The sequence below is a fragment of the Balaenoptera acutorostrata genome, chromosome 3 (genome assembly GCF_949987535.1).
Source record: "Balaenoptera acutorostrata chromosome 3, mBalAcu1.1, whole genome shotgun sequence".
Taxonomy (NCBI): domain Eukaryota; kingdom Metazoa; phylum Chordata; class Mammalia; order Artiodactyla; family Balaenopteridae; genus Balaenoptera; species Balaenoptera acutorostrata.
In genome coordinates this window covers 38,924,819-38,995,333 of record NC_080066.1, presented here as the reverse complement: position 1 = coordinate 38,995,333, position 70,515 = coordinate 38,924,819, and the positions used below count along the sequence as shown (strand labels likewise).

Sequence of the window (70,515 nt, the reverse complement as noted above, 5' to 3'; positions counted from 1 at the left end):
ATGTTCGAATCCCCTCTGGACACTTGAAGCCTGAGGACTCAAAATCGGTGCCTCACCCCATCAAATCTCATCTGGCTTGCCCAGGCCTGGGGGAGGTATGTGGCTCTTCTTCTCATGCCCCAGGGAGGCCTTCCTCCAAGTCTCCTCTGGCCACTAGGCTCCCCATGTTTGGGCTACATTTTTGCCGCACGTTTCCGCTACCCCCACCCCACTCAAAAAGGCTTTAGGGAGCCTGAGAACGCAATTGAAGCTGCAGCTTGGAAGCCGGGATTGGTTGGGATCTCAAAGATGCTCTTCACCTAACCCCTTTCATTTAACGTCTAGAAATAGCGAGCTTAGTAAGGCCCGGTGGCTCGCCAAAGGTCGTAGACCAAGCCACTGCTGGGGCAAGAATCAGGGCAGCCACCGTGGTGTGTGAGGCATCAAGGGCTTCCTTCTCACTCGTCCACGAACTCCCAACCGTGAACGACCGTAGGACAACGAGGCGGGCCTCTGCTCGGCGAATGAAAAGCTGGCATCACTGGGCGCCGCCGAAAATCAGGCTGCGGCGCGGCCAGAGGCCTGATCTAGGCCGGTCAGGGAGCTCTCCACGGCCGCCGGCCGACCTCCCGGGAAATGGGACCAGAGCGCGGAGGGAGCGAGGCCAGAAGGCCTCCCAGGGCCCAGCCGCGACGCTGAAAAGCATGAAGGGTCGGAATTAGGCGCTCATTTAGCGAGCGTTACTAATCCGAAGTTACAGCGCTAATTCCCTGATCCGGCCGCTCCCACACGCAGCGCTGGGATTAGAGGCGCGGTCGCCGCCTCGCCCCGCCCTCACACCCCCAAATGCGCCCTCCCCGCGCCCTCGGGTCTGCGGGCTCAGGGCTAATCCGCCGCGCTCGCCCGGCCCGACCGTGCCGCGCGCGGGGCGGGTCCAGCCAGCTGGGGTGTGCAGTCCTGTACGCCTAGGTCGGGGAAAAGCAGGGAGGGGTCGGCCCTGAGCCCCTGGGCAGCCCCAGTGGGACTTATGCGCCCTCCAGGACCCAGGCGACGCGGCGCGGTCAAGAAAACCGCCCGGATTTTTCCAACCCGTGTATGCGCACCCACAGCAGAGGCCCCGTGGAGGCCGCGGCGCCATTTTAATAGTCTTCATTTCCCCCTTGGCATCTCTTTCTCGCGTGTGTGTCGGGGTGTCTCGGTCCCCCATCCCGCCTAGACTTTAGACCCCCTCCATCAGCCTGGATAGAGTGACCAATCAGCTCTGGCCTAGGGTGGGATGTGCGTCACCATGGTGACGGCCAGGGCGCCCTGGCAGTGCCGCCCATCACAGAGGGCGAATCTTCACTCCGCCTGGACAGGAAGGTGGTGACTGGTGGGGGGCTGGAGGAAGGCTGTGGCAGCTCATCCCCACTCCAACCCTATTCTCCCTGGGGTCAGTTCAACTTGGGTCAGGCAGGGGGAGAATGGATGATGTGGGTACGGCCTTGGTAGAGACCTGAGCTTGTGCTGGGAGTTGTGTTCAGGAATCTTCCCATTCCCCCAGGTGGTGTTCCCCTCTTCTTTCTCATCTTGGTCCAAAGCTACATCTTGGTCAATCTCTCACCCTCTTCTTTGTCTCTTTTCCTAAGAGAGTGGTGTTCAGGGGCTCTCAGAGGTCCCCCCATATTGCCTTGCTCTTAAGGGCTGTGATTTTGGGCAAGTCACTTCCCCTGAGCCTTAGTTTTATCATCCACAAGACGGGCTGGTGTGCATGCTCCTGATGGAAAGCACTGAGTGCACAGTGGGTGCTCTATCAATGTCAGAGCTCCTTCTCCCTTAGCAGGGAGGGCAAGATAACTGGGGACGGAACTCAGAACATAGGGATTTCCTTTCTGTCTGGGGAAGCCAAGTTTGGGTGTCTCATGGCTTCCTAGAGCCAGCTTTTCATTGCTCCCCCAGACAGCTGGGAATCGGAGAGGAAGGGAGGGTTTTTCAAAATAGAGTCAGGGCGGGGGCTGTGGCTGGAACAAAACCTTGGTCAGTGGCTCTGAGAATGGGCCGCTGCAGCTCCTATAGTGCTGGCTCGTTCCTTCCAGGCCGGTCCGGCTTAAGCACCACTTTAAGTGGTCCCGGCATTCACTGGCCAGCCCCCTCACCGCAATTGAGCCGCAGGGGTTTGAAAAGAGGGCCAGGGCCTCAATGACAGGACCTTGGGCCAGGCTAATTGGTTTTGGTTCAAGGGGATACTGGAGTTGTGAAAAGCTCCAAACTGCCTTTCCCACGCCAGAGCCAGGCCACAGTTTTAAGGAGACGGGTTGGAGGAGCTTGGGGGCCAGGCGAGAAAGCTGGGAGCCAGGTGTCTCCGGCTGATGATCTTGCTCTAACTAATGGCCAAGACATTCCTCTGTTTGGAAGGTGGGAAGTTATTATAAGGCATTTCATGGGTGCAGGCAGGTTCTACTTGCCCTCTCTCACACACATGGCTATGCCAAGAAGGGGGTCTTTGAGCCTTTGGCACACCTTAGTTGGCAAGCAGCCTCGCTTCTTCCCACTGGAATCATCCAGTAAGAGAAACGAGCAATTGCCGAGTTTTAGTTCTTGCCTGCAGAACTGGACCAAATCTAGCCTGTAGACTCTAGGAGAATCCTGCACTCTATCCTGAGGCAGGCGGTGCAGTTGGTCTCATGATAACCCACTTCTGTCTCTTGAAATGTCCCTAAACCACCCTGGGTATGAGCAAACAAGGCAGAGATGGGAAACAGGGAACCTTGAGGTCCTTTTAACTATTATTTTTAAATAAAGGGTCAACTATTTCTTTACATTCAAAATTAAGCATTAATTATATTATGATAAGTCTATCATTATTGTAGATAATAATGTAAATGCTTTGGAGCTTATGTCTTGAGGTGTACCAGATATCTATGTGTTTGGACCAAATGATTGCGCATCCATATGTATAGTATACCCATTCTTATATATATGTGGTCTATATACCGAATCGTACACTTATATGACGATCAGTTATGTTAAGGATGGTGGCAGGGTTAAGGAAGAGCTATAAAAAGATCACTCCCATTTAAAATGTTGCATTGATTGAGACCTGTTTTTCATGGTTCACTGTGTGTTGGAGGGAGCATTCTGAAGTAATCACCAGTGAAAGAAACCCCCTACCCTTCTTATTATCTTCCACATTTTGCACCATGTTTGCCCACTTGAGGCATATGATCAGTAGGAGAAAGGTACCTCGAAGAGATATAGAACTCTGTGTATCACATTTTCCATTTTTATTTCAATTTTTAATTGCCCAGGGCCTAATTTCTTTGGGACTCTGCTGATCTGCACATTTGAGATTCATGTGTAAATATGCATGTGGCATGGGTGCACGCCTGGGCTTCCTTATCACAGAGTGTGCTCTCTCGGTGTTTAAATACACACAATCCACACCACACACGATTATGGGCTTGCATATCTGCCTCTTCTCTAGAATCGGGTTAATTTTCCCTTCGCTAATCCTCAAACCCATTAAGTTCCCCCCCACCCCCCGCCCCCACAAAAAACTACACACCCTACCACAGACCAGTGGTCTTGCCCCACTTCTCCAGCAGGCAGCTCTCCAGGCAGGGTGCTGGAGTGAAGGTTCCTATTAGGCAGACTTCATTAATGTTACCAAATATACCCCAGCACATTTACTCGTCTACTATGAAGTATTATCATAAATGATTAAAATTAAACTGCACTTGTCAAAATAAATGAACAAGGTACAGTTAGTGATGTCTTTGCCTTGATTTGCTTATTCACTAATTTGAAGAAAAGAAGGAAGAGAAAGGGAGAGAAGGGAGGAAAGAAAGGACAGACTGCCATGGGAAGGGGAGAGGAGATGTTGAGAGAAAGCAGAGGGAGAGAAAGAGAGAGGAAACCCCCTCAGTCATCTGCCCTTGGGTTTCCAGTCATTAGGGCACTCTGGGAGGCTGGAATGCAGTCTCTAACATCAGCTCATAATGAATATTGAGGTGTGGATGTGGAAGGAGGGATTTCTTTGTTTACTGAGGAATGGCCATGGGAATGGGGGAGAGGATTGCCTTTGGGGATTAAGGAGTGGGCTTTGTTTTTATGAAGGGCCTTACTTCTTTTCTGAAGTTTTCTGCAGCTAATTGATTCAATTCAGACATTCCTCCTCCCTACCAGGCCAGCCAAGGCCGCATGTCTGTGAGATGTGCCCAGCCCCATTTCCCCATCTGCTCTGGCCCCTTTCTCTACTGTGACCCTTGAAAAGGGTGTGAACCTTCACATCAAGGAGATCACAGGCTATGGAGAAATCAGTCAGCGGCTGAGACCTTTGCATGCATGTGTGTGATACACTGCCACATACTTATACACCTACATGTATGTTATTAGAAGTATAATTTACATATAGAAACAGATCATAGGTGTACAATGCATTTACATCCATGTAACCAACACTCAAGATAGCATTTCCCTCACTCCAGAAACTTCCCTCCTGCCTCTTCCCAGTCAATCCCTCCCCAGCCCCCTTCAGATATCTCTTACCATGGATCTGTTTGACCTATCTAGAGTGTCAAATACATAGAATGTATGCCAGGACTTCTTAGGAGATTTCGTGTTTGTGGTCACGTCGGACTCGCGTTAAACACTTTCTCCTCAGATGGGCCCAGAAGTCAGACCTGTAATTAGATTTTTTTGGTGGGGCAGATGGTTTGAGGTGGTCTTCCTTCAGGACAGCCCTGGTCTCACCCGAGGTCTGTTAATGATCAGGGGACAGGTGAAGCTCACACATTGCCACTTGCCTCCCATCAGTGGCATCCAGGAGCTGATGGAGAGCTATTAATGGAAGGTGCCAGCTTTGTGCTAATTAGAACTTCCTTTCAGCTTCCATCTGCACAGGCACTGGAGCCCCTCACCGGTCAGCCTCACCTCCCCCCACATCAGCTTGCAACCTAGTTTTTGTTCCCCCCATGAATTAGGAGGTGCTATGAGTGGAGCTGTTCTCCTCTGTCTCTGGCCAAATCCGGGTCCTTTGTGTGTTGCGGGAATGTGCGGGGAGTGTCATTTCTTGAGCCTTCTCTGTCTTGTTAGGGTGGAGATGGACTGCAAATTGGAAAGGGGGTTGGGTACCACGGCCACTCCCCCAGGTTAGGCTGGTCTCACACTCTTCGACTTGGGTTTATTTTGAAAAGGACCTTTCTCCTCTGCCCTCTGGAGAGTGTGGCTTCAGATCCTTGTTCCCTCCATTACCCAAATTCCTGGTGTCTCTCAAGTCTGGTTGTACCCACCCCATCTCAACCTTCAGCTGCCATCATTGCTGTGTCAGGCAGCCTGGGGGTGGCGGCTGTCTCCCTGATCTTCTTTTTCTTCTGAAAAAGCCCAAACTTTTTTTTTTTCATTTTGCTTTTTCTTTCTTTCACCTCCGGTCCAATGGACATAATTTTTTAAGTGGAGGTTGTTTTTTATAGAGATTTCGTTAAAAAAGAAAAGAAACATTAACGTCACATTAACGTCATTTAAAGAAAAAGCATCTCTCAGCTTGGACGTTGGGGGAGTTACAGCTTCCTGTGTGATTATCAATTGGGATAAAATCTCTTGCGGGAACCAGAGACAGGGGCATTTCCTAGTAATGCTCCTCTTTTTAGCTCCTGAATCCCCCCAGGTCTCCATTGGGGTTGTGTGTAAAAATATCATGCCCTTCCTGACCCTTCATCTCATTTTCTCCTGCCTGAATTATCTTGATCATAATACAGGTCACCCACTTCTTTGACTGTGTAGACTGGGATTTTAAAAATCAGGAGTGGATTATTAGCCAGCATGAGGCTTTACCAGGTTCCCTCAAGGTTCTGGACCCAGGCTAAAGAGGGTGGAAATGCCTCCGGGGTGCCCAGAGGGCTGCAGAAATTCCCCATCACAGGTCATGGGGAGAGCAGGAGGACGGGCTCTCCTCTGTGGCCTTTTCTGCCCCTAAGGGTGACAATCCTGAGTGGAGGCACTAGAATGGAGAACTCAGGACTATCCTGGACTGGGTTAATAATCCAGCAGTCCAAATTTCAGAAGGGCAGCAGCTGGGGGTGGGGTGGGGAAGGGATGCCCACACCTGTGAGGCAGGATTTAGGGGCATGCTTTCAACATTACAACTCAGTGTATCCTTCACAAGTCATATCACCTCTCTGGGCTTCTGTTTCCCCATCTGTGAAATGGGAATAATAGTACCCACACCTCCAGGGGTCATGTGAGAATTAGGTAAAATATACAAATAAAGTCCTGGCATACAGTAGGTGCTGAGTAAATGACAGCTTTCTTCAGGGTCAGACAGGGGGTGCACATGAATGTCTGGATCTGAAATTCAAACCTCCACTTGCTGGAGACAGAATGAAAACACCAATGGATGTCCAAGAATCCCTTGGAAGAACTGACCAGTGCCTGCCATGCCCACTGGGCCCCTGAATTGAGAGGCAAAACAGGACTCCAAGGAGCACCCAGTTGTGGAAGGGGGGGAAGCGCTGGAATGGGTATAAAGGTCCAAGCTTGGCTGTCTGGGGAGAAGGACACAAAAATGTCTATAGCCTTGAAGGGAACAGATTAGGAATTGACTTTCGAGGCCAAGAGGGCGTCACCAGCAGGTCCTTGTTAGTTCAGCGGTTGGGGGTTTCTAACAGCTGGCGCCTGGGATCCCAGCTCCGGCAGGTTGTGGGTCTCAGGACTCATGAACATTGCTGTCGGGGCTCAGGGTGGGGGGGGTAGTCAGGATCGTTCCGGGGCGCTGGCTGGCAGGCTTGCGCGGTGTGCTGGGCCCTAGGTGCACCCAGATGCCCCATCTCACGGTTCTCCATTTCCGGAGCTCCAGCTCCCAGCGAGCAGGGTTTCGCTCCGGAGGGCGGGCCTCCAGCGGCATACTTGCGGGTGCCTAAATGCCTGGCCCGCTGGCCGGTAAGGAGCGCCGGGCCAGAATCCCCCTTAGCCAGTACCCCACCGGGCTTCCCTCCTGCGTCCTAGGCGGGCGAGACTGAGGCGCAGAGAGCTGGGCTCTGCTGGGTGGTCATGTCCTGGAGGACGCATGTGTCCCCACCCCACCTTCGAGTGGACGCGGGCGCGCTTCTGGGCGGGCATGGGGGGTGCCTGATGTCTCCGCTCTGTTTTACAGCTACTCCCCTGCAAGCGCTTCCCTCTTCGGCGCCGTTCCGCCTGCGCTCGGCGCCCTCTTCGCGAGCACGAACTACCTGCGGGCACCGGCTCTCTCGTAGGAGGGCGCGCCGGAGGCAAGGTGAGTGGCCAGAGCCAGGGAATGGGAGGAGGAGCTGCCTGCCTGCACCCCAACTCTGCCCTGGGTGTCTCCAAGAGTGGGCTCGCCGGCCTGCAGCCCGGAGGTTGGGCGATTCCAAGATCAGGACGGTGGAGCGGCTGTGTTTTAACCTGGGTCACCAGAAAGGCCCTAACCCTCCTCCCTAAGCCCAGATGCAATGTCAAACACACACGCGCAACGCCCTGTGAAATGGCATTACCAATACACTTAACTGGCATGTGGTGCTTTGTGATACAATTCGGCAGAGCTGGCGCAGAGCGCGATGTATAGCACACAGTAGGCCCCAAGTAAATAGCGGCTGTGATGGTTCTGGCCTCCGACGCGGCTTCTTAGACACCCGGGCTCCCCCCCATCGGCTTTCCGCGGGAATCGGAGGCGCGCGGTAGCCAGCGCCTTGCCCCTCCGCCTGGGGATGCGCGGCCGGCCCCGGAAGGGCTGGGGCCTGTGCCCGCGCCCCCAGTCTCTGGGCTAAAGAAAAGGGAGTCACCGGCACAGACTCGAGTGCCGCAGTGGGGCACGAGCCCAAGCAAAGCAAGAATCCTTTTTAAGCATTCACACCTCGTGTACACCCGGGCACTGCCTGGGCCAACGCCCTTCGTAACCAGGAGCGCCCCCAGGCCCCGCGGCGGGGGGAGGGGGGAGAGGGTGCAAACAGGACGCCCGGGGCTGGCCGAGGTCGGCGTGAAAGACGGCAGGAGGCCCGCGGCCGTGACCCCTGGTCTGCGCTGAGACTCGAGTGGGGCGCGTTGCGGGACCGGGAGGCCATTTTGAGAGCTCGAGGAGCGGCGGCAAGATGGCTGCGTGGGCACGAGGTAGGTCGCGGCGCCGCGACCCTGCCGACCCCCTCCTCGCGCTCGCCCTGCCGCGGGCCCACAGAAGCGGAACGCGCGTCGAGCGCGCCCGGCCCCGCAGTGTCTCGGCCGCCGTCCGCCCCGGGCAGGCCCTCCGGATATTAATTACCCCCGGGGGGGTGCCTTGCAAGAGAACGGCCGCCGTCTTCCTTCCCACCTCCCTACCGGACCCTCCGTCGCGGCTGCCCGCGCGCCCCCCAGGCCGCCAAGTGCGCTCCCAGCCGGAGACGAGGAGCCCCGCGGTGCGCGTCGCGGCGGCGGAAAAAGAGACTTCCGGCCCGAGCCCTCCTCACTTACCTGCCTCAGGCAGGGGCGGAGACGGCCTTCCTCTCGGCCCGAGCGGGGGCAGCCGGGCTTGAGCGGGCTGGGCTGGAAAATGTCGTTATTTTGGAGCCCGGAACCGCGGGCGCTTCGCACTCTTTCCTTATTTCCGGGGAATGTCAGGCGCATGGTTAATGCCCGCTTTTTCTTGAAACCGCGAGGCCCGAGTGGCGAGCAGACCGAAGCCACCCTTCCCGGGACTGTGTGTGCTCTGGAGCGCAGTGATAGCGGGGGCCGAGGAACAGAGAGCCCCGTCGATGGGGGCGGCGGTCATAGCGAGGGCCTCCGCGTCGCCGCTGTGGTTGGGGGCAGGCCTAGAGGCTCCGTTCGCATCCTCTGGGGCTGCTTCGGGTCCGTTGCTTCCTCCGCTGGCCCGGTGGAGCAACTTTGAGTTCGCCCCTTCCAGGCCTCCGCCCAAAGGTCAGAGTTGTGGCTCTTCTGTGCCCTCCGCCCCGCCCCCTCCACCAGGTTGAATAATTTAAGCTCAGTCGCTGTTGTTCTAACTGCCCCAGTTGACCCACCGCTACCCTAAAGCAGGTTCCACGCGTGTGCATTTGTACAGACCAACCAAGGAGCTCCAGTAACGTTAGTTGTGTTTGAGTCCTGCTTTGTGCCTGGCCGGCTGCTAAGCATTTCATGTGCATTAGGGCCTCAGCTTGATGAGTAGGGTGATGATTCCCTCTTTGTGATTTTGGCCGTAGCTGGGATGCATCAGAGCCAGGGCCAGGATGTAGCTTCAGGGCTGTCTGCCCCAAACCCTGAGTTCTTACCCACAGGCTCAGCACTTGCATACATACAACAGACACATGGACTCGTCTGTTGTGTCTCATCTCTCAAACAAGCACCAAGCCTGTCCTGAATCGAAGCCGCCATCCCCACATCACATATGAGGGCTCACATATGAGGACTCTCCTGTCGCCTCATCCCCAACCTCCTGGCCTAAAGCTCTGGCCTAAAATAGATGTTCTGATTTAATACTGTGGTTGTTCTGAGCCTCCTGGCAGCCAAGACAAAGAAGATAGTATGATGGTTTATAACCTTGTTCAAAAAAGGAAGCTCATCAGGATTTTTAGAGATATGAACATTTTTTTCCTCCATAAGATTTATAGAAAATTTAAAGCTTGGTGATTATGTAGGTCAACTGCTCATGTCACAGATGAGGAACCAGCCCAGAGAGATTAAGTAATTTTCCCCAAGGTCATGAAGTTAGCTGGCAGAGCAAGGAATGGGACCCAGGGCTCCTGATTCCCAGTCCAGTTTCCAACCTCTCAGGAGCGGGCTTTAGTGGGCTTCTCAACAATGGTTTAGTTGTTTTTAGTGACCCCTCAATTCTCCACTAGAAACTCCTCAGATCTGTGTGCTGTCTTCTTCCTTCCTTTGCCCCAGTTCCTAGTGCTAGGCTGGGCTCACCATTGTGGGTATCTGTAAATATCTGGTAAATGAGTGAGTGGATCTCTCTCTTAAAGACTAAAACTCTGTGCTGCGGAGATAGGGGTGGTGGTGGAGAGATGTTCTGGTTTCAGTCCTCTGGAGGGACTTTGTTTTTTGAATGTTACATTCCTGAGCCCATGAATTCCCTAGACCTCTCTCTTTTGGCAAATGGTGTGAACTGGGTAGTGTATTTCCCCTTTTGGCAGTTGTCCGGCTCCTGACGGTCCTATCACATTGTTGGACCTAACGGGAAGGGGTTATTTTTCTCTTATTTTTATTTATTTGTTTTATTTTATTTTTTGTTTTGGCTGTGCTGCGTGGCATGGGGGATCTTAGTTCCCTGACCAGGGATCGAACCCATGCCCCCTGCAGTGGAAGCGTGGAGTCCTAACCACTGGACCACCAGGGAATTCCCTGGGTCATTTCTCTCTTGAAGGGACATGTTGTCAGTGAGACCTACAAGTTCCTTTATGTGAACTAAGGAGGGTTTCCCGATGGCCTCAGCACAGCTGCCGTGAGGCCTGGTAGATCCATTCTTTTGTCCTCTTTGGGTAGAGAGCCCCCCTTTCTGTGCCTTCCCAGGTTTGGTTCCTGTGGCTTAAGTACAAGTCATAGAATGTGGCTCATCAGATCCCCAGAACTTATACAGATTAGCAGATTTTCATGCCTCCCAAAAGGTAACCTTTGAACCCCTGGCATGATAACTGTCAGTGCTGAATAAATTTGGTGAGCCTGCCATAGACCAGATTCTCTGGAAATTTGTACTGGAAACTTGTCACCCCTGGTGTGTGGGGAGGAGGTCTGCTTCTTGGTGAGCAGCCCCTATTGACAGAAATGCTCCAACAGATCCTAGCCAAATCCTGACCATCATCTTTGGGAAGGCTCTGCCCGGGCAAAACAGGGTGGAGAGCTGAGGCCAGTTTACAGCTAAAGCCCCAGCTCTGGAAGGAAAACAGGGTTCAGCTCCCCAGATTAGTTACTGTCTACAAGGATTAAAGGCCCCAAATAATGGCTGGCCTCTCCCCTCCTCCGTGCCAAGGGAAGACATGTAAATACAGCCGCACGCCAGCTTAGGCAGTAGATGTGTATAAATCGAATTTAGCAAATCAGATCATGGTTTAAATGCACTATTTAAAGCAGTCCTGCAGTGAAGCCTTTTACAAAGGGAATAATCATTTTGTGATGCTAATCATCAGCCTCCAATCTATCTCCTTTGTAAGTTCAGATGTTGGTGCACTGGGTGTTCTGAAATTGGGGCGCTCTTGTGTAGGGCCCGGGTGATGGCTGTCTGCCTTCTTTTTCTGACCTCTCATTTTAAATGGGTGCATGTCCTTGTTCTCACTGGGGGCCTCAGGATGCTTGTCACTTAGTCTGATAGTTCTCATCCATCCCACTCATCTTTTTATAATCGGATAGAGCCCACCATTCAGCTGCTCCTGGCTCCTTTTCTGAGATTTTCACCCTTCCTGGGGGGAGATATAAGCCCTGCTGTTCTCAGGGTATTAGAACCAACTCCCTCTCTGAACTGAACCTTCTTTTGTTTCCCTGAGCTTCTGGTACCCCTGGTGCTGATCATAAAGAAGATCTTAGAGTTGACGGGACACACACCAGCCTCTGAATTTAGTAGGTGAATTAAATGCAGGCACCCACTTGCTGAATAGGCACTGTCCAAAATATTCTCCCCATTCACAGCGAAATAACTGAGGCCTAGATGTTAAAGTGACTTTTCCCACAAGTTAAAATCGGGACTCAAAGGAGAACCTGTCTCCTAATTGCTATAAAAGTGTTTTATACACTGAGCCATAGTGCCTTTCTTTGCAGAGAAAATATAATCAGAGACCATCTGGGTGAGAGAGGAAGAGAATGAAGGGAAAGAGATGGATCAGAGTGGAATAAAGGAAGTGGGCAGGAAGCTGGGGGCCGCAAGGAGCCTGACCTTGCTTAGCTCACAGGCCCTGATATAGTGTCTTTGTCAATGCTGCCACTATTGGCGCGTTCCTCGGTAATTATGACTGTGTGTTGGCATGGCGACTCGGAGTAAGAAGACTAGAAGCACTGGGTAAATGCACGACTTGTTCTTGCCTTCTAAAGCAGAGAGGAGCTTTTGTGGGTAGTTCCTCCAGGGAGACGTGGTAGAAAAATCACCAGACCCAGTGCTGGAGTGTGGGTATTTACAGCCCGCAAGAGCCAGGTGGCCCTGCTCAGGGGTGGCACACACAGAGGTCTTCATGGAGACTGGCCTCCCGTGCAGAGATCTCCCAGAACCTCCCTTCTGTTCCTTTCTGTTGGTCTTTGTTCCGGAGCTTGTGCTGTCAAGTATGTCAGTTTCTACTCCTCTCCAGGTTGTCTATTTCAAGTAGGTTTAAGTTGCAGTCCCCCTGAATTTGATTTATCGTAAAATGATCTATTTCATAGGCCACGAGTATTTATCAGGAGGCTGAAAGGAAAGGCTGGTGGGCCCAGCTGTAGGGATGGAGTTTGGGGCCTCCCTTTCCACACTGGAGCCCTCTCCTTAGATACTTGGGTCACATCCTCATCCAAAAATGGGGGACGTTGCTGGAGTCAAGAGTTGCGCTGTCCAGTATGCTAACCACCGTTGGTCTCATGAGCTGTAGTCAGTGCAACATGCTGAAATGATAATACTGGGTTAAAATATATTATTAAAATTAGTTTTACCTCTTCTTACTTTTTGGTGTGGCTTCTAGAAAATTTTAAAGTGATACATGTCGCTCATATTTTCATTGAGCTAGACTAGAGAATCGAGACCTCTTCCAGCCCCAATGTTTAGTAACTAATCCTGATCTACCCCTGGCAGGTCTCTGGCGACAGAGAGTTCTGTGCATGGAAAAGACAGGCCTCTGGCCAGGCCTCTGGTACAGCCTCTTAAATGGGGGTTAAGGACTGGGGGTTACCCCTCAGTCCTTTGAGGCAGAAGGCCTGAATCCACAGGCAGCATCATGTTTTTCAGCTTTTAGGGTGGGAGGAAGAAAGCCAGTGGGTAACCCCCAGAAGAGTCTTTGCTTGGAGGTTTAGTAGTGCCCTGTGGAGTTTGTATGGGCACAGATGTAGATGACAGGAGGGTGGTCCCAGGGGTGGAACACACACCCCCCCCCCCCCAGTTCCTGACCTCGAAGTGATTTCATAGTCTCCCAGATGTGTGGAAACCACAGGGCATGAGAAGGCAGCCATGCATCCCAGGTTCGTGCCAAACCACTTAAAGCAGGTTTCCTTTGGCCCGAGGGCTCCTCATTGCCCCTCTCCTGGCTGCCCCCCTCCCCTGAGTCTCTGCTGCTCTCTGTGAGCTGAAGCTTCTGGGATGCGCCTTGGCTCAGAGCCAGCGTCTTCTTGGAGAAGCCTCCTGCCCTGGCTCCTTGCCAAGCCTCGGGTCTTCAGAGAGATTTTCTGGGGAGACGCTAGGCTCATCCTGCTGTCAGAGGGCAGAGAGGCCTTCTCACCTCGGAGGACTCCTGGCTGTGGGTCCAGCCTTGCTCGCAATCACCTCCCCGTCTCAGAACTTCAGTTTCCTACCCTAGACTGGATTAAGGGCCTCTGAGCTCCAGTAACCCTTGAGGTTATGAAAAGAAGGCTCCTCACATGAGCCGGGGAGGTGAGGAATAGGCAGCCAGGAAACCATAATGAGTCATGATAATGGTGACAGGAACCATTTATTGAGCACTTATGTGTGCCAAGTTCTGCGATAACGCTTTGCATACTTTACCTCCTTTAAGGCCTGTCTCTTGGGGAGCAGAAAGAGTAATAAAAGTAATCTAGGGTCTGCCCTTCTTTTCTAAGCCAGATGCCATTGGGGTGATTGCATGGGGTATGTTTCAGAAGCTACAGCCCTTGGGTAGGTAGCGTCTGAGTCCTCTGTGAGTCCTCATCTCCTAAGGAGTCAGCCTGGGCTTTGGGAAGCAGCAGGAGCTCATTTGGGTTGCTAGAGGATGGCTCTCTAGTGTCTCCTGCTTCGGACTGGCAATATACTTGGATGATCCAAGTAGGAAGGCTGAGTGCTAGGCCCCTGGGAGCCTCGGTGAGATGCTCAGAGGCGTGAGAAGCAGCCCACCCACTCCTGGCTTTCTCCTAATTCTCAGTGTGGTCCATAGCCTGGCTGTGCTTCAGTCTGCAAAGTCAGGGCTTGACTCAAGCCCACCAGTCTGCCCATGGTGCCAAGGGATTGCACCTGCCTGGGACGAGGTTGAACCTCTGCCTTCTGCAATGTTACATCCCCTGAGGTAGCATTCTGTCTTCCGGAGAAGGCAAAGGTCTCCACGTCCCCTGTCTAATCTCATCTGGTCCTTAAACAGAGAACGTTAGACCTTCTCCCTGATTCGCCCAGTTTGGTGGCACAGGACAGGAGAGGTGGTGCGTGCCTCTGAGGGCGTGTCATTTCCTTGGGGGGGCGCTGGGAGGCTGGGAGTAGAAAGAGGGAGGCCTCCAGTTTACAGCCACCCCTCCCTTTGAGCCTGCAGCTTCCTTTAAGCCATGTTTAGTTGTTTCTATTCCTCTCTTCTCTCTTCTGCTGTCAGATCTTAGGCTTCAAGATCATGGTGGAAATCAACTATACTTCAGGTAAAAAAAGAAAAGATCATGGCGGTGTGAGGAAGTACGTGTGGCTCAGTGAGTGTCAGGGTCTGTGTGACCTAGTTCAGACCCCTGGGGCACACTATCTCACCTCTCTCTCTGAGCCCGTTTTCTCATCTGCAGACTTGGGGATAGTAATACTTACCTTGTGGCATTCAAGAAGTGTCAGTTTGCATCCCCCACCTGCCGCCTTGGAGTGGGTATGTGTGTGTTGGGGGGAGGCGGGGGCTGAGCACGAGTGAGCCAGCACGGCTCTGCCGCGGGGGACCATCTCACTGGTGGGCTACACGTCTGTAAAGAGTGAAGACGCAGGGGAGGTGGCGATCGGGCTCAGCTCTCTGTCAGTCACTCTGCAATAAGTCATGGCGTTTACTGACTGCATCGGCTCCCAGCTCCGAGGTCCAGAGAGAGCCCCAGAAGGAGCCCTGACCTGTTCCCTGACCCCTTGGAGCAGAAACCAGCCTAAGAAGGCACACATTTGAGGTGCACAAAGCTTGACTCAGGCCATGGGAGTTAAGAGAGCAGGCATTCGTGTGGGGTGGAGTCATCAGAGCAGCCTCATTGTACCCCCAAAGGTCTTCTAGGCTGAGGAGGGGGGAGGACTCCCTGAACAGAGGTTCAAAGGTGGGCATGAGTCCTACAGGACTGAGTTAGAGATTTGGGTACGAAGAGCAGGTCAGATGGTGGCGGCCAAGAACAGTGACGATGGAGGGCAGGCTAGGGGAACTGGTCTCGTTACCATGTGCAAGATGGGTGTGGGTTGCTGCCAGGCCAGCCTGAGTCGAGTAGACACATCACCTCCACCGTGGGCCTCTCACCGCTGTTGGCTCTTGGCCTGGACGTCAGTACCTCCAGGGCTGTGCCGTGGAACCATCCCAGTTTGTAAGGGAACCGTGGAGCTCAGAAATTGGAAGTCTTCCCATACCAGGTTGTAGTTTTTCTACTGCATTCATTTATTCATTCAGCTTTCATTGAGCACTATGTGTCAGGCTCTGGGCAATGCCTTGGGGATACAGAGAAGAAAACCACCGTCCCTTGCCCAGCACTTTAAAGCTTGTATAATACAGAATTTCATCTATCTCTTCAGAACAGGAAAGCTAGGCCCTGGGCGGGGGGTGTTGGATTAGCAGACACTGTGGGTATGACATTTCTCACCCATTTGCGGCTTCCTGGCTTTCCTGCCTGTCTCCATACCCCAAGAACCTGGTAGAGCTGGGTCAGAGGCCATTTCATGCTTTGCCCTTGGTGACCTTAAGCTGCCATTTAGCCCGGGCTAGAACTTTTTTTTTTTAATTTTTTTATAGCTACTTTATTTATTTATTTCTTTATTTTTTTTTGGCTGTGTTGGGTCTTCAGTTCGTGCGAGGGCTTTCTCTAGTTACAGCAAGTGGGGGCCACTCTTCATCGCGGTGCGCGGGCCTTTCACTATCGCGGCCCCTCCCGTTGCGGGGCACAGGCTCCAGACGCGCAGGCTCAGTAGTTGTGGCTCACGGGCCCAGCTGCTCCGTGGCATGTGGGATCTTCCCAGACCAGGGCTCGAACCCGTGTCCCCTGCTTTAGCAGGCAGATTCTCAACCACTGCGCCACCAGGGAAGCCCGAACTTTTTTTTTTTTAATTTTAATTATTTATTTATTTATTTTTGGCTGCATTGGGGCTTCCTTGCTGCCCGCGGACTTTCTCTAGTTGCAGCGAGCGGGGGCTACTCTTCATTGCGGTGTGCGGGCTTCTCATTGCGGTGGCTTCTCATTGCGGAGCACAGGCTCTAGGTGCACAGGCTTCAGTAGTTGTGGCTCGCAACTCTAGAGCGCAGGCTTAGTAGTTGTGGCACCCGGACTTAGTTGCTCCGCGGCATGTGGGATCTTCCCGGACCAGGGCTCGAACCCGTGTCCCCTGCATTGGCAGGTGGATTCTTAACCACTGCGCCACCAGGGAAGCCTGGGCTAGAACTTTAGTTTTCCAGATTCCATTGGTTCTTCATAGAACTGTGACCTCTCAATTGCCTTTTCTTCATTTAAGAAACAACTTTGGTCCTAGGAATCAGCATAGCAGTAATCTATCGAGATTTGCATTTGAGTGGTAAGGAACGTCTTAAATGCAATCAAATGATAAATTACCTCTGGATGAATTCATATACAGAAGGTTTCTCCTCAGAAGAAATCCAACACTGTTTGAGGCCTCAAGGCCAGAATTCTCTCCTGGTTCTGCTCAGACTGGTTGGGAGGTGAGGCTGCATGTAAGTTAGCAACGGTGGGTGCTCAGATGCCTTCTCTCAACACATCTGGCGTTTGAAAGAGTCATCCATTTAGCCACTAGGTTGGAGCCCACCCTGTAAATGCATCCACCAGCTCTAAAGCCCAGACTACAGGATCTCATTCTCTCACTTGCCTCCCAGCAGGGGAAAGGCCAAACAGGTTTCATCTTATTGTTGTTATTACTGTTTTGGTGATTTTCTTGTTGAGGTCAATGCGTGTATGTGTTTAGAAAGATAAAACGCTAGGAGTTACATGGCATTTGTGGTCAAAGTACTTGTCAGAGATGTAGGAGGGACCATGCCACTTCCCGCTGCATGGAAGGTGGTTCCAGATCTTTGAATGGAGTCCCAGGTCAGTTGGAGACTCTCAAGGAAGTATCCTCCCCTCAGCTTCTGTATGGACAGGCCAAATGTTGCTGGTGGGCAAGATGGGCATATGTGAGACAGGCTTTCCTCTGTGGACAGGTAAGAGGCAGGTAGTGGGATGCGGAGCAGTGCTGGACTCCGCTTCTGAAACCTTCCATCTTTCCTTTCCTGAGAAACTCCAGAGAGGCTGGTGAGAGTGATTTCTCGGGAAGATGCAGTATGTTCTGCCTTCTGTGAGGGACGGGACAGTGGATGTCCAGCTGCTGACAAGGAGTGGGCCTTCCCCACACTGGGTGGCCTCTCGCCCTTCTAGCTTCCTGTGCATGGCTCTCTTAGAGGCAGTTTGAATGAGTCTCATATGCACAGAGACTGGCCTTGGGTTTAAATTTGGTAGCCAGTTGACAGCACACGCTTTAGTCTCAAAGCCACATGGTTGATGTTTCCTCCAGGACAAAGTACACGCAAAGACCCCCGTGCTAGCCCCTGACGCCTCTCCAGAGAAGAAGCCAGGAGCACAGCTGTCCCATTTCCCGTTCTGTTCTAGTCTCACGTTCCTTCTGTCCTCTCCAGGATGTGCTCCAAAGTCAGAAGACAGGGAAAGGAGAAGCAGGAGCCCTGGTGAAAGAGTCTGAAGGTGGGTCCTGGCCAGATACAAGCCACAGGCTGTGTGTGTGTGTGTGTGTGTATGTGTGTGTGTGTGTGTGTGTGTGTGTGTTCACAGGTCATTCCAACGGCTACTTTGACCTGTCTACACAATGAGCTCTCCAGTTTGGAGAGGAAATTTAAAAAGGGAAAGTACACCTGATAGTTCTTGGAGCCAGTTGCCTATTAGGTTGGCTCATATGAAATTTCTTTTTTATAGATCAAAAACAGTCAAATATTGGTGATTTTGTGTGGTTCAACCTAGTACATCTCCACTGCTCGGGGCCAGTGGAGGGGGAGCCATTCAGTCTCCTTTAGTCTCAGAAGCACATTTTAAAGAGTCTCTGAGATTTTTACCATTTGTATTCCTCTTCATCCTCCATGCCCTTCTCAAAATTATTTTAACTGCAGGAAGAAATCACCCCAACCTGTGGATTCTACTGTAAGAGAAAACTACCCCAGCAACGTTCCACTTTGCCCCAGCTTCAAGACATGTCTCAAAATGCAGGACAATCGAGATGACTTTCAAACACCTTTTCTTTCTGTATTAAAAAAATCCTTCAGGGCAGCTCAGATAACCCTGACTAAGGGCTAAGACCAGTTCCAAACCTTTCTGTCTCAGGAGGCGTTTGCTTCCATCTCGATGCCTGGAATGCTGTTGTACTTCACCTCCTGCATAGCTGATAGCTGTCCTGGGAGAGAGCTGGGGAGGAGGTTGTTGGGGAGCTGGCTTGCAGCCTCTCCATAACCCTTCAGCCACCCTGGTGCTGGGCGACCAGCGGTGTGGGCTTTTGACTGAATGCACTCGCAGTCCTGCATTCATTATGCCATTGTCAGCGTGTGTGTCTGGGGCTGCCTCTGGGTGTGTGTGTTTCTTTTTGTGTCTGCGTGTCAGTGTCAGGCTGTGCGTGTCTGTTTACGTCGGCCTGTCTAGGCGGGCTCAGTGCGACAAGGATCTGGGGGCTGTTGGTAGGAGGGAGGGCATTTCAAAGCCCCAGATCTCCCCCTCAGGAATCTCAGGGGATTTATATACTGTATATATATTTACATGTGTGTTATAGATAGATAGATAGATAGATAGATAGATAGATAGATAGATATAGATGTCTATCTATCTATCTATATAGGGTTTTTGTGTGTGTGCTGCTCATTGTGTAGGGCTACACGCGAGTGTCTGACCAGGTGTGGTGTAAGCAGCCAAGGGCCGGGTGAGCCCCATCTGCCAAGAGCTTACAGACTTGCCTTCCCACCTGCCCACCCGCCGTCCGTGGGGAGCCTGTCCCTTCGAAGCTCACGGTCTCCTCTCTAATTTATTAGCTGGGAAGGAGGAGAAAATGAAATGTTGCCTGAAGACAATGGCCGAGACAGCAGGTCCCACCCTGCACAGCCGCCAGCACCTCTCCCCTCAGCCCTGTCTCCTCCTCTGCAGTCAGGATCTGTACATTACATTGCTCAGTCAGCAGTAAGAGGAGAAAGAACCCCCAAACCAAGCTATAAAAAACACATTGGCCGTGGACATGCAGGGGTAGCTATAGGCTGTTGAAGGTGGGAGAGGGCAATAAGGCGAAGATTTGAGCCAGACTTTGTATCTGCTGGCCCAGTGGATACAAGGCCCCTCATCCACTCTGGGGTCCCCCACCTCTGAGTCCCGGGACTTCTCCCCGCTGCCAGACAGTCAGGGGAGGGGAGAGGGGCCCAAGGCAGCTGCAGGGGCTGTGTTAGTAAACACTTTCCTGGGTTCCCATTTTCTTCATCACCCCACCCTTCTCCACTCCTGATGCCCCATTACACACACTCCCCCCCACCAGCATCCCTTTTTCTGTGGCCTGCACAATGAGCTCATTGTCCTGGGTGTGATTTGAATAAGGGATCGGCAGGCCTGTTCCCAGCATTGTCCGAGGGGCTGGGAAAAACCCCAGCGCAGGCAGGAGGACCAGACCAGACAGAGACAGATGCCTAAATTAGCAACAAAGCTTTGTGCATGTCCCCCGGACAAGGGCTCGCCTTGTTTGCGTGGACTCGAGGGTGTGGAGCTGGCCGGCTGCTCGCATGTCTCCCCATGTTAATTAGTTTTGCATGCATGTCTGAGAAGGTGCCAGGGGAGAGTGTTTGCCTTTCCCCGGGAGGGGGACCTGTTTGTGGCTGTGGAGCTGAGCTGGGCTGGGCCTACCTGGGGAGCCAGGCTCTGAGCCTGGGTGGGAATCTTGGCTCCCCCATCCTGCTCTTCTGTCTGTCTGTCTTTTTAGGGGGACTTGGCTTTGCTCCCCATGCCTTCTCTACTGCTACCCCACCACGTCTGAAAGTTGGTTAGCTCTGACTACAGGGAACTCACTGGCTTCCACCCAGACCCGGGCCAGTGCCTGTCCATCTGGCAGTCTGTCTCCCACGACACAGGGCCCCCCGGGACCAGGCAGCAGAAGCGGCCAGTCTGGGCTCTCCTCCGTCCCCAAGCCAGATGGCCAGTCTGCTTATCGAATTACGGCCTCCCCTGGCCCCAGACCCCCGCCGCCCACAGTTGGGCCAGGATCTTGTTTGGGATATGATGGAGAAGCCCTCTTTTAGGCCCTCCAAGGGGCCTGGCCCTGAGCAGGAAAGGGGTCTGGTAGACAGGACATGAGCATGTCCTTGTCTCTGGCTTGCTGTCTGACCTCAGGGAGACCAGTTCATCGAACACCTGAGTCTCAATGTTCTCACTGGCAAAACAATCGAGTGGCACTTCAGGAATCTCCTGGTTCCTTCCAACTCAGAAAGTCTGTGATGGTTGTGGTCATTTTAAACCTGTGTTGGTTTAGCACTCACTGATTGAGCATAATGACGGGAATGGGACCAGTGAATTCTGGCCAGGGGTGGAGCAGGGGTTAGAGGAAGGATTTTATCGCTGTTGGCACTGGAGTGTGGGCTTCTGTTTTCGGAGCTGGTAGAGGATTAGGAGCTGGCAGAGCCCCTCTTCCCAGGTCCTCACAGAACCCAGCCCCAGCGGCCCAAGCCCTCCTCCTCCTGCCCCTACCCTGCAGTGGTGGGAGGCAGGCCCTGGCTCGGCAGAAGGGAGCTTGGCAGTGGCGGCAAATGGGAAGCTGGAGTGAGAGCAGCTGCTGGCCAAGGCCCTGGGTGTGTCCTGGTCGCCCCCTGCAGGCCCTGGCATGGGGAACAGGGCTGGGAAGGGGCTGGATGCCTGCCGAACTGGGCCCCCGGATAGCTTGCTGGGTCATGCCTTCAGAGTTTCCAGCTCTGTACAGCCCCTCACAGTAATGCGGGAAGGTCAGGGAGCAGGGGTGTGGAGCACGGCCCCTCCTGTTCAGGTACAGGAGTCTTAGGATCCAGCAACCAGGGGGTCTGGCTTCATGGCCCTTCCCTAGCCTTTCCCCCACTCTGCCCCACTGGCCCTGCCCTCTCATCACAGCTTCTTAGTAATTGAAAGTCTAAGCCTGGGACACTCACAGTCCAAAAAGCCCTGTGCCAAAACCTCCAGTTCCTTCCCGTTGGGTCTTTATGGACCTATTCATCTCATTTCTTACAGACCTGGTGAGTCTATGCAGACAGAAGGGAACTTCTCTTCCTGTGTTTGTGTTTTACATATTTGGGATGGCTTTGGTTCAGGAAGTGCTGGGGTTTTAGGGAAGAGCTTTGAACGCCCAAATTCCTTCTCTTGTCCCTTCTTTGCCAGCCTCCCCCATCCCTGGTGCTCCCTCCTGCTCTCTCTTATGTTGTGTGGGATGCGTCTTGCTCTGGAGTCCGGCAGCTGATTAGAGGGCCCCACAGAGAGCCTCTGGGATTACCCTCAGCAGGCACTCAGTCCTGGCGGGGGAGGCCCTGGGCTCCAGCCAGTCCCCACCCCCAGTGCACTCACTCACTTCCTACCCCTCTCCCTGTCTCCCAGGCTGCTCCATCTGGGGATCTGGAGGGGAAGTCAGAAGCTAAATGAGGAAGAGTATAGACGTTAGAACTCATGGTGGGAACAGAGAGGAGGGTCCACGGTAGGGGTCGGGGAGAGAAGCAAGGCAGGCGGGGCCTTGGGAGAGCTGCCCACTGCCCTCTCTGCCCCTCCCCACTCCTCCCTCCTGGATTTTAGCTGCCTCAGCTGTAGCCCTGAGCTCCTTAATCTGGTGATCAGTGTGGTGCTCCAGGGAGGGCTGGCGGAGGCTTTAGGAGGTGACAGGGGATCTTGGGAGTCGCCCTCTGCTAACCAAGCATCACACAAAGCCAGGGAATCACATTCCAAGCATGGCTCCCCATTCCAAGGCTGGACCAGCATGGGTGGTACCCAGTGGAGGGCTGGGGCACGGGCCCTGCGTGCAGCTGGAGTGACCTTGTTCTTTGTTCCTCAGGAGGAAAGCTCCCAAGATTTAGGCTCTCTAGCCCTATCTGCATGGTGAAGGTTTTATTGTTTGGTAGCTGTCCCCATCCTTACCCCAGCCCCCAAATCCTCTGGCTTCCTATCCCAGTTAGGAGAAGCCATGTATACATTGCAGGTATTCCTTCCCCTGGTTAGCCAGGAAAATGCTGTCAGGGCTGGTCAGGGGGTAGGGAATTTGTTCTAGAACTAATCAAATGTGCTGGGCAGTATGCCTCCCCTGCTTACACTGAGCCCTGAGAGAACCCTGGGGAGGTAAGAAAATGAGGTGGGGATGCTAGGCACAAGCCCAGGTGCTTCAGAGCCTTCCAGCCCACCGGGATGGGGATGTCCCAGACCTGGGACCTTGGCTGGAGAGGAGGGACAAGGCAGAGGCCCAGATCGGAGTTCTGCTTCTGACATCACCATACAACAGACCCCTGAATATCTGAGAGCCTCTTAACCCTCATCTGTAAAATGGGAACAATAATCCCTACCTCCCTATGGAGTTGCTAAACACTAAATAGGGTTCATTTTCCTTCTCCTTTTCCCTTAGGTATGGGGCAGGTATGAAGGAGTTGAGCTTCTCGAGGTCGGTTGATATAGCTGTGATTTGGAGGATGAGGACAGCAGTGACATGCAGAATATTTAACCATGGGCACCGGCCAGTCAAATGGCAGCTGGCCCAAATCAGCAGCCCAGGGAGGAGGGCACAGCTGGGCTAAAAGGAGTTCATTTGTCTTTGTGTCTTTCTGTTCCATCACGTGTCTGTTCATCAGCGAGCGCACAGACTTCCCTCGAGGGCAGTTCCTGACGAGGTTGCAGGATGCAGGATCCCTGATCTCCTTTGCATTTTGAACAGGTCAGGTCTGCCTGGCATGGGGCACCCTGCTCCACCTGGCAGAGGACCCAGCAGCAAAGGGCAGTGAGCCGAAGTCCTTCCTAGCTCCAGGCCCTGCCCTGGCTACAGCTCTGCTATCAGGCTCTGTGGGGACAAGCTTCGCCTGGAGGCTTTCACCCTCCTTACACCCACACAGGCTGCTCCTCCTCCCTGGCCCTTCTTCTCAAAAGCACTGGGGGTGAGGATTAGGGACCTGTCCGTGTTCTGATCCATCTCCTCATGCCTCTGTTTCCTCATCAGCCAGGGGAGGTTCGTGGTCCCTACCGTCTGGCTGTGGAGGATTGGGAATGTGGTGGTGGCGTTGGTGTGGAGCCCCATTCTGTCATCAAGGAAGGTTTCTGGTCCCATGGCAGCGCCTGCCCCAGCCCCAGGCTTCCGGAAGCCACCGCTTGACACATGGTGTGCTCTGCCAACAGTAGCTTCTTTTACCTGGTCCTTCTGTGTGCCTCGCTGAGTGAAATCCCTGCCTTTGAGGGCTCAGAATAGCCCGGTAGAGTGACAAATTGCATGGGAAGACACAGCCCTACCTAGCTGGAAGTCAGAGACTTGGACTTCCTTCTGGTCTTGAGTGAACCCCCTCCCTTTCTGGACCTGGAAAAGGAGCATTGGCTAGGATGGCATCTAAGATCCCTTTTAGCTGTGACATTTTGTAATCTGGAAGTTTTTCCTGCTTTTTCTCTTCTGCTACCTACCAGTAACCCTCACCCCCAGCCCTCTGGCTCACAGGAAACCCAACCAGCATGGTCTCCTTCAAGTTGCCCTGGGATGCAGGGAGGCATTTCTGCACCCAGAGGCTACAGAAATGAAAACCCAGCTCACTGCTGGCAAGTGACGTGAGGCTGGGACGTGACCTGTCCTGGGGCGAGACTTTGGCCAGAGAGCACAAGTCTTAGCTGAGTTTGTTCCCGGCTTCTGATCTGGAGCCTTCTCTTCTGTTTCCATGTGCTCTGGCTAGTCTTTGTCCTGTGGCTCGGTTTGCCACCAGGTGACCCTCACGATGGGTTTGCATTCTTCGCCTTGGGACTTGCCCTCTCCTACTTCCCTTGGCCAGGCTCTTCGGACTCAGAAGATCCAGGCCCCGAGAAGCAATCCATAGGGGAAATGCTACTTCTCAGTGCCTAGCCCCTCTCCCCAGGACCCCCAGCCAGGTGGCTCTGCCACCAGTACAGCTGACACAAGTGCAGGCCACAGAATCAGGTGGACATGGGCTCAGGTCCTTGTTTAACCAGAGCTAGCCCTTAACCTCTCTGAGCCTCTGTTCTCCCATTTCTAAAATGAGGATCACCACACCTTTTTCATGAAGTTGCAGCGAGGCCTAGCAATGATATAGGTAAAGTTCCTTGAAAATGTAAGGTCGGTCTATCTTACCTTCTCATCCAAGCTGAGCCTTCAAAGGCCACAGACATAAACCATTGTCTTTCCTGACCTCTCGCCTTTTAGTTTCAGCCTGCTCTGCCGAGGAGGTTTGGAGACAACCTCAAGCAAGCTCCTCCCCCCTAGCCCCAGGGAGCAGAAATACCTACTTTCAGCCCTAATAATACCTGAATGAGATTTATAGGACATCTTCCTCCCCAGAGTGCAAAACTCCCTTTCACATATTATTTCTCTTATCTTTAGATTGTCCTGTGAAGTGTGATGGGACAGCCTCTTTTCACCTTCTCTGAAAATGGAGACAGGAGGAACTGTGGGTCTTGCCAAGGTCACAGGATTGGAATACAGAGCCATGCCGCTCCAGGACACTCAAGATCATCAGAAGGGGAAGAGCCAAGCAGAAAGGGAAGACGCAGTAGACATTGACCTGAGGCTGCAGCAGTCAGGGGCCAGGATGGAGGAGGAGGACTGGGGCAGAGGGCATGGTGCAGGCTCCACTCCCATTCCTGCTCCTGTGGGACTTGGCAGGGGACCTGGGGAAACATGCCCCAACCCATCCTGCGGAGGTCTTTGCCTTTGACCTGTTGGCCGCCATTTTGGGCCTTGTCACATCGTGTGCCTGTTCCGTCCAAGCTGCTCTAACCTGGCCTCCAGCAAACAGAAGCTCTTCGCCATCCACATTTCCACCCCGGAGGACCGAGGGCTGCTCGCTGGGAGGTTGCCAAAGCAAGGGGCTCCAGCCTTCTAGGAGTTAACGACTCCCTCTCCCCAGCTGTCCTCCCCTTGGTGCTCCTCTTTCTACCTCCTCCTACTCGCAGCAGGCAGGGCCTGGACCTGGGAGCCATGCCGCTGTGCTGTTGCCAGGGGAGCCGGGAGCCAGATCTGAGCTATGCAGGGAAAAGGCCTGGCCTGTCAAACTGTCTGAGATGAACCGCCGCCGTCCCCATGCAGCTGGGCTCAGACGTGTCTCAGCTCTTGTTCTGTGCCTGAGAATGGCGAAGCCCAGTGAGGTTCAAGGGCAAACTCACTATTCATTAGTCAGGGGTTCTTGACGTCCGTCTCTCCCAGGGATGGGTCCCCCCCTCCGCCTCCCTTTTTCTCTCCCTCCTGTAATACATTCCTGGGTGCCTTTGGTGAGGACTGCACACCCTCCTCCTCCTCCTCCTGCCCAACTCTTCTCCAAAAGCCCCTGAATAAACTCTACCCAAGGAGACCAGGCAGGGCAGAAACAATGGCCGCAGGAAACCATTCAGGCGGGACTCCAGCCATGCTGGCCCGCCCTCCACTCCCAGTGCCCCTGTGGGCCCCACTCCCCTCTGACTCAGGGCACCCCTGGACTACTAGCCCACATAGGCCTGGATAGGACAGAGCCACTGGGCACTGCCCTCAGGACAACAGGTCAGTCCAGTGCTACTCGGTGGGCTCCTTGGGTGCCTCCATGGCCTGTATCTCACATAGCTGGCTGTCTTGGTGCCTTTCTCTACCATCATGTGTCTATTCTAAGACACTCTCAAACACTGTTGGTTGGAAAGTGTGAAGTGTAAAGGACACATATACTTGGTTATAAACAAATTGCACTGCTAGAAATTTACTATATGGTTAACATGCAAAAGTTCCCAAAGAAGAATGTACAAGAATGTTCATCAGAGCATTTCTTTTTTAAGAATGTAAAGAAATTGAAATGAACCTATGGTCCATTCATACTGTGAAATACCAGGCAGCTACAAAAATTAATGTGGTAGGTCTCTATATATTAGCTGATATGGAAGGCTGGCCAGTGTATATTGTTGGGTGAATAGAATAAATTGCAGAACAGGCAATAGAATATGATCTTATTTGTGTGTATTTAAAAGTTGTAAGTATGCTTATATATGAAGAGATTCTGGAAGTATATATTAAAAGTCTACCTCTGGGGAGTGGGAAGGGATGAATGCACTCTTCCATTTTCTTTCCACTTTTATTGAGAAATGTAAAGAGGCTATTTAATATAGTAGGCTTAACTTCTATTAACCAACTTGGAGTAGGAGCTCCAAGAGAATGGTGGTGAGGTTGTAAGAAAAAACATCCCAGAAACTATGCCATTGGCCATTTTCAGGCCAAACAATCACATGTCATCGTCATGGCTGTTATTGTTGTTAATTAAAAGCCTACCAAGTGCCAGGCTTAGTACTTTGGGGTCTGGCTTAGGTGGGTATCATTATTCCAGTTTCCCCATGCTGAAGAGTAGTTGACTGGCTTGTCCAAGTTCCTCAGCAGGGATTGGGTTGTTAGGGAGGATCCCAGTTCCACTGAGAGTAGACACGTTGCCCCTTCGCCTTCAGGAGCTGCCTGTTTGGGGGGTTGCCTTGGAAGCCCCAGTCATGTGGCCCCCCGACACCCACCTGGTCATGAGGTGGAGGGGGGGCATTGCCCCCTTCTGCCAGTGCCCAATAGAGGTCTCATTGTGTTGGGGGCCATTGGGCTTGGGCCAGCAGGAGGAGTGGGCAGGGCTGTCAAAGGCCTTATTTGCATAAGCAGCATGTGTCCTGAGAGAGATATCACCACACGGAATGTAGAGCGCTTTGCCTTCCCTGTTTACTTCACCCCAGAAAAAGTAAATGGCCCAGCAAGTGTCTCTGAGGAACAATACGAGGCTCTAGGAGTGGGAGGCATGGGTCTGGCTACACAGGAGGCAGGCCAGGACCTTGCCACTGCCACCGGTGGAGCTCTCCATTGGGCCCCTGATGGGCCTGGGTGGAGTGGGGGGAAAAGATGCCATGGATCTGGATCAAGCAGCCACCCAGAGGGCCCTGGGAAATCCATGGGGTAGCAGGGTGGTCCCTGGGGCCTGAGCGGCACCTACAGTTAACCCAAATCAGCTGTGGAGCCTGCAGAGAGAGCAGGAAAGAAGAATTTAAAATGGACCACATGCAGAGGGGTGCAGTGACTCCTCATAACTTTATAGGCTGTCGATATTATTGTTACACCCATTTTACAGATGAGGACACTGAGGCCCAGAAAAGTTAAGTTATAGGTCCCAAGTCACACAGCCAGTCAGTGCCAGGACTGAGATTCAAAACCACGTCTCTTGGACCTCAAGTCTGTTACTCCAAACCCCAAAGAGATGCTGTTTGGCTTGGCCACTTAGAGGAGGTCCCCAAAGCTGCAACCCCTCCTTGCCTACCCCCATACATAGAGATATTAACCCCTTCTCTGCAAGGTCACCTCCTCAAATGGCTCCTTGCCTGGGGTCCTCCCCCAATTTTACCTAATGCCATCTATCTCCTGCAGTATGCCTGGCCCTGGACTGGGCAGTGGAGTGGTGGGGAGGAAGATTGTAAGACTTTGGTTAGTATAGCCTCTCCTCGGAGTTGTCCAGGGTCAGTAGGGTGGTCCAGATGGACTTCCTGGGGGTGGTGGCCTGGAGGCAAAGATATAGCCCAGCTGGTCAAGACAAGCGTGAGTGAGCATTGGAGAGTGGGGGCTGGGGACTGGGGAAGGCCCAGGGCTTCCACCTGGTGGGAAATGGGAAGTGGGAGTGGGTGGGGTCAGAAGGTCTAAATGCTGCAGCTTCCCAGTCCCCTGGCTGCAGGTCACCTACAGTTCTGCAGATTCTGCTTCTCCCCTGACCTGAAGGGACCTTACAGGAAGATGAGGGCACTCCTGGGCTTGCCCCAGTGCTTCCCAGAGGCTGGCCTGATGAGGACCTCAGGGAAAGCTGAAGCTGCAGAAGCAGAACTGGGAGAGCAGAGATCTCACTCAGGCAGCTGGAATCATTGGGACTTTTCCAAGGCCAGTGGGTCCCCCTGGATGGTCCTGCGGGAGGACTAGGGCAGGTTCTGAGAGAGAGGCCTCTTCCCATCCTGTAAACCTCACCTCCCTGTTCCCAGCCCACAACAAATAAAGTTTCTTTGTAAAGCCTTCCATGTCTCTGGTCAGTTTTCTGGGGGGAGGACATGGGTGAGGAAAGTAAGATTTATCCACTAGCAAAGACAATTCATGGTGTGTCAGGTGCGGTGGATCCCTGGTATGGACGGGAAGAGTGGAACAAGAAGCCTCCCAAGGCCTTGGAAATTCTGTCTCTCTGACCTGGGCTAGGGTCCTTTGGGATGAAGGCCATTGGCTGGTCCAAGGCCTACCTCTAGCCTTGAGGATGGCAATCTTAGGTGTACTGCCCTCAGAAGAGGGGCTCTGTAGGTTCTGGATTTTGAGGCAGCTCCCAAGCTCCTCCTAAACCTCCATCAGCGTCTTCTCATTTAATCCTCGCAATGACACACACCGTGCCCCCACCATAAGACTTAATCCCATTTTACAGACTAGGAAACAGAGGTTTCAGAGAGGCTAAGAAATATGCAAAGACACGCAGCTGGGAAGCAATGGAGCTGAGCTCCAGATCTCATTTCTGTAACCAGAATGGGATGCGGGGGTTCGTGAATCTGAAAGCCCTTGACAAGGTTCTCCATGTATGTGCAAAATCACAGCATTCCTTTTCACAAGGCCCTTGGACTTTCTTGTGCCAAGCACTGTTCTAAGTGCTTGTTCCTGTCCTCAATCATGGTTGAATCCTCAGGCATCCCTATGCAAAACTGGGCATTACCTTAATTCCTATTTAACCAACGGGGAGAGTGAGGCAGAGGTAGCTGGTGGGTGCGGGTGTGGGTGCAGTCAGGATGCCGGCACAGCCACACCTGTCCAGATGCCAGGCACTCACCCACTGCCCACGCTACCTCCCTAAATGCCTGGTGCCCCACCAGCCTCGCCCTGGCGCACAACGCCGGTGAAACATCTCTCATCCACGCACCACAGCGACTGGGGCTGCGTACGGCCCCTGGCGGCGCGGCGGGGTCTGCATCGCCGTCCGGCAGGCGGCGCTGCCTGGGGCGCCCGGCTCCCCGCCGCGGGCCGCGCTCCGCCGGGCAGCAGGCTCGGGCCCCAGGGCCCCGGGAGGAGCCAGGACCCCGGGCGGGAGGGAGAAGACTGAGGGGCGCGCGGCACAAAGAGCTTTTTATTTAAATTTGTTTAGAGTTTCGCGAATTTGCATGAAAAATGTGTGAGAAAAGCCAGCTCCGGTGACCTCATCCGCACCTGCCATTAACGTTCAATTAGCTGCTGAATAGCGGCCGCCGACGCGACGTGCAGAGAATCCGACCGGCCCCGCGCAGCTACGGCTGCGGGCCGGGTCCAGGATGGGGTGGGAGTGGAGGGCGGGGACTCCGGGCCTCGGTCTACTCCTGCGCGCGGGAGACCCACGGCTTGGTTCGCGCCCCTCCTCTCTGAGGGGACGCGGGGACCCCACAACCCTTGAGTCCGAGGCCGTTTGGGGCGCACCTGGGCCCAAGGGCACCTGGAGATGCCAGGCTCCCTCCCGGCGCCGAGGAGGGCGGGCTCGCCACCTCCCCAGAACGAGAGGTGGACGGATGAGCCCCCGTCCGAGCTCAGATGGGTTCCCTCGCCACCTTCCGGACAAAGTGTCAAGTACAAGTTCAAGTTCAGGGCCGGGCCCGGGGGGGCGCCAAGCCTTCCCCGGTCGCCTTTGTTCTTCAAGATAATCGCTCCCAAGTCCCCTCCGGGCGGGACCCGGCAGACGCCCCCGCCCCGCCCCACCGTGCCCCGCAGGAGACTCCTCCTCCCGCCCGCGCGGCGCCTGTCCCCTGGTCCCGGCGCCCCCGCTCGGGGCCAACGAAGGGTCTGGGGGCTCGGGGAGGGGGGAGGCGCGATCCGAGTCCGTGGGAGCCTCCCCAGCCCCGCAGTCCCAGCAGCAAACCGAGCTTGGTCGGACGGATGCTCGCGCTGAGGTAAGAAGCCTTGGCGGGGTTCGCCTGCATCCCTTGTGCCCCGCCCCCGCCCCGGACTCTGCGACCCACAGGAACAGGGCAGGGCAGCCCCGCCGGGCCTCCGGGGTGGGGGGCGCTGCCCCTCCAGGGCTCTGAGGGGTACCAGAACTGGGGCGGGGGGCACAGAGGGCAAGGGCGCCCTGTGTCTGCCCGGTGAAGTCGCCGGCCTTTCCCAAGGGCGTCTAGCTTATCCATCTCTCATCGGGTTAGCCTCTTCGTCTCCACTTCCGCGCCGCTAGTTCTGGCTCTGGCTCTTCCTTGCTTTCTCTCAGATTCTGCTGGAGGGGCCCCCCAGTTAGAATCTAGCTCCCCAGGCCCTGAAGCTCCGTCTGGAAAGCTGGAGGGGTGTGTGTGTGTGTGTAGCTCAGCTCTAGAGAGAATCAGCTGTGGACATTCCCTCCCCCAACTCCAGCACCTAAATTAAGGTCCTGGGCCAAATGGTGGCAGCTGGGGTGGGGTGGAGTGGGCTGTGATTTAGTGGGTGCAGGGGCCATAAGGTATCCTCCTTATTGCAGGTAGAACCTCTTGCTGTTCCTGCTGTGCCTGGTTCCTGGATTCTGTGTTGGGACAGGTATTAGCTTGTACCTCACCCCACCAGCACACTGCCAGGCTGAAAGGGTACAGAAGGCTTCTTCGAGTGGCCCAAACCTTGTCCCCCATTCCTGCCTTTCACTGTCAGATAGATGCTCACTCTGAGGTTGTTTACGTACTTGTGCTTTACACACAGTTCTAACGTTCATGATATTTGGTTTCTAAATTCACAGCATCTTAGAAGTAGCAAAATAAAAAGGGGGAGATGGGCTTTTTCCTGAAGCCACACTGCTCCCCTTCTGTGTTCCTTCCCTTCTTCTTCTGTGTACTCCCCAGAGTTCTTACTTCTGGAATTTTAGTCATGATGAAGTTTCTGCCTCTGAGTACACTCCTTCCCATCTTCACTTGGCCAAACTTTAGCAAGTGTTTCCTCTTCCAGGAGATCTGCCCAGATTTCCCCCACATCTCTCCCTCTCTTAACATCTTCAGCTGCACTGCCAAGTGCTTAGTACATGATAAATGAAATAGTTTCTGGATGGATTAATAAAAAAATCAAATACACATAAATTTAGAAAACATTGAGGATTGAGGGTCATTTTTTGTTTTTTGTTTTCTTTTTAATAAACATTGGTTCAAACTGAGATATCTCCCAGGGACTCCTTCCCTCTGTTCTATTACATACAAGGTCTCATTCACAAGCAAAAATTAGCAGGAAAAGGCTAGGTCCATGCACTCTGTTAAAAAGAAAGGAGAAAAATTCTACGCCAATTGCTTTAAAATTTAAAAAAGAAGAAATACCAGAAGGGAGCCCCTCAGCCTCTGTAAGTCTTTCCCTCTCCATCTGACTGGGTCCTCTGAGGACCTGGAGGGGCTGAGGTTTCATGTGCTGCATCAAATCCCCAGCCTTCCTGCAAGGCCTCAGCGGGGCCACCAGGAAGTTGACTAAAAATGGAGACTGTGACCTACCTAGTGCATGTCTTTATGCTCCCGATGATTCATCACTGACATGCTGATGTCAGAGGAGCCTAGGAAGATGTTTACATCTTTTTAAAAAGGGAAAAGGAAACGTTTTTCCTGCAAAACCATCTGCAAAGGCTGCTCTAGACCCTTCCTCTTCCTCATGAGAATTTCTGACCTGAGTCTAATCTGATTCTCCCTGGGTTATTGTGACATCTTGGATAAACCTTTTTTTTTTTTTTTTTTGTCCCAGTAGCCAAGATTCGCAATTCATGGTTGGGCAGAATGAGGAACTTCAAGGCAGAAGTTTGCAAAGGGCAGTGTAAATACTACTCTGATATAGAGTGAGAAAATAATAATTTATAATTTATATATATGAACTCATTTAGTCCTCCCAACTAAAGGAGATGGGTCTTGTTATAAGCCCCCTTTTATATAAGAGGAAACTGAGGTGCTAAGTAAACTGTCTTCAGTGTCACAGCTAGAAAGCAGTCCAGGTGGGCTTAGAACTTAGGCAGGCTGTTTTAGATTCACTGTGCTTGACTACCAACATTTGAGCTTTATTTCTGAGCTAGTCACTGAAAATGCCTCCCAAATCACATTTCACATGGATTCTCTTGCTTTCCCTATCACACAGAGACAGAAAGTAGGTCTTAGAGGGTGGGGATGAACAGCTCACACTTTGGAATCTTGTGTTCAAACCCTGGCTCTCTCTCTTACAAACTATTGATATGTGACTTTTGCCAATTCTCCATTTCCTCATCTGTAAAATGGGCTTGTAAATCGATCTCAAGGGCTTGTTGTAAGGATAAAATAAGATGTTGTGCTTAGTCCAGTGCCTGAGACATTATAAATGTATCCAAGAGTGAAAGCCATGATTATTTTAACAGCAGTCATCTTCAATGACAATGTTACTGTCACTTTGCATTTTCGAAAAACAGCACTCCCGCCCCTCAGAAAACACTGTCAACAATTGGTCTCCACATGCTTTAACCAACCATCTGAGGAGGTGCCCGGACTGTGGTAGGACAGCTGCTCCATTCTGTATGAGATAACTCAGACCCCAGATGGTCACATGGATCCCTGATGTCTTTGAAGGTGATGAAGTAAACACAGACCCTTAAAATCTTGTCCCTCCTGGAGCCTAACCCCTTACAGGGATGTGTGTGTGTGTGTGTGTGAGGGGGTGTTGGAAGAAGGACCTTGTAGATAATTGAGAGAATTAAAGGCTAAGACACAAGACTACTAAGGAGAGAAATCTGAGACGAACAGTTCTGTTTTTTCTTTCTTAACTTTAAAATCTGGTCATTGCATCTCCATGAGGAAAATAAGACTAGACCCTGCTACAGAAGCTGATCTGATCAGTGGGACACTTCTTCCTCTTTTCATTGAGTTAATAGTTATTTATTGAGTGCTTGTTCTGCGCCAAGCATTGTTTTTAGGCACTAGGGATACAGAACAAAACAGAATAACCCCTGCCCTTGGGGAGCTGACATGTGTGTATGTGTGTGTGTGTGTGTGTGTGTGTGTGTGTGTGTGTGTGTATGGAGAGAGAGAGAGAGAGAGAGAGAGAGAGGGAGAAAATGTCAATAGTTTTGTGCAGTACAGCCCTGATTGCCTCTGAGCAGGATCCCTCTGGTGGGGATAGATCAACTGGGCCTCCCTCACTCACTCACCCTTTAAAGCCAAGGGCACATGTTTTCACACAGCCGTTTCTGCCTATGGGTGGAACTGAGGAGAGAGAAAGGGAGAGAGAGATGACTCAACTTCCATATCAAAAAATAAGTAAAGGACTGAGGCAGAGATTCCTCGGGAAAAGTGCTCATCAAGCAGGCAATACACAGGTGTTCTGCCCTCCTCCATCCCATTCCTGGGCTTCTGGGACCCAGGGAATGCTAAGATCCTGACAGTGGTGCAGGGACAAATGGTGACAATCAGTGGAGGAAACCAAGAGGACTGGGAAGGTGTGAGGCTGCATCCAGGGTCTGGGCAGATCATATTAACAGCTTGCCCGTGCCAGCATGCTTCTAAGTGCATTACATATATGAAGATTAGCTCAGTTACCCTTCACCAGGAGCCTGTGAGATAGGTATCTTTATTAATCTCTGTTTCAGAGATGAGGATATTGAGGCACAGAGAGACTAAGTAAAGTGGCCCAAGGCCACATAGCTGGTAAATGGCAGATCTGCGTCAGATTTAAACCCAGGCAGCTTGGATCCACCAACTCCACTACCAAACTGTTTATTTTTTTCTTTTGGTAGGAATGTAAATTGGAATACATTTTTCCCATTTTAATTAATTAGTTAATTTATTTTAAATTAATTTTTATTGGAGTATAGTTGCTTTACAATGTTGTGTTAGTTTCTACTGTACAGCAAAATGAACCAGCTATACATATACATATATCCCCTCTTTTTTGGATTTCCTCCCCCTTTAGGTCCACAGTGCATTAAGTAGAGTTCCCTGTGCTATACAGTATGTTCTCATTAGTTATCTATTTTACCAAATTGTTTATCAAAGGACCATGTTTCAGAAAGAAATGTTCATTCCCTTAGGGTGAAACCAAGTGTCCTCAGAAGTCTGCAGGAATTCCTTGTGCTGCCCTCTCTCACATTTCTTGGAGCCTCAGGTTAGAGATGTTAGGAGTCTTCTTTTATAACCCTCCTCTCTTGGCAGATGAGGAAACTGAAGATGCGGAGGGACTTCCCCCAAGGTCATTGTCAAAGTGGACATCAGAACTGTAGTCTCTTGGTATAGCTCAGCCCACTCACTGCCTTGCTGGCGCTGCATGTCAAGGTCTTGGGGTAAAGAGCTGCTTCCCTTACTGCAGCCTCTTCAAGGTCAGAGAAACCTCAGTCCTTTCATCACAAGCCCAGAGAGAGGATGAGAGATGATCAGGAAGGGGTGGGCTTCCCCCACAGCAGGCTGCATCTGGAGTGCTGCCTTGTCCTTCTCCACAGTGAGCCTTGCTGCTGTGAGGAGGAAGCTGGGGTACGGGGTGGGCCCTTGGAAGAGCCAACATACACCAAGGCCAGCAGGTAGAGGAGTCTGTCTTCTAGCCTGAAGCCTTCTGGTCAGAACTTGACATTCAGTAGCCTTCACTTTACATCAGTCACTGGGATGGTGATGAGGAGGATGCCAGGTTACTGAGATATTCCTAGCTTTTCCAGGAGGTAGAGATTCTATCAACAACCAACCGAAATATAAGTCATTTGTGATATAATTGTCGGAGTGACAAAAATCCATAGGAGGTTCCTGCCCCCAACTTACTCCACAACTTGATAAAGCTCTTCGTGGGTGAAAGGGTTCTGGCGCTGGGGAGGTCTGAGGTTGGACTTAGGGGGCACCCTATCAGGCAACTCTGCCCAGGGCTCCAGCTTAGCACGCCTCACGGCCTAACTCACTAGAGTGCCTGAGGGGAGGCCCCCCCCCATCAGTGGGGTTTTGCTAGGGTGAGAGGCCCCACGCCCACGTGAACACAGACTGCACTTGCCCAAATGGCTTCCTTAGAAAAATAAAACAAACTTTCAGCTGGTGGAAGCGGACCTGAGGAGGCCGGGGCCAACGATTACATCCGGGCTTATCTACTTTTCCGGGAAGCGTATTCATTACATTTTTATGATTTATTCTAAATCTGTAATGCTAAGAAAGTCAATCGTGGGCGTTAGTATTGCTGGCCCTCCTCCTGGTCACACGTGCATCTTTTGGGTGTGCCTTAAAGGTCTTGAGAATAGAAAATATAAAAACTGCTTTGCGATGCGTCACCTTTAGTTTCCACCACAGCCCCGACCCGTTGCAATCTTTCACTCCTGCTGAAATTTGGGGCCCAATGCCGAGGCCGGCAGCCATTTTGCGGCGGGGACAGAGGAGGCCGCGCCGCGCTGGGTCCGTCCCAGGCCCACAACGCGGTTCGCCTCCAGCGCCCTGCGGTCGCCGCTCCGCGCCTTTCGGGCGTAAGGAGTGGCGCGACTCTGCCCGGCGCTCCTGAACTGACCCGTACCTTTTACTCCAGGCCGTCGTGCAAAGAGGCTATTTGCATGGCCTTGGAAACGCTGCGACTCGCGGGAGGGGGCCGCATCTGGCGTCTCGGGCTCTCCGCGGCTAGCCGGCTGTCCCGCAATCCCCTCCTGTCTCCTTGGAGCAGGGAACGCAGGCTATAACCGGGGAGAACGCTTCGCCCTCGAACCCTAACTCAGGTCCTGGCAGAAGACGCGAGGGGAAGCCTGGCTTCTCTAGTGATCCCTTTTAACTAACCGCGGCCGCCCGCGCTGCTGGCTCTGGGTCCGTCCCTGCTGGGGGCTGGCTGGTGGCACCACGCTCCAGTCCCTGGCCAGTGGGCTGGCCTCCGCCCGCCTCCCTGCCTCGCCTCTGAGTTATCACTTCTGGTTTGCGCTCACACCCCGGATGTCGGATTTCCCTGGGAATCGGGATTATATCTGCAATTTATTCTAACTGCAAGGTTCCAAGAAAAATCTATAATGAACGTTAATATGTACAATCTCCTGGTCAATCTGCATCGAGCGAGAGAGCCGTCGCGTTCTTCGTGGTGGAAAATGAAAAAACTGTCTTGTGATGGGTCAGGTCAGTTTCCTGCCCGTTATTTATGGTCAAAAGAATTTTCTCCTCACGGGGAAGTCAACTTATTTGAAATAGATTTCTCCTCTCTGATTCTCCGGACTGGAGAGAAATTATCTGTTTTCGAAACAATTATTTTTTAGAACGAGGCAACCGGACAAGCCCGAGGAAATCAGCCCGAGAGTGCCCACCCCACGAGCGCCTCAGACCCCTGGACATGGCGTATACGAAGCACCCTAGCTGCCTGGGGTAGGGTGGGGTAAGGGGGGTGCAGGAGGATGAGAGACACAGGTTGCCCCGCGGGCCCCTAAGGAAACACTCGGCCGCTCCACGTCCAAACACGCAGAGGACCGGGCTCTCGGTCCCCCAAGGCCCGCGCACCAGCTGCGCTCTCTCCTCGCGCGCCAAGGCCGCCGATCGTGGGCAAAAGCTGGAGGTTCTTAGGGATTCCAGAGCCACTCTGAGGGCGAGATCGGGTCTGTCCCACGACCTTGGCGCCAGGAAGCTGTGGAAAGAGACAGACCCCAATTTTCTCCCCCTGGAGTTGAAACAAAACCTGAAAGCCCAAGGTTACTCGCACGGCCAGAGGTGGCGCCTCGGCGGCGGGGGCGGCTAGAGCCGCGTGTCCGTGCTGTTCCCAGGCCTGGGTTCTGTTGCTTTCCTAGTTGTTGAGTTATTTAGCTGGTTAGCTAATAGCCAGTTTACAGGCAGCATTTTCGCAAGTGTCCAGCCTGGTCTCACGCTGAGTCCCCGCGTCCGCCAGACCGAGAGTTGCCCGGCTGGGATCCGGGAGGAGGGACGAAGGGGGAATTCTTGGTAATTAGAGGGGAGGTTTTCCCGGGACGCCCCTCGGTGAAGTGTCCTTGGCTTCGGATGAGGAACAAAGGGCTAAGGTGCCTGCGCGCTGCGCGCCCTCGGGGCCCGGCGCGGCCCTCATTCACGCCCCTCCCCACGTCTCTGCGGCCGTGGGCTTTGTGCGCTCGGGCCGCGCGCAGCGCTGCACCTGCCCGGCTTTAAGTACCTTGGCTAAGCAGCGCGGGCGGCTGTTCTAATCGCCATCTCCAAAGTACCTGCTCATGAATAAACACCAGCCCCATTTATCAGGTACTTAGCGCTCATTGTGAAGGGGAAATTGGCCCTTTTCTGAAAGTGTCTGTCCTCAACCCATCTGCACAGTCGTGGCTGCAGAACTTCCCCCACCCTTTAGTCACACACACACACACACACACACACACACACTCGCAACACGAGGCTCCTCCAGGCTAAGATAAACTCGCTTTTCTTCCGGTAAGTGCGTGATTGAGCTGCAACAATGGATGGAAAGGAGGAGGCCGCTAGGTCAATAACCCACGTCTCTCCCATTGATAGGAAAAGTCAGCCCGCGGAACGCACGGTCTTCGGAAAGGCTAGTCCTGTGTTCTGGCTACAGGGGCCTATGGACACACTTGCACAAAGCCCCCTGAGTCCCTAAACGTTGGGCAAAATATTGGAAACGGTGGCCCAAGGTATCCGTGGTGCCTGTCAACCTTGGCTGGGTGGGCCCCAGCTGCACCCTCCTTCCCAGCCCTTCCTATCTTCAGCTCCCCTCTCTCTCCAGGAGGGCCCCACACCTGGGTCTGTTAAGGCGTGAGCACGAAAGACAGGATGTAAGGATCTGCACAACCTCAATTTGCAAACCTCCTGGCCAGTACAAGGAAAAGTGGCTTTTTCTGGACCGGCTGGGCCGAATGGTAGCTTCCGGCAGAGGCAACTAAGGTTTCTGCCTGCGCAAAGGTTGGCCGGCTAGGCCCGCACAACAGTGGCAGCCCCACGGAGGGTATAAAAACAGAGTAAACAGACATAAAAATGTAGATGCCCACAAAGTCGCACCAGTGAGTTTATAAAAAGCGTTTCATCCTGGCGGCTCGCTTGTTAGCCACTCATCCATTCCTTCCAGCATGTGTACACGGGAGCGTGTTCCCAGGGCTCTGTTCCCTGGGTGGAATTCGCCAGGAAACACGATCGATTTTCTGGACCTGCGTGCGGCCACAGGCAGCTCTGAAAATGAAAGTGTTTGCTAAGTGTGTAGATTTCGCCAATCGAACGTTTTAAAACGGCTTTGTCTTCATTCGGCTCTCTCGATTTCATTCTGTTTTACAAATAAAAGCCCGTAGCCACTGCCGACAGCGCGGCTTTGCCGCCCAGCCCCTGCATGGCTCCTGGCGACGATCACACAGGGTTGAGGAATCCGGGATGTTTAGAAAATCGCTGCTTATTGGGGTTTCCTAGCCCGTCCCCTTTACACTGAACGCAGGCAGCCTCTGAAAATCCAGGCTCCAGTCTCTTGCCAAAGACTGGGTAGGACCCCTGGGGTCTTGCTGTCCTGCTGCTGGGTGTGACTGGCTCGGTTCAGGGGAGGCCTGCGGTGGGGACTGGGTTCTCCTCGAAAGGCGGCGGAGAACGCCGGGTCTGAGCACGAGAACCAGAAACTGCAGCGGTGCGAGCTGCGGGGAATCTGGCTCGCGCTTCTCCGCAGAAAGAAGCTAGTGGCCCCGAGTCCCTAGCCCCTCCTGGTGCTGGGCCCGCGGAGATCCTTCCCGAGCCCTGGCAGCGCCATCACGCCGAAGAAAACAAGCTCGGCCCCGCTGGAATTCACCCAAATACAGCCGCTCATTTTTGGAATATTCTAGAAAAAAAAAAAGATCCCGCGTCTCTTTATGGTTAAAGGGAGGTAATTGATGGGGTGAGCCATTTGCGTGAGGGCAGACAAGGGAACGATGAGGGTGACTCCGGGAGATATGCTTTAAACAAGGGGTGGCTCGAAATTTCCTTGTCTCCAGTTTCTGGCTACACATTGGACTCTGGTGGCTCCTGTGTTGGGAGAACCCAGGCATTTCTGTATCTCGGCTTGCGGGCCGCCTCCAACCCACTCAGGCCCCTTTTGTGGCCGCGGAGTCTGGCGGGCGCCTTCCTCGCCCTGAGAACCAGGGCACCAGGCCGCGGGCCACGGGGAGCCTCCGGGAGGGCCAGGTGGAAGGGGTTCCCTCTCGCCCCACAGGGCATCAAACAAACCCCTTCTCCTCCTGCGAGAGACTACCGCACCTCACATTCTAGAGGCTGAATGTCGCCTCCTGAAGTTTTATTTTATTTGGAGAAAATTCTGGAATTCGAATTCGTTGTTCCCGTAGGTTTGCGTTGAATAAACTACACGGCGTGCTATATGGTGTGGCTGTGTGCGCTTCCGCAGGAATCTATGGATTTCCGGGCGGCTGACTGTGGCGAAGGGCTTCGGGGACCGGGAGGAGAGGACGCCTGGGCGCCCTTCCCAAATATTGGGACTGATCACCAAGGCGCGGCTGAAGCATGGTTGGGGCAATAAGGGCTTCAGTCCTCTCGGTCGGCGCCCCCATTTTCAGCCTTCTCAGCCACGCCCTTGGTTCAATACCAGCTGTCCCCTGGGCTCCGACCCGGCTTCCCCAAGAGACCAGGGAGGAGCGGAATCGAACCGGATCAGGGCCCGGCGGGTCTCGAGCTGGTTCGCTTACCAGCAGACGCAGCCAGGCCCGAGGCCTGGGCAGCCGTTTGGGAAACGCTGGGGTCCCTAGAGAGGCCCTCCAGGTTAGACTCTGGCCTCGGCGAAGGTGGTGAGCCAGTTCCTCTCCAAACACCGTGGTTTGTACTCAAACAGCCTCTCCAACTCCCAGCCCCCGTCCCGCCCGCCCCCCCCCCCCCGCCGCCGCCGCATTTCATTTTGGCTCTTCCGGACGAGTGGCCCCGTGGGAGTTCCTCTGTCCCTAAGATAGGAGTGCGTGGGGCCACCTGGCCTGGAGCTGGGAAGCCTGGAGAAGGCTTGTGGGGTTCGGCCTAGATAAAACCCCAGAGCAGAGCTCTGGCGAACCATACTTGGGGAGGGAGCCGTGCAAATGCGTAGGGCCGAGAATAGAGTGCTGAGGTCGCCCGAAGCCTGTTATTTGACCTCACAACTAGGCTTAGCAGACCCTTGCTTTCTAATTTCACCTCGGAGGTACGTGTGGCCCATGAAAATTTCACGCTGCAGATATCGTGGACCCCTTGGAGGGGATGGGGAGGGATCTGCGGTCCCTGTACCGTCTGGTTTTCTGAAACCCCTTGGTTCATTGAAGCAATCCTGCCCCTATCTTAAACCCGCGCCTCTTTGGTCCCCCAGCCCCCTGCTCTACCCCATTGATGCCCGGCCACCACGTAGCGCGTCTGGGTGCCCAAGCCTGGAGGATCTCGTTTGCACTCCCTGCCCCCACTGCAGCCAGGGGTCATGCCCCTATTGTCATCCACTAGGCTTGGTGCCGCCCTCCAGGGAGGAGGGGCGACAGCGGCCCCGGCTGACCCCCGGAGGTGGGGGGCGAGGGTAGTTTTCTGAGGGTTCGGGGTCCCCGCCTTCTCTTCGTGGGGTGGATGGGAGGGAAATTCTTTCCCTTTCTGGGGCTTCTTCCTGGCTTCTTTGGCTGCCCAGAGCCCTCCCTTGCCCACAGCTCAGATGGAAACGCTGAGGCCGACTGGTTCAGGTTGGCCAGCAGCCCGCGGCGGGCCCTGGGTGTGCCCGCCCACCCTGGCCCCTGGCCCCTCCGCTCGCTCGTACCCGCGGACTCATTGCGAGGCGCTGGAAGGAGAGGGGTGTTCCTAGAGACCGCGAGAGGAAAGGGGCGGCGAGGCCTTGCGGTTGCCACACTCCCTCTAAGGAGTTTACTTTCGCAGTCTCCGTTCCAGTCTGGCCAGCGCTTCCCTGGCTTATCTCAGCTGAGCGGAGTACTGGGGGAGTAGGTTTCAGGGCGCTGACTGTTCGGGTCAGGCCTGATGGTCACGTGCCTTCGTACGGCCTCCTCTGGGCGCGCCTGTTCCAGATCCGCCGGCAGAGGGCGTCCTTGGCCGGGGAGGAACGCGTTTGGATGCCTCTCCTGGGTTCCGGGCGCCACACTGTGGGGCTCTGTGGTTCAGATCCACACCTGACTCCCCTGCGTCCCAAACCGGCAAAGTCGCACGGACGGAGCCACAGACAGGCGCGGCTGAAGGTAGGAAGGTAGGTAGGTAGGTGGGTGGGCGGGGCGGCAGCGCCACCTGCAGCGGGACTTGCGCGGACGCAGGCCACTGGACTCGCAGGCCTCCCTCTAGTCTGTACCCTGCGAAACCGAGAAAATTGTTATTATGTGCATTGTGGAGTGTGTGTGTTTGCACACGTAAATGCAGAAGCAGGGAAGGGGAAGGAGGAGTAACCCCTAACACCTGGCCAATTTCTAGGCTAGGGGTTTTCTAGAACATTTAGTCCAAGCACCTCCTTTTAATAGTAGGAAACTGAGGCCCAGGTAGGGAACAGACCAACCCAAGGTCCTGCAGCAGTTAGATAGGGTGACACAAGTGGCGCAGTCCCTTGGCTGTGTTCTAAGCCTCAGTTTCTTCTGCTGTAAGCATTGAAATTATACTAAGTCTGTGGTTTGAGGGGCATATCTGGAGGGATATGTTCATGTCTAAGAAGCAGCATGTGGCCACCGAGGAAGAATGCGTGTCCACGCATGGGTGCCTGTGAAAGTATGTTGGGGCCTGTGTGTATTCACCCATGAAGGGGCACATGTGTCTGCAAATTGTGGAGTTGTATTTGTGCCTACAGAAGTGTGTGTGTGAAGGGGTGTGTTTGGAGAAGTGAAGGGGTATTTGTGTCTGTGCATGGCATGTGGATGTGGAAAGGGATGATTGTGAATAATTGCACCCTCAAAAGGAGGGAGTGTGAGTGTGTGTGCACACTCATGCACATGCATACTGGCACTCCCCCCCCACACACACACACACCATGCTCTGATCCACTGCCAGGCCCTGAGCCTGCCCCACAGGAAAAAGGAGTGATGGGTGAGAAGGCCAAGGGGCCCAGGTTCCAGGGTGTGGCCCTGCCCCAGTGCCCAGCACCTCTAAGGGGCTGCAATTAGGCAACGCTTCTCCTGGGCTTGGGAGGAGGAGGAGGATTATGGCAAATTCATTTCTATTTTCCAGCCCACTAAGCCTGTAGTGTGTCCCTGGTGTTAGCATGAGAATGGGCCCGGGCTCTGTGAACCCCTCCCGACCTACTGACCCCTCCCCCCCAAGTGAATAGGAGGACTCGAAGCCTCCCCAGCCTCTCCAACCAGCTCCTGCAAAGCCACAACTCCTAATCAGGGTAATTTAATATATTTTAAGCCCCCGGCGGCTTTATTTTCCCTCCTTTTCGAGTTTGTTTTAGGCATTCACAGCTCTCACCCCGTCATTAGACAGCCTTATTTGACGGATGGAAGGAGCTGCTATGAGACCACAGCCCTTTGTGTCCCCCACATAAGCTAGGCTTCCCTGTAATTAGAATGGTATTCCCAGCCATTGAGGCCTTTCATGAGACGGAACAAAAACCGCCCCAGATGAATATCCCCCAACTCTCAGCCTCCTGGCCTGGAAAGAGGCTGCAAGTTAAAGGGACTCCTTGGGGAAGGCAGTCTGGGAGCAAGGACAGCCTAGGTTCTGCCAGGGTGAGGAATTTAGAGGCCATGGGGAGTGGGCATCAGACAAAGGCTCGGCGAGTTTGCCCATAAACACGTCACCCATACATACTCCCCTACATGCTCAGCCAGCCTGGGGACCTACCTGGGCTCAGCCTCTGTAGTCAGAGCACCCACATATGTCCATGGGACTGGGGACTATGCATGCTGGGGTGTGCAGGAAAAACACACACACAGAGTCATCCAGACTCTGACTCAGATTTGGCTTCGTATCTAAACACACAAACACACCTAGTCATTCACGTATAGTCTTGGGATTACATTGTAGACACACATATGCACATGCATACATGCATACATACATGCTCAGCTACAAGATCACAATGTCACAGAACCAGGTTAGAAATGCTTGTAAATATACACACATACCACATGCACTGTCACCCAGACGTAGAACCGGTTTGTTTGTTTTTATAAATTTATTTATTTATTTATTTTTATTTTTGGCTGCGTTGGGTCTTCGTTGCTGCGCACAGGCTTCTCATTGCAGTGGCTTCTCTTGCTGCGGAGCACGGGCTCTAGGCATGTGGGTTTCAGTAGTTGTGGCACGTGGGCTCAGTAGTTGTGGCACGTGGGCTCAGTAGTTGTGGCTCATGGGCTCTAGAGCACAGGCTCAGTAGTTGTGGTGCATGGGTTTAGTTGCTCTGCAACATGTGGGATCTTCCCAGACCAGGGCTCGAACCCGTGTCTCCTGCATTGGCAGGTGGATTCTTAACCACTGCACCACCAGGGAAGTCCAGAACCAGTTTGTTTTTGTCTTTGTGCATACACACACACACAAACCACCCAGACTGGGGTTTGTTTGTGAACACACACATACTCATATATACATACGTATACACCCCTAGGGTTATCCAGACCCCATTTCTTCTGTGGCTCTAGGACATTCACCAGCTTGTGCACAGTGTGGTGATGCCACACCCCTCTCCCTCCCCAGGATATAGGCTTGCTCTGGACATGTTCTTGGATCCATGCCTAGCCTGTGTTCAAATACAGAGGCTGTCATGCACACACATGCATGGACACATGCACATCTGATAACTCACACTAACATGTGAAAACTCAGGAAAATACTCTGGAACCGAAATGCCATTACAGTGTTTTAGCATTTCCTGGCCAGCCTCTCCCAGACACTCATCGCCAGACATGCAAGGGAGTTTCCAGAGTAAACCCCCAACCAACTACACACTGTGTGTGAATTCAACCTCCAGATGGGCTGGATTCTCCGTTGGGGCTCAGGTGGGTCTCCTAATGCCCTTTGGGAAGAGAAATCTCCCTTTCCCACTTTTCCCCTTCCAACTGGGCTCCAAAGACAGACGGCTCTCTGGTACAATCTGTAGCTTTTCCTAGGTCTCAGGAAAGGCTCAGTGGGTGCTACTAGGTCTGGGAGGCTACAGAAGGAAGAACCCAACCAACCAACTGACTCACAGGGGAAGCCATCCCATGGAGAAGTAGTGCGTGCCCCATTTCTGGGAGGATTCAAATAGGGGCAAGATGATCACCAGTCAGGGATGCTTTGGGGGAATTTGTTTAGTTCAGCCCCTCCTGTGCTCCTGTGTCAGATTCTGTGCTCAGACCTTAGAATACAATGATGAGTAACATACAAACCTGTCTTCAAAAAAACTTAAGAGTCTTAAAAGGGACAACCACACACAATATACAGGCCTGGGGCAGGGTACAGTAATGACGCTGGGGCTGAGTGGAAAGTGATGAAATGAGTTTCTAGTTTCCAAATTGGAATATTGGAATCAGGGACTGGAGTGGCCCATTTAATGTCCTGTGCCTGAGGTACAGTTGTGGCACCTTGGAAGTCCCCGTGTTGTATAAATGATAGATTCGCTGGTATTCAAGGCCTCTTTCTACTCTAAGATTCTTGGACTCCCACCTGGGTCCATGACTGTCTCACTGTGACACTCTTTCCAGGGTGAATGCTTGTTCCCTAACTCACTCTGCACAGTGTAATTTTATCACAGCACTTATCACCTCGCACCAAAGCTGTGCCCAGGCCCATGGTGAGGGCAGGGCTGGGGCCCACTCCAAGTCCCCAGGAACAAAGGAGAGGCTCAGAAAGAGTGTGATGGATCCACTTTGAGGTGGTGAAGGTTCCCGGGGTTCCTTCATGTTTCCTGGCTTCTTAGGCTTCTTTATTAAGCCTCATTCTCTTCCCTTCTGGAAGGAAGGGAGGTGGGGATCTCAAACTGCTAGTGATTTGCATGTTTTTAATTTTTTTAACCTTACCTCTCCTTTGGAATGTGGGGAAACCATCTTATTCTGGTGCCACAAGGAAATGCATACCCAGGAAGTGACCAGGAAAACCCTTACATCTCTCTCTAGATGAAACATTCATCTGTTTCTCTTTCTAGGAGAAATTCCCCAGGGAAATTAGAGAACAAGAGCTCCTTTGAAGCCAATTCCTCTTTCTTTCTTTCTCTTTTTAACCACAGTGTTCCAGGGTATAATGTAGTGGTTGGTGGCCTGGGCACTGGGAACAGCCCAGGTTCAAAGCCACTTACCAGCTATGTGTGACCTTGAACACAACTCTTGGAGCCTGAGTGTCTTCAATTATAATGTGGAGATAATAACAGTGCCACCCTGCTAGGGTTGTTGTGAGGGTTTAATGAACTAAATTCATGTAGAAGAGCCCAACAATGTCTTGCATGCAGTACTTGCTCAGTTAGTGTTAGCCAAGGTGATTTTTTTTAAGGGTTTTAAAAATATTTTATTTATTTTAATTAATTTTTTTTGGCTGTGTTGGGTCTTCGTTGCTGTGCGCAGACTTTCTCTAGTTGTGGCGAGCGGGGACTACTCTTCGTTGTGGTGCGTGGGCTTCTCACTGCGGTGGCTTCTCTTGTTGCGGAGCACGGGCTCTAGGCGCGCGTGCTTCAGCAGTTGTGGTTCGCCGGCTCTAGAGCGCAGGCTCAGCAGTTGTGGCGCTCGGGCTTAGTTGCTCCGCCGCATGTGGGATCTTCCCGGACCAGGACTGGAACCCATGTCCCCTGCATTGGCAGGCGGATTCTTAACCACTGCACCACCAGGTAAGTCCCAGCAAAAGTGATTAATATTAGAGTGCTCCGAACATATTTGTTGGTAGATGAGTGCATTTTTCATTTTGTTTGCATTTAGAATAAAGTTATAGGAACATAAGACCTTCCTGGAATCTTCTCGCATGTAACTTTGGCGGGAGGAGGGGTTGGGGTCGGGGCTGGCAGACAGTGGTGGTTAGAGGGTCCCCTATAGCTTAAAAAAAAATAAGCTTTCCAGTTTTCGCAGCTGGTCCGGGCTCAGGTCGTTACCGAGGGTGCCAGCAGGGGGAGCCCGAGTCGCCACAACGTGGCCGGCTCCTTCAAGCCGAGCTAGCGGAAATTACCCTCGACAGAGTACCCATTGTGTGCGGTGCACCCCCCAGTGCCGCACCCGCAGGATAGCTGGAAAGTTGGGGGTTCGGGTGGAGCAGTGAGGTGCCCTGCCTGGAACGAACGCTGTCGTGGAGACCGACTTCTTGAGCGCGAGGGGCCCGGGTTTGGGTCCTGCACAGGCCTGGGCTAGGGAAGCCCAGTTGGTGGTGACCTGCGCTGGTGGAGGGCCGCGGTGCGCTCTGCTTCTCCGCTGCGCCCTCAGCACCCAGCTCGGAGTAGGCACCCAGTACTTCTCGCTTAGAGTCGCTGGGAGACTTTGTGGCCTGGAGGCGTAGGCGCAAGGGCCTCCTTCACGGCAGTTTGGAAGTGAAAACCGTATCCTCCCCCCAGCCCTTCACGCCACCCCTGCGGAGACCCGGGAAGAGGTAAAACATGAGCCCCTTTGGCACAAGGTGGGGGTGCCACGTGGGATCTGGCCTTGACCGTGACGTTCTTGATTCCACTTCCTGCCGCGCTGTTTTCTCCGCCACTACCCTGCGGTGGCGGGTCCGGAGCTGAGAGAAGAGCTAATTTGGGAGTCCTGGTATGTATATATGTATATGTATGTACGTAATAGCTGTTCACAGATATTTTAAAATATCAGAGCTGCCGACAATCCATCATCGTAGCTAATTAAAAACCAGTTTGAGTGTCGGCTTGAAAATGCAGGCATCAGAAAGACATTGAGAAACGGAATGACCTAAGATGCTTTTCTCCTCGCCCCACCGCAGGAGGGTTCCTCACCTCCAGCACCCCCCGCCCCGAGGGTGAGGATGAGGTCTGGCGGTGGGATCTGGAGAGTGGTGGGGGAGTGAGGGGACCCGCCTGGGATGAGTCTGCTCAGCTCCTTGCCCGCCCGAGGGGCTCAAAGAACCGGTCGGAGCCAGCGACTCTCGCGCAGCTGCGGGCAGCCTTGTTGGCCCTGCCAGTGCCTCGCCCACGCCTTTTGCCCTAGCAGACTTGCCTGGAGCCTGGCTCCTGCTCTCTCAGGCGCTCCGAGAGAACGTGGGTTGGAGTCGTGGAGCTACACGTTTCCATTTGTGTGACCCTGGTCGGGTCAGTTAACCCCTATGAACCATCTGGAGCCAAACTACTAGCCCCTTAGGGGGATGTGGGCTCCTTTGGGGAGACTGTAAATCCCCCACTCAGGACTGAGTGCTGGATACATTGCTGACTTTTTATCTTATTTCATCCTCATGCTCATCTGAGGAGTCTTATTCTCCTCATTTAAAGATGAAGGAGCAGCCATTGTTCCCAAGGCCCCTTTAGAAGTTCCTGAAATGGGGTGCTGAAGCCCCTGGGAGGGAGGAGAGACACTTAAGGTAACTCTGGCTGAGGATAGATGTCGCCTTCACCTGGAGTCTTGGTCAGAGGAACCAAAGTGGGACCCTGGACAGGGCCGGTCACCTCCAGGGCCTCACTTTTCCCATCTGTACAATGAGTGTGAACATGTGTCTGCCCAGTCCTCAGTGGAGGTCACAGAGGTCTAGAGAGATACCAGGAAATGAACTAGTTGGGGTGGGGGAAGTCTCCCTTAATTCTGAGAATCTCCTCGGGCACTTCCCTTCCTGGAGGGCACCCACATTTTAATGAGTCATTGGGGCTGTAGTAAGAGGTTTACTTTTATCTCAGTGACTCCTGATAGCAGCCCCCTGGGAGGAACTACGTTCCTCCCATTTCACAGTTGAAGAAACTGAGGCTGAGAGCAGTAAAATGAAAAGGGACTTGCCCAAGGTCACCTAGTGAGTGAGGAAAAAGGGAAGGAGCTGGGGTTTGAATGAGGTCTGGGTCTGGCCACCCTTTCACACCAAGAAACCTACTTCCGGCCACCTCCCCACTTCTGTATCCACCTCATTATCTCTTGGGGGCAGGGTGGTTCTGAGGTTGCGGCACCTGTGCCCTAGTCCTTTTGGAGCCTGGCAGGCCTAAAGACCAAGCCCCGGGCTTCCCTGGTGGCACAGTGGTTAAGAATCCGCCTGCCAATGCTGGAGACAAGGGTTCAAGCCCTGGTCCGGGAAGTTCCCACATGCCGCGGAGCAACAAAGCCCGTGCGCCACAACTACTGAGCCTGTGCTCTAGAGCCCGTGAGCCACAACTACGGAAGCCCGCGTGCCTAGAGCCCGTGCTCCGCAACAAGAAAAGCCAATGCAATGAGAAGCCCACGCAATGCAACGAAGAGTAGCCCCCACTCGCTGCAACTAGAGAAAGCACGCACGCAGCAAGGAAGACCCAATGCAGCCAAAAATAAATTAAATAAATAAATAAATAAATAAATAAAAGACCGAGCCCCCTCACAGTGTGGGAAGGCTCCCAGAGGACTCCTGGGCCTCCACTCTGGAGCGAAGGGAAGGAGAGAGGGCCAAATGGCCGGCCGGATGTCTGTGTGGACTTGGGCAGTTGCAGAGAGTGCTGCAGAGCCAGACTGATGCAGGGTTTAGCAGTGTGGCCATTCCGGATGCCCAGGTTGGCTCCCGCTGTGGTTTGCCAGTATCCCTAAGGCCAGAGTCTGACTCTCCACTCCCTTTCCCTCAGGGAAGCTGAGAGGAAGCTCCTCTTTGGGGACCCAAAACCCAGAAGTCATTTCAGAGAGAGAAATCTCGTGGCCCCTCCTGGCTTCCCTGACCTAGCAAGACTGCATCTTTGAAAGCCTGAGTTGGCACAGCAAAGTCCCTTCAGTCTGCTGTTCCCAAGTGGTGCTCCCCAACTCCGAGAAAAGGAATCCTGCCAATCTCCAAACAAGAAAATCAAACCAGTTCAAACACATCAAGAGGAACTAGATCTGGTTAGGGCCCAGCGACGGTAAGGGCAGGAATGGAGTCCTGGCTCTCGCCATTCCATCCCGGAGAAACTCTGCTGTTGGAGGGAGAAAGTCTGCGCTGTCTGGAACAGTTCAGACTGATTGTCCAACTCTCGGAGAAGTAGCGTAGTTCTCCAGAGCTTTGTCAACAGCGACTCCACCCACAGTGGTGCAGGAGACCAGGGGCAAGGGCTGTGTGGGAGGCACCCCAGATTAGGTTTCGAACAGCTCCTTCCCCCAATCCGCTGAAGACTCGGCTTCATTTTAAATTCTCCAAAGTCAGGGAAATGAACTCCGGGGTCTGTAGGGAAACTCTTTTTTTTTTTTTTTTTTTTTTTTAGGTCGCGCTCCGCGGCATATGGCACCTTAGTTCCCCGACCAGGGATCGAACCAGCGCTCTCTGCATTGGAAGCGCAGAGTCTTAACCACTGGACCGGAAGTCCCGGAAACTCTTTTCAAAGGTCTTGCTCTCAGGCAGCCCCATCCACTGGTGTTCCCAAAACCCTTGGGTAGCTGGCTCGTTGGCGCTTGCAGCGGCCTTGTGAGGCAGAGCAACGGCGTTATTAACTCCATTTTAGAGCGTGGCAAACGGAGGTTTCCAAAGGAAGAGTGTTCGCCTAAACCCAGTGCAGGGCCGCTTCCCCTGGCCGCCGGCTTCCAGCGAGGGCGCTGGGCGCGGGCTGAACGCCGAGGCTCGCAATTCTGAAAAGGGGCGGGAGCTGTCCACCCAGTGGTGCTGAAACGCGGACCGCCTCTGCTGGTGTTACCGACGGAGCGAGCTGATTCAGCCACACCCCGGGCCCGCCTTCCAGCCTCTGAGATGGGCTCCTCCGAAGGAACTGAGGTGGGAGATTCTACACGGAAGGAAAGTAATGCACATCATCATCATCCTGCCTCCAAACCTCAATAGCTACCTAACAGGCCTCACTACTTCCAGCCTTGCCCCCTCAATTCATTCCCCGCTCAGCACCCAGGGTAGTTTTTTCAAGAGAGAAATCTTATCATATTTAAAGTTTTCCAATGGTCTCCCATATAATTCAGAGTAAAACTTAAATGTTCTCGCCACAGCCAAGACACCCTCTCTCCCCTTCAATGGTCTAGCCCCTGCCTACTTCTCCCACCTTAAACACCTATCAGGATAGTAGTGATGGGTGAGAACTGGCTTATTTCTCATATATTTTGAAGGCAAAACTGCTATGATTTGCTGAGGGGTTGGAGGTAGGGTGTGAAAGAAATAGTGGAATCAAGGATGATTACAGGGGTTTGATTTGAGCTTCTGGAAGGATGAAGTTTCTATTTCCTGAACTGACAAGATAGAACTAAGAGCAGAATTTTGGGATTGAGGATATCAGCTTGGGAATTCCCTGGTGGTCCAGTGGTTAGGACTCTGCACTTTCACTGCCGAGGGCCTGGGTTCGATCCCTGGTCAGGGAACTAAGATCCCACAACCCACAAGTGGCGCGGTCAGAAAAAAGGATAGCTTGGCTCTGGACATGTTAAGTTTGAGAGGCCTATCAGAAAGCTGGGGTGGGGGGGAGGTCCCATAGGCAACTGGACTTATAGGCCTGGCATTCAGGGGAGAGGTCCAGGTTGGAGTTTTAAACCTGGGAGTTGTTACATTATAGGTCTTATTTAAAACCATGAGGCAAGTGAGATTACTAGGGAGTAAGTGTAGAAAGAAAAAAAAAATGTTCTAAGGGCTGAACACTGGGGTACTTTGATTTTGAGGGGAAGAAGCTGAGAATCAGTAAAGGAGGCCGAGAGAGAGAGTCTTTGAGTAGGAGGAGAACAAAGAAAGTGGTATCCTTGAGGGCAGGGGGAAAATGTCTTAAGAAGGAAGGAGAGATCAAAAGTGTCCAATATACTGACAGGCCAAGTAAGATGAGGACTGAGAACTGACCCTTGGATATATCCTCAAAGAGGTCCTCTTTGAGAAATGGGAGTCTGGGTTGGGTTGATTAGAGGGAAGACCAGGAGAGAGCAAGAGGAAATGGTAGCTGGCATTGACATACCCAGGCAGGCTAAGAAAGAGGAAAATGGACTGGGAGCTGGCAGGGAGGCCAAAGGGAAGGAACCCCATGAGGTGGTAAAGCCCTGGGCTAAACATTTTCAGCCAGGTAAGTGCCCCATTGGCAGACCATGCCCTTAACCTTTCACCTGCTTCTAAAATCAGCTCAGAACCTATCTGAGCCTTAATAAGACATTCAGGGCACACATGTTTAGCGGAGTTTTCATTTTCCTCTTCTTTTTCATTTGAACTCAAGATCCCAGCTGATGAAACGGTTTGACATTCACCCTTGTGAGATCAGAGTTTTGCAGCCCCTTAACCTCATAGGGACCAGATTGTGATGGGCACTGGAGCATGAGGACACATTCTTGCTTCCCACCGACCAGTGAATCTGGGTCTGAGTGGCCTTGGACCACATACCCTTTGGCAGGCCCCATGCCCAGGCTTGAGGCTCTCCAGAGCCACCTCCCTTGCTCAGCCTCCCTTCAGGAGTGCAGTAGATATCTCTTTTTACCTTATTTTTCAAGTTGGGAAAGATTCAATGCCCCCAAATATTGTCTGACTCTACTTGGCCTGTCATTTAGGCAGATGGTACCAGATTTTTCTCTCAGGGACCCTGGGCTCAGTGAGAGTCCCCAGACCTTAGGATCACAGTGATCCCCAAGCAGCCTTGATGAGCAGCCCTGAGAAGCAGAGGTGGCCTCTCTCACTCAGTGCCCACCTGTGGAACAATGGCTGTGAGTTCACTGTCTAGTGGGGGAGCATGAAGCGCCCAGTCTCAATTACCAAGGGTGGAGACAAGGACCAACCTTGTGCTCTCAGGTGCCGAGGCTGCAGAAGTGAAGCAGATGAATTCAAGTGGGTTCCCTTGGATGCTCCTCAACCTCTGTCACCTCTCTTTAGCTGCTCTGCGTCCCCTCCTGAAGTCATGGGAGAACTGCAGAGCCAGGCCAAGTGCAGCTCCCAGGCCCCACGGGTGTGTGTGTGTTTTCCTGGGGCTGCAAAGGTTGCTGCTGAGAGACTAGGCCTCTGGGTACCCCCTGCCCATCCTGTCCCTTCATGAACCACACCTCCTGGCATGATGCCTCCAGGACTGCCCCTTGTCCCATAAAATATCCATATACAGGCTCAACCTAGTAATGCAAGTGTGGTGTGAGCACCAATGGGGGACCAAGTGTCCCTACTCTGCCCCTGTGTGACCTTGGGCAAGTTACTGCCTGTCTCCAGGTCTCAGTTTTCTCATCTGTCAAATGGGGGTTGAGGAACAAATTGGAACCCATCATCTTTTCCCATCTCAAAGACTCAAGGGTAGCCCCAGCTTGCCTCCTGCTGACACATGTAAGGCTGCTGCATCTCCAGCTCAGGCCTCTCTTTAGCCCTGGACAGCAGAATGCCTCCTCCTTCCCCAGCCCAAGTCTGAATGCATACCCTTTCCTGTCTGTCCTGGTCACCTCTTTCTCTCTGACCCTGGGAAGACTCTAGGGAGGAGATAATAATCTAACTAAATAGAGAAGAGAGAAAAATGACATTCCAAGTATGGGCAAAGGCATAGAGTCATGCAAGCATGGCTGATTTAGAGAAGGCCAGTGGCCCAGAGTGGCTAGAATGAAGGGTAAGCGGCAAGCAATGGGGACAGATCCTTCAGGGCTTTATAATCCATGCTCATACATTTGGAGCTCATGCTGAAGACAGTGGGGAGACATTGAAGGATTTAGACATGGTCAGAAGTTTCAGTTTAGAAATATTACTCAGGGGTGGTGTGGAGAAGAACTTGAAGGTTTGTGGCAAAGCCTGGATTGTCTCCCTTTCCCCGTGCATGCCCAAAAGGTAGACTGCATTTCCAGCCTCTCTTGGAGTTAGGTATGGACCTGTGACTAAGTTCTGGCCAACTGGATGTAAGCAGAAGTATCTTGTGCACCTTCCAGGGAGTGTCCCTTGTGGGAGGGAAAGTGCCTATTCCTTCTGGCTGGAATGTGCCTTGATGGCTGTCGCCTGGACCTCCTGATCTGATCTGGTTAGGCTGATGGAAGCATGTTCAATGGGCAAGGCCAGGGCGAGATGTTGGCTACCATCTTTGGTCCACGGCTATACTCTGCTCTTCCAGTGTATTCTCCCACAGCTGCCTGAGCCTTTTGCTCACCTATCCTAAAACTGGTGGCAACTGGGCCATCTCCACTGCTTCCTTTTCCCCATGTTCCCAACTGTTGGCCCCATTCTGGAGGAGGTCTTTCTCAGGGCCATCTCCACATTTGGACAGCTGAGACAATTTAATCCACTTAGTGAAAATAATAACAGCTAATATTCACTGAACACTTACTATGGGCAGGCACTGTGCTCAGGGCTTTGCATGGATGATCACATTTATTATCTCTTAACCTTCATGCCATCTTGCTTCTGAAACCACACCAGGGTGAAGACAACAGGAAGGTTCTGATGGAGTCAGGAGTCATTATTGAATAGAGCTGATGAGGCTGTTCAGGCCCCAACCCCTGACCCACTTTAATCACCCTTCCTGCTCTAGATGAGGAACCAGGCTCAGAGATGTGAACCAAGTGGCCCAAGGTCACACAGCTGGAAAGTAGTAGACAGGAAACTCCAGGTATTTATTGTGCTCAAGAGAAGCAGGTGACCCTGTGAACTTCACCTCCAGTGGAGGGATTACAAGGGTGGCTCTGGAGCTTATGTTTAAATACCAGCTCTGCCACTTACTGGCTTAGTCTCTCTGTGCCTCAGTTTCCTCATCTGAAAAAGGTGGGTAGCAGTAGTGCAACCCTCATAGGATTACTGTGAAGATTAAAAGAGATAATGCAAATAAAGCGTTTCGCATAGTAGCTATTATTATTTCTATTATTATTAGTATTATCACGGGTCTGAACCCCTCTCCTGACCTGCCAGGGAGAATCAGGAGATAGACAGGAAGGCTGGGGCTGAGAATTTTCTGCCCCATCACCTGTGCCGGAGGCCAAAGGACAGAGGAGGAGCCGCGTGACTGCCTGAGCTGGTGGGCAATTTACTGGAGGAGTTCATTTGGTGACTCTGACTCCGAGTTAATTAAGGATGGCTGCTAGGGGTCATTGCCATGGCGACAATTAGGCCGAGAAGGAGCCTCATTAAGGTGAGGTTTTAACAAGGCCTGTTGTTTTTAACTGGAGATGCCATGAAAGAGGTGTTCTTCAGGCTGCTTCCCTTTCTCCCTTCCTGTGTTTTGGATCCATTTCCAGAGTCTCTGAGGAAGAACAAGACAGAATTCTTGGGATCAGTCCCTCGAGAAAATCAACAGGTTTCTCTCCCTGGTGCTGCTCTGCACCTGAAAGGAGGTCTGGGTGGCAGAGGTTTAAGGAGGGAGGGGAGGGTAGAGGCAATGAGGGCAGAGCAGAAGGTGAGGAAGGAGGATTTTATTTAAAATGGAACCGGAAGCCTTTCCTGGAACTTAGAAAAGTTGTTGGTGAGGGGATGGTGTAGATGGAAATGGTGGTGGAGGAGCATCAAGCCTGTTTCTTCAGAGTTGAGGGAGGAAAGGAAGGAAGGAAGGAAGGGAGGAAGAAAGGCTTCTCTTCATTCCAAGCACTTTTTAAAAGTATGTATTTTTTTCTTATTTCCATAGTAATATATATGCTTATTGAGAAAAATTAGAAATTTCAGAAAAGTACAGAAAAGAAAATATCCCTGCAGTCCTCCACTCCGACTTAATGACTATTAATGTTTTTGGTAAGATAAGCTGAGCAGAGGCTACAGGGAGCTGAACTGAGGGAAGCAATAGGAGAATGTATATTTTTATGTTCATACCCTTTTCTACTGTTTGAATTTTCATCAGGAGAATGTCAAAACTAAGTTAAAATAGCAGGGACTTCCCTGGTGGCGCAGTGGTTAAGAATCCGCCTGCCAATGGAGGCGACACGGGTTCGATCCCTGGCCCGGGAAAATCCCACATGCCGCGGAACAACTGAGCCCATGTGCCACAACTGCTGAGCCTGCGCTCTAGAGCCCGCGAGCCACAACTACTGAGTCCACGTGCCACAACTACTGACGGCCGCGTGACTAGAGCCCATGCTCCGCAACAAGGGAAGCCACTGCAGTGAGAAGCCCACACACCACAATGAAGAGTAGCCCCCGCTCACTGCAACTAGAGAAAGCCTGCACACAGCAGCGAAGACCAACACAGCCATAAATAAATAAATAAATAAATTTATTAAAATAGCACACAATGCAACACTTCTGTACACTGAGATGCAGTGTACATTTTTCTCTAGAAAAATAGTGGTCATATTGTACCTACGATTTTGAAATCTAAATTTATCACTTCAAGATAACAAGATATCTTGAATGCTTTACCAGGATGTTACATTTTCTTCCTGACTTTTTTTTTTTTTAAAGCACATTGTAAAATATGCCATCTGTACAAAGGGTAGACAGAAAAGGTAAGTTTCCTACCTGGTTCCCCACTCCAGAGGCAACCACTGATACCAGTTTCTTTTGTATCTGTCCAGAGACATTCTATGTACATTTTTTCCATGTATCTGTTTTGTTTAACAATGTTAGCACACTATTCACTCTGTTTTGCACCTCACTTTTTTCCCTTTCAAGTGTGTCTTGGAGATAGTCCCATAGCAGCATGTATAGAACTGTCTCATTCTTTTTTAACAGCTGCATTCGATACAATTCTGGACTCCGGTGCATCTCACCAGTACCCTCTTGGTGGACACTCAGGTTATTGCCACAGATAAGGCTGCCCCGCTATCTCTGAGGTTGGAGTTCTAAAGGAGACTTACTAATTCAGAGTATTACCCCATTATTTTTAATGGTTTTGTAATATTCCAGAACATAAATGGCCATGACACATTTAACAGTTCCTTATGGTTGAACATTTAAATTGTTGCCATTTTTCACAATGGGCTACCCATGCTAGTCCTTGAGGAGCCCACAGTCGGCTGGGGGAGATAGACAAGTGAACAAGCCCGTGTAATAACAATACACTGCACAGCTGCTGTGACGGTGGAGTGTCCAGGAATGGCACAGCACAGCTTGCAGAAGTCAGGGAGGAACCAGGCTGCAAGTGAGAGGAGGGAGGATGTCAGGGCTTTAGGCAGAGGTCCCGAGCTATGAAGCACTCGGCTGGCTGCTGGAGCTGGGTGTCATTAGGTATGAACAAGAGGTAGTCCTGCCCCTTAAGGGACTCATAGAGGGGTCTTGGATACACTTTCATACCCAGCATTTGGCATAGTGGTCAGTACTTGGTGAATGTTTATGGACAAATGAATAAGTAGAGGATAAAATGAGAGGAGCTGGCCAAGTGGGCAGAGGTCATGGCTCTGATGGCCAGGCTGAAGGTTTAAACTTTGTCTGGTCAGGGATGGGGTCCCCCTGAAAGCCCTCATATGGGAATGGGAAAAGTCAGATCTGCTCTCATGGAAAGGTTCCTCTGGGAGCCCAGGTGGAATCAGGATGGCCACATAGACTGCAAACCAGGTGTGGGAGACAGTAGTACTGTTCCCCCATATTCAGTGTCCCTCCCTTCACTGACCCTCCCTGCAGGAGGATTATACGTCCCAACCCTGGTGAACACAGGCATGGCCATGTGACTTGTTCTGGCCAGTGAAACATGAATGGAAGAGATTTTTCAGGAGCAGCTTTAAGGGATGGTTAGTTTGGGGTCTGCCATGTTCTCATTTCTCTCCCTTGGCAATTGTGGCAGTACTGGCTGATATGGAGCTCCCTTCAGCCTGCATACCTGAGTGACTATAATGAGCACCTGCAATAGGTATTTAAACATGAGTGAGAAATAAGTGATGTGGCTTCAAGCTACTAAGATTTGGGGGGTTGTTTGTTACTGTAGCATAACAATGCCTATTCTGACTGATACAGAAGGGAACTGGATGGGGTAATTCCCAAGTCCCTTCCAGATGTGCATAACAGGCTGTGATTCTGCCGTGCTGGCTTTTCTGTGGCTTGGGCCTGTGAGTCTACTTTTGGCTTACCCAGTGATACTCAACCTCAAGTTCTTTTAAATACCTAGACTCATGGCCTTTCTGCTAGACCCACTTTGAACCCCACAAACATTTCTCAGGTGGAGAGAAACTTATGGCAGAAGTTTGCAGCAGCTGCTGTCCCTTCTGAGATATGGCTCCTGGGGGCCTTTAAGGGTCAGAAATATCAACAGCCATGTTGGGATCAATAGTAAGAGGAGGGTGTATCCTTGCTCACTAGGATTCTCTCTTTCTGAAGGGGAAACTTAGGCTGTAGTGCTACTTTAACCCAAACCCCTCATGCCATTGTACCCAGAAGCTGCCTTCCCAATAGGGACACATCTCACAGAGCTGAAGGTCCAGAAGAAGGATGTCCTTGGACATTGTAGCATCAGGGCTCAGTGAGCTCCCCAAGGATTCAGGTCCTCCATCTCCATCCTTCATGTTGGCTTTATCCTCAGGAACACTCCCTCTTCATCATTACAAGGTGGCTGCTGGTAGTCATCAGGGACATGGGATTGCTTTCTTGCAAGTGAGAAGATGAGGGAAAACACTCTACCCAATCCATGGACCTGTACTCCTCACCAGGGCAGATGACACTGACTGGCTCAGACCAGCTGTTCCCAATCCCATCAGGTCTAGTGCCCCCTTTCCATAACAAATATTACTATCCTAATGAAATCTGTAGAAAATAGAACCCACTAACATATATAATTGCAAAAATATCAATGCAATGCCCTAACTATAAAGGAAAAACAAAAGGAAATGTATAATGAAATAATACGTATTTCAAGATATATCCTCAGTATTTATCAGGTATTCTTGATTCTAGAGTATTCTAGAGGACATGATGAAGCAATCAGGTGCCTTCACCTGCATAGAAGACCTCCATGAGTATGGCAGTGATGGATGCAGACAGATACAGATGGTTGTTTTGGTGACTAAAATGCCACTGCTATGTGACTGTGTTGAAATGGTAACTCTTGGAAGATTCTAAACAACACAGAACATAAGCTTCCTCAATGTACACAGTGGTGGTTGTGCTATGGTGTATGTCCGATATATATATTAAAGCTGTGCCAAAAAAACTTTCTGTTAGCATGTAAAGTGAGATTAGATCCTAGGTTCAGATTTTTCACCTATGTCTCTGTCCCATGGGACATTTGAAAGTCATGTGGGATTCAGGCCAAAGCTTTGTTCTGTGGAACTTTCAGGGATTCTAGCCCCCACCCCTGCTCACCAAATATTCACAGTGCCCCCATCATCATGACAACCAAAAATGTCTCACAGAAATGTAAATGTCCCTAGGGATACTGCTGCCCTTCTGGAAAACCTCTGGTTGGTCCAATCAGGAATGCTTTGTTGGGGCAATTCCCTGGTGGTCCAATGGTTAGGACTTGTTGCTCTCACTGCCAGGGGCCCGGGTTTGATCCCTGGTTGGGGAACTAAGATCCCACATGCCGCACAATGAGGCCAAACAAACAGAACAGAATAAAACAAAACAAAACAAAAACAGGAGGCAGAAAGACAGGGTAGGCTGGTCCTGTGCCCACTGAGACAGAATGAGTCCTCTCTCCCTGACTTTTTCCAGGACACTCAGATTTGTCCAACTCTTCCTACCATACAGAATCCCTTTCCTGCTACTATCTCAATGAACCTTGCCTCCTGTGGGTTACTCGGCTTTTTAAAAACTAATTTGTAGGTAATCTTTATATGTTATAGATACTATTCCTCTTTTTATTTACATTGTTGACATGTTTTCCAATTGTCACTTTACTTTTAACTTCATATGAGGTATTTTTTGCTTCATGTAAGTATTTAACTTTTATGTAATCAAATCTGGAAATCCATTTCCTTGTGTACATCAGGACTGTGAGGCTGGCTGAACTGGTGGTTTTCATGAGCTGACAGGAAGGAGGCCTGCTGGGATGAGGAAACCGTGCTACAGAAAGGCCAGCTCACCAGCCTGTGACACAGGCAAATGTCCAGAGGCCTAGACCAAACCTCCCCTCCACTCGTCTCCCCAGGAGGTGCAGCCATTTTCAGGGCCTGGGACGCGGAGTTCTTCCTGAATCCTACCAATAATACTTCTGGAGCGATGAATGACTGACAGTTCTGTCTGGGGAAGGCTGAGGGGTCCCTGAAGGTCATCTCCTGGCTTTGGGAGTGGGCGTGCAGGGCAACAGTGGAGCCAAGTGGAGGCCACCGAGGGCTGGGAGGCAGAGGAGGTGGGGTGAGTTTCAGTGCTGCAGCTAACTGGCTGTGTGGCCTTGGAGCAGCCCCTGCCCCTCTCTGGGCTCAGCTTCCTCTTCTGTCCAAGAAGGGGGTTGACCACCATGGTCTCAAGGTTTCCGTTCACTGCAGGTATTCCACCACTGTTTCTCCAGGTACCCCTCCCTTGAAAGAGCCTCACTGTGGGAGCTGCCTCATCCTGCCCCTGCTCTGACTTCTCATCTTGGGCAGGAGGGGGCCTTTGTGTGAGGATGTCTAGGAGTATCCATAGCCCTAGAAATTTGCTCCTGGCCCAAGATGTGACTTCCCTGGTGCCTGGCTTCAGCCCTGGAGGTACAGAATGGAGGCAGGTCCCACAGGGCTCCCATTGGGCATCCCTTCCCCCCACCTATCAAACCTATTAACACGAACGCACACTGAATATAATTTACTCTATGAGGTACGTGGCAATTGGCTTATAGGCACCAGTTCCCTTCTGTAAATATCTAGTTAAACATTTGTTCATTTGGATGTTGCAGTTTTCTTTTAAAAAGCAACACTTTTGTTTTCATGCCCCTTATATTTTTGTAGCCACAGAAAAGCTGATAAGCTGAACCCTGTGCCTGTTGCCAGGCTGGAGACCTCTAGCCCTGTGCTTGCTCCCAACCCCCAGCCCCCCAGCCCCCCAGCCCCCCAGGCTGGCCCAGGCCCCCTCCATCTCTCCTCAGGACCTCCTCAGTCTTCTGCAGTTCTCCCTGCTTCCAGTTTCTGTCTCTCCAACTCGCCCTACTCAACACAGCCAAAGTGATCTTAATTTCTTTTCTTTTTGAAAAATATTTATTTATTTGGCTGCACTGGGTCTTAGTTGTGGCATGCGGGCTCTTTTAGTTGCAGTATGTGGGATCTAGTTCCCTGACCAGGGGTCAAACCCGGGCCCCCTGCATTGCCAGCGCAAGTCTTAACCACTGGGCCACCAGGGAAGTCCCTCTTTCTCTTTTTTAAATTACAAATACAATTTTCAATTTAATAATTTTTGTTTAGTTTATTTTTCAGAAAGGTGATTCATTCACATGGCTCAAAATTCAATACGAACAAAATATACACAGTGAAGTTTTCCCTCCCACCCCTGTGCCCAGCCACCAGTCCTACCCCCAGAGGAAACTAATGTCTATCACTGTTGTATATCTTCTGGATAAATTCTGTGAATACTCAGGAGTGTATGTATACATATTCTTTATTTTTGCAGCCTCTTCTTCTTTTTTTTTTTTCTAACACAAATGACAGCAGGATACTTTTCTAAGTGCACCTCCAACTGGACCTTTGTGTGGCTTCCTAGTGTCCCGCATCGCAGAGCCCAAACTCTTTAGGCTGGGACTAAAGGCACTCCGCAACCAGCCCCTCTTCTGACCGCTCCCCAACATCCTTGCTCACCTCCAGGCCTGTGCACACCTCTGCCTCCGCTCGGAGCACCCTTACCCTGCTCCTGGCTCCTCCTGCTGTTCTTCAGGGCTCAGCTTCCCTGGCTCTGCACGATGCTCTGGCAGTGTCCCTCCTGCCTATGTGCGCATTCAGCGCCCGCCACGGGCCACTGTCACTCTCTGCTTCCTTGTGAGTCTCCCCGGCAAGGCTGTGCGATGTTCCGGGACAAGAGCCTGTACCTTACTCATCTGGAATCCCCAGATCCGGGCCCGGTGCCTGGCACAAAGAGGGAGCTCCCTCCGCAAACGTCGCCCAGTGGGTTCGGAACGGGCTGACAGGCGGGGATCGCTTTGCTACAGCGGCACCTCGTGGTAGGCCTCGGAAGTGCAGCAGGAAGGGGCCACTGGGGCTAGGGGCGGGGGTTTCCCTGGCTCCAGATGTCCCCAGGGGTCCGAGTCGGAGACGGTCTCCCGCCCATCCACCCTAGACCCCACCTTGCCCAACGGCGCCCAAGCTAGGCAGCGCCCAGTGGGCGGGTGACCCGCCTTTCCATCACCGGGACTGCCGTCGGCTAAGGAGATTTGCCTACCCCATGATCATTGGCTTTGGGCACTTAGGAGAGAGAGAGAGAGAGAGAGAAGGAGGGAGGGAGGGAGGTGTGTGTGTATGTGTGTGTGTGTGTGATGCACTTGTGCGTTTCAGGGCATAGCTAGCATGTACCCTGAGCCGATACTTAACACCACTCCTCTTCTATAAGACCAAATTTTAGCAGTAACAATCATGAAATGAATAACAATAAATAAATGGCAGGCAGCCAAAATTTTCTTTTACTGAATTTTGTATATAAACATGCCATTTCAAAAACAAATAAAATTAAAAATACAATAATCATTATAGTACAAAAAGGGGAAAAATGGATACATACTTTTAAATTACATTATTTTTAAAAGGGGGGAATATAGATCTACATATTGGTCTATCTCAGTAATGAATACATTAGAATTAAATCAGAATAAAAGCCTAACAAGTTAAAAAGAAGTAACTTGAATTCTAAACAAACTGTTCAAATTCAGTAAAATATTTCCTGTATAATCTAAAATGTACACTTTCCTAACAAAACTATTATGGCCTCACAACTCACGCTCTAATTCACTGTTTTAAATGTTGAATACAAATAAAACTAAGCAATTCAAGTCCTGTTTCTACAATTTCACCATCACAGAGCTAGGGCTAGGTGACACAAACTGCACCTGAGAACACTCAGTTGATGCCAAACACCAGAACTGGATAAGGGGCCAACTGCATGGAGCTGGGAGTTATTGGGATTAACTTCCATGTAGAACACAGGGTTAATTAAAGGATAAGTAATAAAAAATGTGCTGACTTGAAGCCTACATATTTATTATTAAAGCCAACAGGTTAAGACACAAAAGGACACATGTTATATGATTCCACTTATATGAGAAACCTAGAATAGGTAATTCATAGAAACGGAAAGTGGAAAGAGGTTACCAGGGGCTGGGGAAGGGGGATTGGAAGTTATTGTTTAATGGGTGCAAGGTTTCTGATTGGGATGATGAAAAAGTTCTGGAAATAGTGGTGATGGTTATACAACATTGTGAATGCACTTAACGCCATGGAACTGTACGCTTGAGAATGGTTAAAATAGTCACAATAAAAAATAGAAGAAATGATTAATTTTATGTTATGTATATTTTACCACAATAAAAATCATCTGAAAAAAACCCAACAGGTTAGAATTAACAAAATAATTTGGGGAGGGGGGGAGGAATATCTTATCACTGATGTGGTTAAAGAATTGCCAGTGCAAGGGGGGGAAAAAGCAGACTGAAGGTGTGTTTTACTACGGTTTTCAAGTTCTCTAAAGACAAGGTACTTGCCTGTCCCCAGGCTGGATCCCTTGGGACAACTTTGGTGTGTTTATCTTCGTGGGTCCAAGGTGTGTTTGTCCCTCTTTTGTGTCTGAGTCTGTGAAGTGTTTGTCTTTGGGTTTCTAATGTGTGTGTGTGTGTCTCTCTTTGTTTATGTCTCTTTGTGTGTATATTTGTGTGCCTGTCTACAGTGAGATGATCAGGCACCCATCACAGTGCCTATGATGAGGACCCAACAACTGTTATCTGCTGTGTGCTTGTTTGTGGGTTCTCGTCTTTGTGTCTCCATGGTTCTGTTGGTGGTGGGGTTTTGCTGTCTCTGTGCACATGTTTCTGTGTGTGTGTACGGTGTGTGTGGTAGGCACGTGGTGACTGTCTCCATCTCTGCTCCTCCTCTCTGGCCTGTGTGTGGGGTGCCACAGTGGATGGGCTCATAGGGAGGGCTGCTGCTGCCCCCAATTTTCTGGCTTAGGGTTCCCCCAGAGCTGCACTGGTGGGAGAGGGCACCCCATAGCCTGGCTTTCCCAAAAACCACACCAAAAAGTCTCTGACGTTTTGCCTGAGATGGTCTTCCTAGTGACTCCCAGTCCTTCCAAAGTCCCAGCTAGCCCTGCACTTGCTCATCCACGGACCCCCAAATTGGGCAGTAAGGAGTGGACAGCAAACAACCCCGGCAGTGGGCAAGCCCTCTTGAGGTCACCTCGGTCCACCCCTTTCACAGAGCTAGGGGCATGAGTCCTTAGGGCAAGTGGCCCGAGAGCCACATGGGACTCCAATCCTGGGTCTGGAGACCCGATGCATGCCCCTCCTCTGGGCCCATCAGTCACCTCTCTGGGCCTGGGTTCCACTACCTTCAAAGTAGGCACAGTAACTCCAGTTGGAATCTCTCCTTCCTTCCAAACACAGCCCTAAGCAGGCTTCAATGCAAGCCCCTTTCAAGGCTAACAGGATGAGCCTTGTGAAAGGTCTTCAGAGCAGTTGATGAATAGGTAGGGGGTGGATGGGGGCCGGAGGCAGTGAGCCAGGCAGGCTGGGAATCCTGTAGCTTCAGAGTCAGGAGGGAGCGGACCCGACTCACAAAGGGTGGGGGGCACACTTCCCTTTCCAACTCTGAGGTTCCCAAGCGGGGGGTAGCGGGAAGCCTCAGCTTCCTGAACAAAGGTCAGCCCCCCTTGCCGCTGATGCTCTTTTGGGAGCCTTGGCTTTGGCCAGCAGGGAAGAAAGGCTCCTTCTCTCTGGGTCATGGCAGGCCTGGCACGGGGCTGCCTGGGAAACAGAGTCCAGTGTCTGGCTCCAATGGGCATTCAGAAGCTCAGGGCCTGGCAGGCTCTGCCAGCTACCAGAAAAAAGAGGCATTGTCCCTTCCTCACCAGAGCCAACGGGTCTTTCCTCCCCTGCTCTTGGGGGCCCAGTGGACTCCCTGATCCCAGGGTATGCTGGAACCCAGGGGTGCCCACCGTCAGGCACCAAGACCCAGTTCTGAGGGAAGAGGGCTTGGGGGATGGGCTGGGACTCCTGGTTCTCATTCAAGTGCTCAAGTGTGGGGAGAAAGAGTTCTGGATTCAGAACCACCCTCTGAGCTATAAGATGGCCTGACTTGGGGCTGAGGGTGTGTGTGGGCACAAAGCAGCCGGGACACAGGGCCTCTCAGATGCTCCTGGGGTCCCAGTTCCCATCTGTGTGGTCTGGCACAGCTCTGAAATTCTCCCTACAGACTCCCAAGCTAGCAAGAAGCTACCGAAATCCTTCATGAATCCAGAGCTTTGAGAAGAGCAGCTCTACCTGCACTCCTGAGTTTAGGAAACCTGCTTGCAGATCAGGGAGATGCTGAAGCATCAACTGGACAGCTTGTGTGGATCCCGTGCCCACGGTGGAGACAGCTTTACTGGAAGTTCTGCCTTCGGGGAGTAAGCAAAGCTGATGAAGAATGACGCTTCCGTCCTTTCATCCACTAAAAAACAGGTGGCGGGACTTCCCTGGCGGTCCACTGGTTAAGTCTCCACGCTTCCAATGCAGGGGGTGCAGGTTTGATCCCTGGTCGGGGAACTAAGATACCACAAGCTGCGCAGCGAGGCAAAACCAACCAACCAACCGACCAACCAACAAACAAAAGTAGGTGGCTAAAGGCAATGTGGACTGGACCCTGGAACAAAGGACATTAGTGGAAAAACTGGTGAAATCCAAATAAGTCTGGAGTTTAAATCATCGTATTGTAGAAATGTTAACTTCCTAGTTTTGACAAATGTACCATGGTTGTATAAGACGTTAATGTTTGGGGAATCTGGATGAAGGGTATACGGAACTCTGTACTACCTGCAATTTTTCTGTAAGTCTAAAGTTATTCCAAAATAAAAAAGTTACTTTAAAAAAGGCCAGATGGGGCTTCCCTGGTGGCGCAGCGGTTGAGAATCTGCCTGCCAATGCAGGGGACACGGGTTCGAGCCCTGGTCTGGGAGGATCCCACATGCCGCAGAGCAACTAGGCCCGTGAGCCACAATTACTGAGCCTGCGCGTCTGGAGCTTGTGCTCCGCAACAAGAGAGGCCACGACAGTGAGAGGCCCGCGCACCGCGATGAAGAGTGGCCCCCGCTTGCTGCAACTAGAGAGAGCCCTCGCACAGAAACGAAGACCCAACACAGCCAAAAATAAATATAAATAAATAAAAATTTTTTAAAAAAAGCTTTAAAAAAAAAAACTTTAAAAAAAAAAAAAAAAAAGGCCAGATGGATACTATAGAAGGAGCCCTTATTGATCACCACTTTCGCCCCAACATACAACGGTTGTTACTAAGATCGCTGGAAGCCTTAGTCTGAGCCCTACTTTTGGATACAACTTATTTAGAATTAATGATCATTCCGCATTCAAACAGGGCCTAAGAAATATAGTTGCCATTTATAGAGCATATCCCATGCATCAGGGCCTGATACCCATCACCTCATATAATGCACACCCCACCCTACAAGCGTAATTTCTGTACAATCACTGTTTAGAGATGGAAAAACTGTGGTTCAGTGGGTTATAAAGCCCGTTGAGATCACAGAGCCAGAGCTGCAGAGCCCAGACATGCTGACTCCCGTATCTGGACACTTCCCCAGTGCTTCCCATAGTCCCAGGTCCCCAGGGTGAGATTCCTATCTGATAACTCAGTTGGCTAAGGACATGGCTCTTGTGATGTGATTGGCCAGCGGGGGGATGTCTCAGAAGAGGAGCTGCCCCCGGTTTGCAAACCAGCAGCCTCTCAGGGGTTCCATCTCTCATCAGAGGCTGAAGGCCTTTCTGAAGCCCATTCTCATCAGTCACCAGTTCCTGTTGCTGTCCTGGAAAGTAAGAAGGCAGCATTTTAGCTCCCCCCCTCGCTCCTGGTGGGGACTCTTCTCGTACTTTCTGGGCCCCTTGGCCAGCGTGTGTGTGTGTGTGTGTGTGTGTGTGTGTGTGTGTGTGTGTGTAGCGGGGGGGATTCCCTCAGCTTTCATTAAGTCTCAGCACAGCTGCCCAGGCTGTGGGTGACTGGGACCCAGCAGGCCCCCATGATGGGGCGGTGGAGTGGGGGGAGGACGCCTGGGTGGGCGGCAAGTGAGAGCTGGCTTCCTGGGGCCTCCTCGGGTGCTGAGCAGCGTGGCCACTTCCGAAGGCCCCTTTGTTTGCCCCTTTATCCAGAAGAGTGGCTGCGATTGTATGGGTACAAAGACCCTGCGGGCCCTGACTTCCCACCCCTGCCTGTGGCCCAGCAGAGACAGGGTTTCCCAGGCTCCCGTGAGTCAGCCGGAGACTCAGGCCTTCTACTTCTGGGTCCCAGACCTGTTCATTCATCTAGCCTGCATTGGCTCCCCTGCCCCCGGGGCCCGGCTATTCACACTGGCCACCATCTCCCTGTCCCTCCTATGCTCACATCGGGACACACACAGCAAGCAGTTCCCGCGCTAAACGGTGAGGGAGACTCCAGGAAGATGCGGCTTGCTCCATTCACCTGCTGCAAAGTGTTTTTGGAAGGTTTGCTGACTTGCAGGCAGCCGAGGATGCACTGGGTGTGGGCCTCCCCAAGAGGCAGCTGGAAAGTGGGGTAGGGTGGGGAAGCGGGCCGGAGGCCTGTCTGTGGGGACTTGCACCCACCCTGAGCACATGCATGGCTGCCCTGTGCCAGAGGAAGAACAGAGTAAAGAAAGGAAGAGGAAGGCAGGACAGCTTGACCTCCGCCTCCCCTCCTCCTTTAAGCACTGGTATGCCGAGCCCTGGCCTCACATAATGGTGCTCAGTGCTCCCAGTAGTACCCCTTCCTATAGACAACTAAGCCTGAGAGAAGGAAGTGACTTTCTCAAGGGCTCACAGCTCAAAAGTGAAATTTAAGGCCATGGGTCTCTGATCCTTAAGGCCATGCTTTTTACAATTCAGGAGAGAGAGAAGGAATGCCAAGCAGGGGGCAAACTACATGGCCATGGCCAAAGAGCCTGCTCTGGGGCTGGCTGCTTTGGCCCCTTCTGTCCAGATTACCCAGCCTCAGCGATCCCCTGGGAGTGGCCACCTTTACCTAGTGGGAAGGTTCTGGTCCTTCCAGGAAAGAGCCAGAAAAGCCTTATACCCTGATTTGATCTCTTGCCTCTCTCTCTGCCCCTCGTCTCCAAAGAAGAGCAGGGGTACTGCCCCGGGCGCATGAGCACACCCTGGGCGTGCTCGCAGGGGAAATAGTGGCTCGTCTATAGGCCAATGGCTCTCACCCAACCTGTTTTCCTCTAGGTCAGGGGAGGCAGTGACTCAAGGTCTAGTGGTCTGTCCCTGGAATCCAGAAGGGCAGCCCCAGGGGCCAGACTCTGGAAATCAGCTCTCTAGGAAGAGCCCACCATGCCCCACCTCCCACAAGACAGAAGTCCTTCAGGCATCTGGGTAGCTAGCTCATTCCTGGCCTCCTCTGCACAGAAGGGAGCAGCCCAGCTGAAACTTCCTTCTCATTCCTCCTCCTCTTCTTCTCCTCCCTCCCTCCCTCTCTCCTCCCCCTCCCCCCTCCTTCCTCTGCCCTCCCTTCTACTCTCCCATCTTTCTTTCCTTCTCCCTGTTTCTCATCTCTTTCTTCCTCTCTCTTTCCTTTCCCTCTTCCTCAACCCCTCTCTCCTACACTTTTCTTCTCCTCCTTCTCTCCCTCCTCCACTCTCTCCTCCTACCTCCAAACGTCTCCAGGGGCCCAGGATTTGAAGCTCATAAATGATATAGTCAGCACAGCCTTCCCCTCATCAACCCAGAGTGCCCACAAACCATATAGCTCACACCAGAAGGAGGCCTTGGGTTTCTTCTCCTCCAAGCCCCTCATTTCACAGATGGCCCAGAGACGGGATGCAGTTTGCCAAGGTCACAAAGCCCAGTGCACTAAAGTACTATGTGGCCATTTGTCCATGGGAATAAAAAGAATCATAGCACCATTTATTGAGCACCTACTAAATGTTAGATCTTGTGCTAGGCATTTGTACCTATTGCATGATAGCAACCCTTTAGAATAGGTATCACTATTTCCTTTTATTTTGCACCAGGGAGCTGAAACACTGAAAAGTCCAATTACTTGTCCAAGGTCACACAGCTAGGAAGTGGAAGAGCAGAGATTCAAGCCACGTCTGCTCAGACTCTGACCGTTCATGAGGTCTGCTAGGATCACCTGCTCCAGCTCTCTCCTGCTTAGGACCCATTGGTCACTGACTCTCTCAGAGATTGCTTGAGGCCAAGCAGAGGCCTCTGTGCTATGCTAGACTGTCCTCTGCCAGCCCAGTCCTGCAGCCCCATCACACACCTTGCTCCTGCCGGGGGTGCTGCCATCAGTTCCACCCAGGGACTCTGTCCTGCTTGCTCAGAGCCTGCAAATGAGGGCAGAGGAGCATCCTGGGAGAACAGGGGTAGGGGGCTCAGAGCATCTCCCCTTCCATCTCTCTGCCCACCCAGGAGCCCTCCCTCTGAGATGTCACATGAATTCGGCATTGGCAGAAGCCCAGGACAGAGGAGGGAGCGCAGCCACAGCTGTGGGAAAGAAGCGGGAAGGAGGGAGGCAGGCAGCCAGAGACATCCCCAACCTCTGGCTGCCCCTTGGAGCAGAAGGGGGCCTGTCAGATGTGGGAGGACAAGGACCTAACCCCTGACGAGCGAAGGCACTAAGCTCGGGCCTCTTGCCAGCCCTAGAGGGCCTGACCCCAGCTGAGCCAGTTTGGGGCAAAGCAGCAGGTTTGCAGGGGAAGTGGGGGGTGCTTGGTCCAGCAACCAGGTTCTTGCCCTTCACGTGGTGTCGCCTGCCTTCATAGGTCACAGGACGCCTGGGGGTGGGGAATTAAGGGATCCAGGCAGCAGGGAGCCCCTGTTGCTGGCCTGCTGAGTATCCCAGACTAAATGGGTGCAAACCTCAGGACCTGAGAGGAGGAAGAAAACTGGTCCATTTGACAGTTGAGGAAACTGAGGCCCAGATAAGGGAAGGGACTTTTGTGGGTTCAAACATTAGACTATAGGCAGTCAGGCTCTTGACTGTTGGTGGAAAGTCCCATACAGGGACTTCCTTGTCCCATACAGGGTCTCCAGCCCAAGAGAGCTCAGAGTCTAGAGGATGCTATCGGAAGACTGGGGGTAACTTCTTCCTGGAACAAGGGCTTGGGTCCAGAATGCTCATGGGGGTTCCCTGCAGCACCAGAGCTAACCTACATGGTATCTCCATTTGAATTAGAAAAGAAGACCCATTCCCCTAACACACCCAGACTTTCTGCACCCCAGAGCTGGGTGCCCCTGGTAACCTGGCCCCTCTCCACCCCCTGTCTTCTCTTCTAACCGTCACCTCTCTCCACCGCATTTCCTCTCTCTCCTTTTACCCTCCCATTCTCTGAGCTCAGCTGTGCCCCTATCCCCATTGCCCCCAGAAGTCCAAACTCCCCAGCAGGGCTCACACAGGCCTTTTAGGAGCCGGCCTCTCCATCCTTCCACGCGTCCCCTGCTCTAGCTGCACTGAGCTGCTGCAGTGCCCTGAGCAGACCCGCCTTGGCATCTGCTGTTTCTTCTGGCCAGAACTCAATTCTTCCTTCTTTGCCTGATCTGCTCCTGGGCATGCACCAAGGCTTAGAGCCCCCAGTGGCTGAGTTAGCTGCCCCTCCATCGGGCTTCCCCTTACACAGGCCTTGCCTCACTGCACCCTCACATGATGTGCTGTCTCTCCCCCAGGGGACACAAGGCTTCAGGGGTGGGGGCGGAGCCCATGTGTCCCCTCCCAGCTGCATCTCCGGGTCTAGGCCCATAATACAAATTGCTACTATCTAATGAGTGTAATGAGTGTATCCTGTGTGCAAGATATAGTGGAAAATGCATTACACACAACACTTCAGGGACTCTTCACCATGACCCTTTGGGTTCTATTACTAATAATTAATAATAAATGCTATTATTAAGCCCATTCCACAGGTGAAGAAACCGAGACCCAGGGAGGTTAGGCACTTTCCTGCCAAGTCTTCTATCACACGCTCCACCTCTGAGAAAATGTGAGGTAAATGAACTGGGTCTGCGTGGAGAGGCAGCGGGGATCTGGGATGCTTCTCTCACCAGAGTGTGGCACCGGGTCCCCGATCCCATCAGGGACTAAGTCCCAGCCCAACGGGCTCCAGGACCTTCTGAAACTAGCGCTGGGTCCTAGCCTCAGCCTGGTCAAGAGATGTGTGAGTCTCATTCCCTGAGCTTCTGGGCTGCTCCTGTAACATGGACATTGTGGTCCTGCCCTGGCTCCCCGGCATGCTGGTTTGAGGGGCTCAGACAAGATCCTGGTTGTGAACGTGCTTTGAAAATGGGAAAGCTTCACACAAACAGAAAGCAGTGTTTGGTATTAATAAAAGCTACTGGCCTCTCTTTGGCTCCTGCCGCCCCCTTGTCCAGGGTCTGGAGCTCCCTGGACTGCTGGGGACAGGGGTGCTTGGGCTGTCTGGGGGTCATCAGTTTCCTCTCCTTGCTGGATCCTGATGCTCCTCTACATCTTTGTGGGAGTGGGTTGGCAGCCTACCAGGAGATGTGGGACAACGGGTTCTAGGCCCTGGGAGGCCCCCTGCAGCTGTGTGCGCTAGAGCAGGAGCGTCAGTTTCCCCGGGTGTAAGAAAAACTGTTTCAGGGCTTGTCAT

General features: G+C 52.3%; 1 long non-coding RNA gene and 1 other non-coding gene across 2 annotated transcripts; both read left to right on the top strand.

The window, feature by feature from the left end:
* Positions 1-7,075: 7,075 nt before the first annotated feature.
* LOC103006557 (uncharacterized) lies at positions 7,076-28,174 on the top strand. The gene is made up of 3 exons (XR_452174.2): positions 7,076-7,228; positions 17,640-17,703; positions 24,560-28,174. It is a non-coding gene; the product is annotated as an uncharacterized LOC103006557 (long non-coding RNA).
* A 22,095-nt stretch (positions 28,175-50,269) lies between these two features.
* TRNAE-UUC (transfer RNA glutamic acid (anticodon UUC)) lies at positions 50,270-50,342 on the top strand. Its single transcript has one exon. It is a non-coding gene; the product is annotated as a tRNA-Glu (tRNA).
* The last annotated feature ends 20,173 nt before the right edge of the window (positions 50,343-70,515 follow it).